Raw genomic sequence first — 72,089 nt, 5'->3', positions numbered from 1 at the left:
AGGGCGGATTTCAAATCGGGGCTACCAATCTGTACCTATAGCCGTTTTCGTAACCCATCGCCTCACTTTCAGGTGTCTGTAAATCATGCCAGCAGCAAGGCAATTTATTACTTTCCCAAACAACTATCGTTTTGACCACTAAACAAACAGTTACACAAACATATTTTGGCATAAAATCTTCCTCTACTTCTCTGCTTCTCAAGGGCGGAAATGCTTTTAAAATTGGGTCTACCGTTCTCGAGGGAGAGCGATTTAAGAAACCAATCACCTGCTCTTCACTAACAGCTCTCTCTGTCAATTCTGATATTCCAAAACGGAACCGTTGGCTAGGATACTCGCAGACGCTGCAGGGCCAAAATCATGAGGAGACACTCCTCCTACACCGTTTAAGCTAGAAATGCCGTTCCAATATCAACAAATTCGCAACGGTCTCGATCAAGTTGTTTGTATAGAATTTTGGATATCTGTTTTTCACTTTCTTGTCCTCTTTATGTCCTCCTTCCGCTTTCATTGGATCTCTCAAGAAACTCAAGTGCCCCATTGTGACATCATCACTTCCAAGTGACATTCTTTGTAAGTGAAATCAAGCAATTTTTGACACAAATCAGCTAATAAAACAACTTTGAAACCACTTAGACAAGACATGTCAAGTGTTCCAGCTTCATCTACTTCTCTGCTACTCAAATCTGGAGTTTGGAGGCAAAAATGATATTCGCATCAAAAGTTACAGGAGTTTAAGTAACAGCACCAACATCAGTTTCTGTAACATTTTGGCAAGCAGTGTCTATTTTGACCAATACTGCAACAAGTTAGACAAGAAGTTAGAGTGAATGGGATATTCGTCTACTTCTCTGCTATTCATAGCTGTGTGCAGAATCAAAATATTCCATACGGAACTTACGGTACAGCTGTTTTTGTAACTGCATTACCACGTGTTTTTCAACCTTCCCAAACAACGGTCGTTTTGACCACTGTCGGAGCATTTTTGAGGAAAAAAGTTCCGCAAGCTAAAATCTTCCCCTGCTTCTCTGCTCTTCATAGAAAAGGGCGGATTTCAAATCGGGGCTACCAATCTGTACCTATAGCCGTTTTCGTAACCCATCGCCTCACTTTCAGGTGTCTGTAAATCATGCCAGCAGCAAGGCAATTTATTACTTTCCCAAACAACTATCGTTTTGACCACTAAACAAACAGTTACACAAACATATTTTGGCATAAAATCTTCCTCTACTTCTCTGCTTCTCAAGGGCGGAAATGCTTTTAAAATTGGGTCTACCGTTCTCGAGGGAGAGCGATTTAAGAAACCAATCACCTGCTCTTCACTAACAGCTCTCTCTGTCAATTCTGATATTCCAAAACGGAACCGTTGGCTAGGATACTCGCAGACGCTGCAGGGCCAAAATCATGAGGAGACACTCCTCCTACACCGTTTAAGCTAGAAATGCCGTTCCAATATCAACAAATTCGCAACGGTCTCGATCAAGTTGTTTGTATAGAATTTTGGATATCTGTTTTTCACTTTCTTGTCCTCTTTATGTCCTCCTTCCGCTTTCATTGGATCTCTCAAGAAACTCAAGTGCCCCATTGTGACATCATCACTTCCAAGTGACATTCTTTGTAAGTGAAATCAAGCAATTTTTGACACAAATCAGCTAATAAAACAACTTTGAAACCACTTAGACAAGACATGTCAAGTGTTCCAGCTTCATCTACTTCTCTGCTACTCAAATCTGGAGTTTGGAGGCAAAAATGATATTCGCATCAAAAGTTACAGGAGTTTAAGTAACAGCACCAACATCAGTTTCTGTAACATTTTGGCAAGCAGTGTCTATTTTGACCAATACTGCAACAAGTTAGACAAGAAGTTAGAGTGAATGGGATATTCGTCTACTTCTCTGCTATTCATAGCTGTGTGCAGAATCAAAATATTCCATACGGAACTTACGGTACAGCTGTTTTTGTAACTGCATTACCACGTGTTTTTCAACCTTCCCAAACAACGGTCGTTTTGACCACTGTCGGAGCATTTTTAATGAAAAAAGTTCCGCAAGCTAAAATCTTCCCCTGCTTCTCTGCTCTTCATAGAAAAGGGCGGATTTCAAATCGGGGCTACCAATCTGTACCTATAGCCGTTTTCGTAACCCATCGCCTCACTTTCAAGTGTCTGTAAATCATGCCAGCAGCAAGGCAATTTATTACTTTCCCAAACAACTATCGTTTTGACCACTAAACAAACAGTTACACAAACACATTTTGGCATAAAATCTTCCTCTACTTCTCTGTTTCTCAAGGGCGGAAACGCTTTTAAAATTGGGTCTACCGTTCTCGAGGGAGAGCGATTTAACAAACCCCTCACCTGCTCTTCACTAACAGCTCTCTGTGTCAATTCTGATATTCCAAAACGGAACCGTTGGCTAGGATACTCGCAGACGCTGCAGGGCCAAAATCATGAGGAGACACTCCTCCTACACTGTTTAAGCTAGAAATGCCGTTCCAATATCAACAAATTCGCAACGGTCTCGATCAAGTTGTTTGTATAGAATTTTTGATATCTGTTATACTGTTTCCATATTTCACTTTCTTGTCCTCTTTATGTCCTCCTTCCACTTTCATTGGATCTCTCAAGAAACTCAAGTGCCCCATTGTGACATCATCACTTCCAAGTGACATTCTTTGTAAGTGAAATCAATCCATTTTTGACACAAATCAGCTAATAAAACCACTTTGCTACCACTTACACAAGACATGTCAAGTGTTCCAGCTTCGTCTACTTCTCTGCTACTCAAATCTGGAGTTTGGAGGCAAAAATGATATTTGCATCAAAAGTTACAGGAGTTTAAGTAACAGCACCAACAACAGTTTCTGTACCATTTTGGCAAGCAGTGTCTATTTTGACCAATACTGCAACAAGTTAGACAAGAAGTTAGAGTGAATGGGATATTCGTCTACTTCTCTGCTATTCATAGTTGTGTGCAGAATCAAAATATTCCATACGGAACTTACGGTACAGCTGATTTTGTAACTGCATTACCACGTGTTTTTCAACCTTCCCAAACAACGGTCGTTTTGACCACTTTCGGAGCATTTTTGAGGAAAAAAGTTCTGCAAACTAAAATCTTCCCCTGCTTCTCTGCTCTTCATAGAAAAGGGCGGATTTCAAATCGGGGCTACCAATCTGTACCGATAGCCGTTTTCGTAACCCATCGCCTCACTTTCAAGTGTCTGTAAATCATGCCAGCAGCAAGGCAATTTATTACTTTCCCAAACAACTATCGTTTTGACCACTAAACAAACAGTTACACAAACATATTTTGGCATAAAATCTTCCTCTACTTCTCTGCTTCTCAAGGGCGGAAATGCTTTTAAAATTGGGTCTACATTTCTCAAGGGAGAGCGATTTAAGAAAACAATCACCTGCTCTTCACTAACAGCTCTCTGTGTCAATTCTGATATTCCAAAACGGAACCGTTGGCTAGGATACTCGCAGACGCTGCAGGGCCAAAATCATGAGGAGACACTCCTCCTACACCGTTTAAGCTAGAAATGCCGTTCCAATATCAACAAATTCGCAACGGTCTCGATCAAGTTGTTTGTATAGAATTTTGGATATCTGTTTTTCACTTTCTTGTCCTCTTTATGTCCTCCTTCCGCTTTCATTGGATCTCTCAAGAAACTCAAGTGCCCCATTGTGACATCATCACTTCCAAGTGACATTCTTTGTAAGTGAAATCAAGCAATTTTTGACACAAATCAGCTAATAAAACCACTTTGAAACCACTTAGACAAGACATGTCAAGTGTTCCAGCTTCATCTACTTCTCTGCTACTCAAATCTGGAGTTTGGAGGCAAAAATGATATTCGCATCAAAAGTTACAGGAGTTTAAGTAACAGCACCAACATCAGTTTCTGTAACATTTTGGCAAGCAGTGTCTATTTTGACCAATACTGCAACAAGTTAGACAAGAAGTTAGAGTGAATGGGATATTCGTCTACTTCTCTGCTATTCATAGCTGTGTGCAGAATCAAAATATTCCATACGGAACTTACGGTACAGCTGTTTTTGTAACTGCATTACCACGTGTTTTTCAACCTTCCCAAACAACGGTCGTTTTGACCACTGTCGGAGCATTTTTGAGGAAAAAAGTTCCGCAAGCTAAAATCTTCCCCTGCTTCTCTGCTCTTCATAGAAAAGGGCGGATTTCAAATCGGGGCTACCAATCTGTACCTATAGCCGTTTTCGTAACCCATCGCCTCACTTTCAGGTGTCTGTAAATCATGCCAGCAGCAAGGCAATTTATTACTTTCCCAAACAACTATCGTTTTGACCACTAAACAAACAGTTACACAAACATATTTTGGCATAAAATCTTCCTCTACTTCTCTGCTTCTCAAGGGCGGAAATGCTTTTAAAATTGGGTCTACCGTTCTCGAGGGAGAGCGATTTAAGAAACCAATCACCTGCTCTTCACTAACAGCTCTCTCTGTCAATTCTGATATTCCAAAACGGAACCGTTGGCTAGGATACTCGCAGACGCTGCAGGGCCAAAATCATGAGGAGACACTCCTCCTACACCGTTTAAGCTAGAAATGCCGTTCCAATATCAACAAATTCGCAACGGTCTCGATCAAGTTGTTTGTATAGAATTTTGGATATCTGTTTTTCACTTTCTTGTCCTCTTTATGTCCTCCTTCCGCTTTCATTGGATCTCTCAAGAAACTCAAGTGCCCCATTGTGACATCATCACTTCCAAGTGACATTCTTTGTAAGTGAAATCAAGCAATTTTTGACACAAATCAGCTAATAAAACAACTTTGAAACCACTTAGACAAGACATGTCAAGTGTTCCAGCTTCATCTACTTCTCTGCTACTCAAATCTGGAGTTTGGAGGCAAAAATGATATTCACATCAAAAGTTACAGGAGTTTAAGTAACAGCACCAACATCAGTTTCTGTAACATTTTGGCAAGCAGTGTCTATTTTGACCAATACTGCAACAAGTTAGACAAGAAGTTAGAGTGAATGGGATATTCGTCTACTTCTCTGCTATTCATAGCTGTGTGCAGAATCAAAATATTCCATACGGAACTTACGGTACAGCTGTTTTTGTAACTGCATTACCACGTGTTTTTCAACCTTCCCAAACAACGGTCGTTTTGACCACTGTCGGAGCATTTTTGAGGAAAAAAGTTCCGCAAGCTAAAATCTTCCCCTGCTTCTCTGCTCTTCATAGAAAAGGGCGGATTTCAAATCGGGGCTACCAATCTGTACCTATAGCCGTTTTCGTAACCCATCGCCTCACTTTCAGGTGTCTGTAAATCATGCCAGCAGCAAGGCAATTTATTACTTTCCCAAACAACTATCGTTTTGACCACTAAACAAACAGTTACACAAACATATTTTGGCATAAAATCTTCCTCTACTTCTCTGCTTCTCAAGGGCGGAAACGCTTTTAAAATTGGGTCTACCGTTCTCGAGGGAGAGCGATTTAAGAAACCAATCACCTGCTCTTCACTAACAGCTCTCTCTGTCAATTCTGATATTCCAAAACGGAACCGTTGGCTAGGATACTCGCAGACGCTGCAGGGCCAAAATCATGAGGAGACACTCCTCCTACACCGTTTAAGCTAGAAATGCCGTTCCAATATCAACAAATTCGCAACGGTCTCGATCAAGTTGTTTGTATAGAATTTTGGATATCTGTTTTTCACTTTCTTGTCCTCTTTATGTCCTCCTTCCGCTTTCATTGGATCTCTCAAGAAACTCAAGTGCCCCATTGTGACATCATCACTTCCAAGTGACATTCTTTGTAAGTGAAATCAAGCAATTTTTGACACAAATCAGCTAATAAAACCACTTTGAAACCACTTAGACAAGACATGTCAAGTGTTCCAGCTTCATCTACTTCTCTGCTACTCAAATCTGGAGTTTGGAGGCAAAAATGATATTCGCATCAAAAGTTACAGGAGTTTAAGTAACAGCACCAACATCAGTTTCTGTAACATTTTGGCAAGCAGTGTCTATTTAGACCAATACTGCAACAAGTTAGACAAGAAGTTAGAGTGAATGGGATATTCGTCTACTTCTCTGCTATTCATAGCTGTGTGCAGAATCAAAATATTCCATACGGAACTTACGGTACAGCTGTTTTTGTAACTGCATTACCACGTGTTTTTCAACCTTCCCAAACAATGGTCGTTTTGACCACTGACGGAGCATTTTTGAGGAAAAAAGTTCCGCAAGCTAAAATCTTCCCCTGCTTCTCTGCTCTTCATAGAAAAGGGCGGATTTCAAATCGGGGCTACCAATCTGTACCTATAGCCGTTTTCGTAACCCATCGCCTCACTTTCAAGTGTCTGTAAATCATGCCAGCAGCAAGGCAATTTATTACTTTCCCAAACAACTATCGTTTTGACCACTAAACAAACAGTTACACAAACATATTTTGGCATAAAATCTTCCTCTACTTCTCTGCTTCTCAAGGGCGGAAATGCTTTTAAAATTGGGTCTACCGTTCTCGAGGGAGAGCGATTTAAGAAACCAATCACCTGCTCTTCACTAACAGCTCTCTGTGTCAATTCTGATATTCCAAAACGGAACCGTTGGCTAGGATACTCGCAGACGCTGCAGGGCCAAAATCATGAGGAGACACTCCTCCTACACCGTTTAAGCTACAAATGCCGTTCCAATATCAACAAATTCGCAACGGTCTCGATCAAGTTGTTTGTATAGAATTTTGGATATCTGTTTTTCACTTTCTTGTCCTCTTTATGTCCTCCTTCCGCTTTCATTGGATCTCTCAAGAAACTCAAGTGCCCCATTGTGACATCATCACTTCCAAGTGACATTCTTTGTAAGTGAAATCAAGCAATTTTTGACACAAATCAGCTAATAAAACCACTTTGAAACCACTTAGACAAGACATGTCAAGTGTTCCAGCTTCATCTACTTCTCTGCTACTCAAATCTGGAGTTTGGAGGCAAAAATGATATTCGCATCAAAAGTTACAGGAGTTTAAGTAACAGCACCAACATCAGTTTCTGTAACATTTTGGCAAGCAGTGTCTATTTTGACCAATACTGCAACAAGTCAGACAAGAAGTTAGAGTGAATGGGATATTCGTCTACTTCTCTGCTATTCATAGCTGTGTGCAGAATCAAAATATTCCATACGGAACTTACGGTACAGCTGTTTTTGTAACTGCATTACCACGTGTTTTTCAACCTTCCCAAACAACGGTCGTTTTGACCACTGTCGGAGCATTTTTGAGGAAAAAAGTTCCGCAAGCTAAAATCTTCCCCTGCTTCTCTGCTCTTCATTAGAAAAGGGCGGATTTCAAATCGGGGCTACCAATCTGTACCTATAGCCGTTTTCGTAACCCATCGCCTCACTTTCAAGTGTCTGTAAATCATGCCAGCAGCAAGGCAATTTATTACTTTCCCAAACAACTATCGTTTTGACCACTAAACAAACAGTTACACAAACATATTTTGGCATAAAATCTTCCTCTACTTCTCTGCTTCTCAAGGGCGGAAATGCTTTTAAAATTGGGTCTACCGTTCTCGAGGGAGAGCGATTTAAGAAACCAATCACCTGCTCTTCACTAACAGCTCTCTGTTTCAATTCTGATATTCCAAAACGGAACCATTGGCTAGGATACTCGCAGACGCTGCAGGGCCAAAATCATGAGGAGACACTCCTCCTACACCGTTTAAGCTAGAAATGCCGTTCCAATATCAACAAATTCGCAACGGTCTCGATCAAGTTGTTTGTATAGAATTTTGGATATCTGTTTTTCACTTTCTTGTCCTCTTTATGTCCTCCTTCCGCTTTCATTGGATCTCTCAAGAAACTCAAGTGCCCCATTGTGACATCATCACTTCCAAGTGACATTCTTTGTAAGTGAAATCAAGCAATTTTTGACACAAAACAGCTAATAAAACCACTTTGAAACCACTTAGACAAGACATGTCAAGTGTTCCAGCTTCATCTACTTCTCTGCTACTCAAATCTGGAGTTTGGAGGCAAAAATGATATTCGCATCAAAAGTTACAGGAGTTTAAGTAACAGCACCAACATCAGTTTCTGTAACATTTTGGCAAGCAGTGTCTATTTTGACCAATACTGCAACAAGTCAGACAAGAAGTTAGAGTGAATGGGATATTCGTCTACTTCTCTGCTATTCATAGCTGTGTGCAGAATCAAAATATTCCATACGGAACTTACGGTACAGCTGTTTTTGTAACTGCATTACCACGTGTTTTTCAACCTTCCCAAACAACGGTCGTTTTGACCACTGTCGGAGCATTTTTGAGGAAAAAAGTTCCGCAAGCTAAAATCTTCCCCTGCTTCTCTGCTCTTCATAGAAAAGGGCGGATTTCAAATCGGGGCTACCAATCTGTACCTATAGCCGTTTTCGTAACCCATCGCCTCACTTTCAGGTGTCTGTAAATCATGCCAGCAGCAAGGCAATTTATTACTTTCCCAAACAACTATCGTTTTGACCACTAAACAAACAGTTACACAAACATATTTTGGCATAAAATCTTCCTCTACTTCTCTGCTTCTCAAGGGCGGAAACGCTTTTAAAATTGGGTCTAACGTTCTCGAGGGAGAGCGATTTAAGGAACCAATCACCTGCTCTTCACTAACAGCTCTCTGTTTCAATTCTGATATTCCAAAACGGAACCGTTGGCTAGGATACTCGCAGACGCTGCAGGGCCAAAATCATGAGGAGACACTCCTCCTACACCGTTTAAGCTAGAAATGCCGTTCCAATATCAACAAATTCGCAACAGTCGCGATCAAGTTGTTTGTATAGAATTTTTGATATCTGTTTTTCACTTTCTTGTCCTCTTTATGTCCTCCTTCCGCTTTCATTGGATCTCTCAAGAAACTCAAGTGCCCCATTGTGACATCATCACTTCCAAGTGACATTCTTTGTAAGTGAAATCAAGCAATTTTTGACACAAATCAGCTAATAAAACCACTTTGCAACCACTTAGACAAGACATGTCAAGTGTTCCAGCTTCATCTACTTCTCTGCTACTCAAATCTGGAGTTTGGAGGCAAAAATGATATTCGCATCAAAAGTTACAGGAGTTTAAGTAACAGCACCAACATCAGTTTCTGTAACATTTTGGCAAGCAGTGTCTATTTTGACCAATACTGCAACAAGTTAGACAAGAAGTTAGAGTGAATGGGATATTCGTCTACTTCTCTGCTATTCATAGCTGTGTGCAGAATCAAAATATTCCATACGGAACTTACGGTACAGCTGTTTTTGTAACTGCATTACCGCGTGTTTTTCAACCTTCCCAAACAACGGTCGTTTTGACCACTGTCGGAGCATTTTTGAGGAAAAAAGTTCCGCAAGCTAAAATCTTCCCCTGCTTCTCTGCTCTTCATAGAAAAGGGCGGATTTCAAATCGGGGCTACCAATCTGTACCTATAGCCGTTTTCGTAACCCATCGCCTCACTTTCAGGTGTCTGTAAATCATGCCAGCAGCAAGGCAATTTATTACTTTCCCAAACAACTATCGTTTTGACCACTAAACAAACAGTTACACAAACATATTTTGGCATAAAATCTTCCTCTACTTCTCTGCTTCTCAAGGGCGGAAACGCTTTTAAAATTGGGTCTAACGTTCTCGAGGGAGAGCGATTTAAGAAACCAATCACCTGCTCTTCACTAACAGCTCTCTGTTTCAATTCTGATATTCCAAAACGGAACCGTTGGCTAGGATACTCGCAGACGCTGCAGGGCCAAAATCATGAGGAGACACTCCTCCTACACCGTTTAAGCTAGAAATGCCGTTCCAATATCAACAAATTCGCAACAGTCGCGATCAAGTTGTTTGTATAGAATTTTTGATATCTGTTTTTCACTTTCTTGTCCTCTTTATGTCCTCCTTCCTCTTTCATTGGATCTCTCAAGAAACTCAAGTGCCCCATTGTGACATCATCACTTCCAAGTGACATTCTTTGTAAGTGAAATCAAGCAATTTTTGACACAAATCAGCTAATAAAACCACTTTGCAACCACTTAGACAAGACATGTCAAGTGTTCCAGCTTCATCTACTTCTCTGCTACTCAAATCTGGAGTTTGGAGGCAAAAATGATATTCGCATCAAAAGTTACAGGAGTTTAAGTAACAGCACCAACATCAGTTTCTGTAACATTTTGGCAAGCAGTGTCTATTTTGACCAATACTGCAACAAGTTAGACAAGAAGTTAGAGTGAATGGGATATTCGTCTACTTCTCTGCTATTCATAGCTGTGTGCAGAATCAAAATATTCCATACGGAACTTACGGTACAGCTGTTTTTGTAACTGCATTACCGCGTGTTTTTCAACCTTCCCAAACAACGGTCGTTTTGACCACTGTCGGAGCATTTTTGAGGAAAAAAGTTCCGCAAGCTAAAATCTTCCCCTGCTTCTCTGCTCTTCATAGAAAAGGGCGGATTTCAAATCGGGGCTACCAATCTGTACCTATAGCCGTTTTCGTAACCCATCGCCTCACTTTCAGGTGTCTGTAAATCATGCCAGCAGCAAGGCAATTTATTACTTTCCCAAACAACTATCGTTTTGACCACTAAACAAACAGTTACACAAACATATTTTGGCATAAAATCTTCCTCTACTTCTCTGCTTCTCAAGGGCGGAAATGCTTTTAAAATTGGGTCTACCGTTCTCGAGGGAGAGCGATTTAAGAAACCAATCACCTGCTCTTCACTAACAGCTCTCTGTTTCAATTCTGATATTCCAAAACGGAACCATTGGCTAGGATACTCGCAGACGCTGCAGGGCCAAAATCATGAGGAGACACTCCTCCTACACCGTTTAAGCTAGAAATGCCGTTCCAATATCAACAAATTCGCAACGGTCTCGATCAAGTTGTTTGTATAGAATTTTGGATATCTGTTTTTCACTTTCTTGTCCTCTTTATGTCCTCCTTCCGCTTTCATTGGATCTCTCAAGAAACTCAAGTGCCCCATTGTGACATCATCACTTCCAAGTGACATTCTTTGTAAGTGAAATCAAGCAATTTTTGACACAAATCAGCTAATAAAACCACTTTGCAACCACTTAGACAAGACATGTCAAGTGTTCCAGCTTCATCTACTTCTCTGCTACTCAAATCTGGAGTTTGGAGGCAAAAATGATATTCGCATCAAAAGTTACAGGAGTTTAAGTAACAGCACCAACATCAGTTTCTGTAACATTTTGGCAAGCAGTGTCTATTTTGACCAATACTGCAACAAGTTAGACAAGAAGTTAGAGTGAATGGGATATTCGTCTACTTCTCTGCTATTCATAGCTGTGTGCAGAATCAAAATATTCCATACGGAACTTACGGTACAGCTGTTTTTGTAACTGCATTACCACGTGTTTTTCAACCTTCCCAAACAACGGTCGTTTTGACCACTGTCGGAGCATTTTTAATGAAAAAAGTTCCGCAAGCTAAAATCTTCCCCTGCTTCTCTGCTCTTCATAGAAAAGGGCGGATTTCAAATCGGGGCTACCAATCTGTACCTATAGCCGTTTTCGTAACCCATCGCCTCACTTTCAAGTGTCTGTAAATCATGCCAGCAGCAAGGCAATTTATTACTTTCCCAAACAACTATCGTTTTGACCACTAAACAAACAGTTACACAAACACATTTTGGCATAAAATCTTCCTCTACTTCTCTGTTTCTCAAGGGCGGAAACGCTTTTAAAATTGGGTCTACCGTTCTCGAGGGAGAGCGATTTAACAAACCCCTCACCTGCTCTTCACTAACAGCTCTCTGTGTCAATTCTGATATTCCAAAACGGAACCGTTGGCTAGGATACTCGCAGACGCTGCAGGGCCAAAATCATGAGGAGACACTCCTCCTACACTGTTTAAGCTAGAAATGCCGTTCCAATATCAACAAATTCGCAACGGTCTCGATCAAGTTGTTTGTATAGAATTTTTGATATCTGTTATACTGTTTCCATATTTCACTTTCTTGTCCTCTTTATGTCCTCCTTCCACTTTCATTGGATCTCTCAAGAAACTCAAGTGCCCCATTGTGACATCATCACTTCCAAGTGACATTCTTTGTAAGTGAAATCAATCCATTTTTGACACAAATCAGCTAATAAAACCACTTTGCTACCACTTACACAAGACATGTCAAGTGTTCCAGCTTCGTCTACTTCTCTGCTACTCAAATCTGGAGTTTGGAGGCAAAAATGATATTTGCATCAAAAGTTACAGGAGTTTAAGTAACAGCACCAACAACAGTTTCTGTACCATTTTGGCCAGCAGTGTCTATTTTGACCAATACTGCAACAAGTTAGACAAGAAGTTAGAGTGAATGGGATATTCGTCTACTTCTCTGCTATTCATAGTTGTGTGCAGAATCAAAATATTCCATACGGAACTTACGGTACAGCTGATTTTGTAACTGCATTACCACGTGTTTTTCAACCTTCCCAAACAACGGTCGTTTTGACCACTTTCGGAGCATTTTTGAGGAAAAAAGTTCTGCAAACTAAAATCTTCCCCTGCTTCTCTGCTCTTCATAGAAAAGGGCGGATTTCAAATCGGGGCCACCAATCTGCACCGATAGCCGTTTTCGTAACCCATCGCCTCACTTTCAAGTGTCTGTAAATCATGCCAGCAGCAAGGCAATTTATTACTTTCCCAAACAACTATTGTTTTGACCACTAAACAAACAGTTACACAAACACATTTTGGCATAAAATCTTCCTCTACTTCTCTGTTTCTCAAGGGCGGAAACGCTTTTAAAATTGGGTCTACCGTTCTCGAGGGAGAGCGATTTAACAAACCCCTCACCTGCTCTTCACTAACAGCTCTCTGTGTCAATTCTGATATTCCAAAACGGAACCGTTGGCTAGGATACTCGCAGACGCTGCAGGGCCAAAATCATGAGGAGACACTCCTCCTACACTGTTTAAGCTAGAAATGCCGTTCCAATATCAACAAATTCGCAACGGTCTCGATCAAGTAGTTTGTATAGAATTTTTGATATCTGTTATACTGTTTCCATATTTCACTTTCTTGTCCTCTTTATGTCCTCCTTCCACTTTCATTGGATCTCTCAAGAAACTCAAGTGCCCCATTGTGACATCATCACTTCCAAGTGACATTCTTTGTAAGTGAAATCAATCCATTTTTGACACAAATCAGCTAATAAAACCACTTTGCTACCACTTAGACAAGACATGTCAAGTGTTCCAACTTCGTCTACTTCTCTGCTTCTCAAGGGCGGAAATGCTTTTAAAATTGGGTCTACCGTTCTCGAGGGAGAGCGATTTAAGAAACCAATCACCTGCTCTTCACTAACAAACAGCTCTCTGTGTCAATTCTGATATTCCAAAACGGAACCGTTGGCTAGGATACTCGCAGACGCTGCAGGGCCAAAATCATGAGGAGACACTCCTCCTACACCGTTTAAGCTAGAAATGCCGTTCCAATATCAACAAATTCGCAACGGTCTCGATCAAGTTGTTTGTATAGAATTTTGGATATCTGTTTTTCACTTTCTTGTCCTCTTTATGTCCTCCTTCCGCTTTCATTGGATCTCTCAAGAAACTCAAGTGCCCCATTGTGACATCATCACTTCCAAGTGACATTCTTTGTAAGTGAAATCAAGCAATTTTTGACACAAATCAGCTAATAAAACCACTTTGCAACCACTTAGACAAGACATGTCAAGTGTTCCAGCTTCATCTACTTCTCTGCTACTCAAATCTGGAGTTTGGAGGCAAAAATGATATTCGCATCAAAAGTTACAGGAGTTTAAGTAACAGCACCAACATCAGTTTCTGTAACATTTTGGCAAGCAGTGTCTATTTTGACCAATACTGCAACAAGTTAGACAAGAAGTTAGAGTGAATGGGATATTCGTCTACTTCTCTGCTATTCATAGCTGTGTGCAGAATCAAAATATTCCATACGGAACTTACGGTACAGCTGTTTTTGTAACTGCATTACCACGTGTTTTTCAACCTTCCCAAACAACGGTCGTTTTGACCACTGTCGGAGCATTTTTAATGAAAAAAGTTCCGCAAGCTAAAATCTTCCCCTGCTTCTCTGCTCTTCATAGAAAAGGGCGGATTTCAAATCGGGGCTACCAATCTGTACCTATAGCCGTTTTCGTAACCCATCGCCTCACTTTCAAGTGTCTGTAAATCATGCCAGCAGCAAGGCAATTTATTACTTTCCCAAACAACTATCGTTTTGACCACTAAACAAACAGTTACACAAACACATTTTGGCATAAAATCTTCCTCTACTTCTCTGTTTCTCAAGGGCGGAAACGCTTTTAAAATTGGGTCTACCGTTCTCGAGGGAGAGCGATTTAACAAACCCCTCACCTGCTCTTCACTAACAGCTCTCTGTGTCAATTCTGATATTCCAAAACGGAACCGTTGGCTAGGATACTCGCAGACGCTGCAGGGCCAAAATCATGAGGAGACACTCCTCCTACACTGTTTAAGCTAGAAATGCCGTTCCAATATCAACAAATTCGCAACGGTCTCGATCAAGTTGTTTGTATAGAATTTTTGATATCTGTTATACTGTTTCCATATTTCACTTTCTTGTCCTCTTTATGTCCTCCTTCCACTTTCATTGGATCTCTCAAGAAACTCAAGTGCCCCATTGTGACATCATCACTTCCAAGTGACATTCTTTGTAAGTGAAATCAATCCATTTTTGACACAAATCAGCTAATAAAACCACTTTGCTACCACTTACACAAGACATGTCAAGTGTTCCAGCTTCGTCTACTTCTCTGCTACTCAAATCTGGAGTTTGGAGGCAAAAATGATATTTGCATCAAAAGTTACAGGAGTTTAAGTAACAGCACCAACAACAGTTTCTGTACCATTTTGGCAAGCAGTGTCTATTTTGACCAATACTGCAACAAGTTAGACAAGAAGTTAGAGTGAATGGGATATTCGTCTACTTCTCTGCTATTCATAGTTGTGTGCAGAATCAAAATATTCCATACGGAACTTACGGTACAGCTGATTTTGTAACTGCATTACCACGTGTTTTTCAACCTTCCCAAACAACGGTCGTTTTGACCACTTTCGGAGCATTTTTGAGGAAAAAAGTTCTGCAAACTAAAATCTTCCCCTGCTTCTCTGCTCTTCATAGAAAAGGGCGGATTTCAAATCGGGGCCACCAATCTGCACCGATAGCCGTTTTCGTAACCCATCGCCTCACTTTCAAGTGTCTGTAAATCATGCCAGCAGCAAGGCAATTTATTACTTTCCCAAACAACTATTGTTTTGACCACTAAACAAACAGTTACACAAACACATTTTGGCATAAAATCTTCCTCTACTTCTCTGTTTCTCAAGGGCGGAAACGCTTTTAAAATTGGGTCTACCGTTCTCGAGGGAGAGCGATTTAACAAACCCCTCACCTGCTCTTCACTAACAGCTCTCTGTGTCAATTCTGATATTCCAAAACGGAACCGTTGGCTAGGATACTCGCAGACGCTGCAGGGCCAAAATCATGAGGAGACACTCCTCCTACACTGTTTAAGCTAGAAATGCCGTTCCAATATCAACAAATTCGCAACGGTCTCGATCAAGTAGTTTGTATAGAATTTTTGATATCTGTTATACTGTTTCCATATTTCACTTTCTTGTCCTCTTTATGTCCTCCTTCCACTTTCATTGGATCTCTCAAGAAACTCAAGTGCCCCATTGTGACATCATCACTTCCAAGTGACATTCTTTGTAAGTGAAATCAATCCATTTTTGACACAAATCAGCTAATAAAACCACTTTGCTACCACTTAGACAAGACATGTCAAGTGTTCCAACTTCGTCTACTTCTCTGCTTCTCAAGGGCGGAAATGCTTTTAAAATTGGGTCTACCGTTCTCGAGGGAGAGCGATTTAAGAAACCAATCACCTGCTCTTCACTAACAAACAGCTCTCTGTGTCAATTCTGATATTCCAAAACGGAACCGTTGGCTAGGATACTCGCAGACGCTGCAGGGCCAAAATCATGAGGAGACACTCCTCCTACACCGTTTAAGCTAGAAATGCCGTTCCAATATCAACAAATTCGCAACGGTCTCGATCAAGTTGTTTGTATAGAATTTTGGATATCTGTTTTTCACTTTCTTGTCCTCTTTATGTCCTCCTTCCGCTTTCATTGGATCTCTCAAGAAACTCAAGTGCCCCATTGTGACATCATCACTTCCAAGTGACATTCTTTGTAAGTGAAATCAAGCAATTTTTGACACAAATCAGCTAATAAAACCACTTTGCAACCACTTAGACAAGACATGTCAAGTGTTCCAGCTTCATCTACTTCTCTGCTACTCAAATCTGGAGTTTGGAGGCAAAAATGATATTCGCATCAAAAGTTACAGGAGTTTAAGTAACAGCACCAACATCAGTTTCTGTAACATTTTGGCAAGCAGTGTCTATTTTGACCAATACTGCAACAAGTTAGACAAGAAGTTAGAGTGAATGGGATATTCGTCTACTTCTCTGCTATTCATAGCTGTGTGCAGAATCAAAATATTCCATACGGAACTTACGGTACAGCTGTTTTTGTAACTGCATTACCACGTGTTTTTCAACCTTCCCAAACAACGGTCGTTTTGACCACTGTCGGAGCATTTTTAATGAAAAAAGTTCCGCAAGCTAAAATCTTCCCCTGCTTCTCTGCTCTTCATAGAAAAGGGCGGATTTCAAATCGGGGCTACCAATCTGTACCTATAGCCGTTTTCGTAACCCATCGCCTCACTTTCAAGTGTCTGTAAATCATGCCAGCAGCAAGGCAATTTATTACTTTCCCAAACAACTATCGTTTTGACCACTAAACAAACAGTTACACAAACACATTTTGGCATAAAATCTTCCTCTACTTCTCTGTTTCTCAAGGGCGGAAACGCTTTTAAAATTGGGTCTACCGTTCTCGAGGGAGAGCGATTTAACAAACCCCTCACCTGCTCTTCACTAACAGCTCTCTGTGTCAATTCTGATATTCCAAAACGGAACCGTTGGCTAGGATACTCGCAGACGCTGCAGGGCCAAAATCATGAGGAGACACTCCTCCTACACTGTTTAAGCTAGAAATGCCGTTCCAATATCAACAAATTCGCAACGGTCTCGATCAAGTTGTTTGTATAGAATTTTTGATATCTGTTATACTGTTTCCATATTTCACTTTCTTGTCCTCTTTATGTCCTCCTTCCACTTTCATTGGATCTCTCAAGAAACTCAAGTGCCCCATTGTGACATCATCACTTCCAAGTGACATTCTTTGTAAGTGAAATCAATCCATTTTTGACACAAATCAGCTAATAAAACCACTTTGCTACCACTTACACAAGACATGTCAAGTGTTCCAGCTTCGTCTACTTCTCTGCTACTCAAATCTGGAGTTTGGAGGCAAAAATGATATTTGCATCAAAAGTTACAGGAGTTTAAGTAACAGCACCAACAACAGTTTCTGTACCATTTTGGCAAGCAGTGTCTATTTTGACCAATACTGCAACAAGTTAGACAAGAAGTTAGAGTGAATGGGATATTCGTCTACTTCTCTGCTATTCATAGTTGTGTGCAGAATCAAAATATTCCATACGGAACTTACGGTACAGCTGATTTTGTAACTGCATTACCACGTGTTTTTCAACCTTCCCAAACAACGGTCGTTTTGACCACTTTCGGAGCATTTTTGAGGAAAAAAGTTCTGCAAACTAAAATCTTCCCCTGCTTCTCTGCTCTTCATAGAAAAGGGCGGATTTCAAATCGGGGCTACCAATCTGTACCGATAGCCGTTTTCGTAACCCATCGCCTCACTTTCAAGTGTCTTTAAATCATGCCAGCAGCAAGGCAATTTATTACTTTCCCAAACAACTATTGTTTTGACCACTAAACAAACAGTTACACAAACACATTTTGGCATAAAATCTTCCTCTACTTCTCTGTTTCTCAAGGGCGGAAACGCTTTTAAAATTGGGTCTACCGTTCTCGAGGGAGAGCGGTTTAACAAACCCCTCACCTGCTCTTCACTAACAGCTCTCTGTGTCAATTCTGATATTCCAAAACGGAACCGTTGGCTAGGATACTCGCAGACGCTGCAGGGCCAAAATCATGAGGAGACACTCCTCCTACACTGTTTAAGCTAGAAATGCCGTTCCAATATCAACAAATTCGCAACGGTCTCGATCAAGTAGTTTGTATAGAATTTTTGATATCTGTTATACTGTTTCCATATTTCACTTTCTTGTCCTCTTTATGTCCTCCTTCCACTTTCATTGGATCTCTCAAGAAACTCAAGTGCCCCATTGTGACATCATCACTTCCAAGTGACATTCTTTGTAAGTGAAATCAATCCATTTTTGACACAAATCAGCTAATAAAACCACTTTGCTACCACTTAGACAAGACATGTCAAGTGTTCCAACTTCGTCTACTTCTCTGCTTCTCAAGGGCGGAAATGCTTTTAAAATTGGGTCTACCGTTCTCGAGGGAGAGCGATTTAATAAACCAATCACCTGCTCTTCACTAACAAACAGCTCTCTGTGTCAATTCTGATATTCCAAAACGGAACCGTTGGCTAGGATACTCGCAGACGCTGCAGGGCCAAAATCATGAGGAGACACTCCTCCTACACCGTTTAAGCTAGAAATGCCGTTCCAATATCAACAAATTCGCAACGGTCTCGATCAAGTTGTTTGTATAGAATTTTGGATATCTGTTTTTCACTTTCTTGTCCTCTTTATGTCCTCCTTCCGCTTTCATTGGATCTCTCAAGAAACTCAAGTGCCCCATTGTGACATCATCACTTCCAAGTGGCATTCTTTGTAAGTGAAATCAAGCAATTTTTGACACAAATCAGCTAATAAAACCACTTTGCAACCACTTAGACAAGACATGTCAAGTGTTCCAGCTTCATCTACTTCTCTGCTACTCAAATCTGGAGTTTGGAGGCAAAAATGATATTCGCATCAAAAGTTACAGGAGTTTAAGTAACAGCACCAACATCAGTTTCTGTAACATTTTGGCAAGCAGTGTCTATTTTGACCAATACTGCAACAAGTTAGACAAGAAGTTAGAGTGAATGGGATATTCGTCTACTTCTCTGCTATTCATAGCTGTGTGCAGAATCAAAATATTCCATACGGAACTTACGGTACAGCTGTTTTTGTAACTGCATTACCACGTGTTTTTCAACCTTCCCAAACAACGGTCGTTTTGACCACTGTCGGAGCATTTTTAATGAAAAAAGTTCCGCAAGCTAAAATCTTCCCCTGCTTCTCTGCTCTTCATAGAAAAGGGCGGATTTCAAATCGGGGCTACCAATCTGTACCTATAGCCGTTTTCGTAACCCATCGCCTCACTTTCAAGTGTCTGTAAATCATGCCAGCAGCAAGGCAATTTATTACTTTCCCAAACAACTATTGTTTTGACCACTAAACAAACAGTTACACAAACACATTTTGGCATAAAATCTTCCTCTACTTCTCTGCTTCTCAAGGGCGGAAACACTTTTAAAATTGGGTCTACCGTTCTCGAGGGAGAGCGATTTAAGAAACCCCTCACCTGCTCTTCACTAACAGCTCTCTGTGTCAATTCTGATGTTCCAAAACGGAACCGTTGGCTAGGATACTCGCAGACGCTGCAGGGCCAAAATCATGAGGAGACACTCCTCCTACACTGTTTAAGCTAGAAATGCCGTTCCAATATCAACAAATTCGCAACGGTCTCGATCAAGTTGTTTGTATAGAATTTTTGATATCTGTTATACTGTTTCCATATTTCACTTTCTTGTCCTCTTTATGTCCTCCTTCCACTTTCATTGGATCTCTCAAGAAACTCAAGTGCCCCATTGTGACATCATCACTTCCAAGTGACATTCTTTGTAAGTGAAATCAATCCATTTTTGACACAAATCAGCTAATAAAACCACTTTGCAACCACTTAGACAAGACATGTCAAGTGTTCCAGCTTCGTCTACTTCTCTGCTACTCAAATCTGGAGTTTGGAGGCAAAAATGATATTTGCATCAAAAGTTACAGGAGTTTAAGTAACAGCACCAACAACAGTTTCTGTACCATTTTGGCAAGCAGTGTCTATTTTGACCAATACTGCAACAAGTTAGACAAGAAGTTAGAGTGAATGGGATATTCGTCTACTTCTCTGCTATTCATAGCTGTGTGCAGAATCAAAATATTCCATACGGGACTTACGGTACAGCTGATTTTGTAACTGCATTACCACGTGTTTTTCAACCTTCCCAAACAACGGTCGTTTTGACCACTTTCGGAGCATTTTTGAGGAAAAAAGTTCCGCAAGCTAAAATCTTCCCCTGCTTCTCTGCTCTTCATAGAAAAGGGCGGATTTCAAATCGGGGCTACCAATCTGTACCTATAGCCGTTTTCGTAACCCATCGCCTCACTTTCAAGTGTCTGTAAATCATGTCAGCAGCAAGGCAATTTATTACTTTCCCAAACAACTATCGTTTTGACCACTAAACAAACAGTTACACAAACATATGTTGGCATAAAATCTTCCTCTACTTCTCTGCTTCTCAAGGGCGGAAACACTTTTAAAATTGGGTCTACCGTTCTCGAGGGAGAGCGATTTAAGAAACCCCTCACCTGCTCTTCACTAACAGCTCTCTGTGTCAATTCTGATGTTCCAAAACGGAATCGTTGGCTAGGATACTCGCAGACGCTGCAGGGCCAAAATCATGAGGAGACACTCCTCCTACACTGTTTAAGCTAGAAATGCCGTTCCAATATCAACAAATTCGCAACGGTCTCGATCAAGTTGTTTGTATAGAATTTTTGATATCTGTTATACTGTTTCCATATTTCACTTTCTTGTCCTCTTTATGTCCTCCTTCCACTTTCATTGGATCTCTCAAGAAACTCAAGTGCCCCATTGTGACATCATCACTTCCAAGTGACATTCTTTGTAAGTGAAATCAATCCATTTTTGACACAAATCAGCTAATAAAACCACTTTGCAACCACTTAGACAAGACATGTCAAGTGTTCCAGCTTCGTCTACTTCTCTGCTACTCAAATCTGGAGTTTGGAGGCAAAAATGATATTTGCATCAAAAGTTACAGGAGTTTAAGTAACAGCACCAACAACAGTTTCTGTACCATTTTGGCAAGCAGTGTCTATTTTGACCAATACTGCAACAAGTTAGACAAGAAGTTAGAGTGAATGGGATATTCGTCTACTTCTCTGCTATTCATAGCTGTGTGCAGAATCAAAATATTCCATACGGAACTTACGGTACAGCTGATTTTGTAACTGCATTACCACGTGTTTTTCAACCTTCCCAAACAACGGTCGTTTTGACCACTTTCGGAGCATTTTTTAGGAAAAAAGTTCCGCAAGCTAAAATCTTCCCCTGCTTCTCTGCTCTTCATAGAAAAGGGCGGATTTCAAATCGGGGCTACCAAACTGTAGCCGTTTTCGTGACCCATCGCCTCACTTTCAAGTGTCTGTAAATCATGCCAGCAGCAAGGCAATTTATTACTTTCCCAAACAACTATCTATCAATTGGAACGTGAGAAGCAGAGAAGTAGAGGAAGATTTCATGCCAAACTATGTTTGTTTAACTCTTTGTTTAGTGGTCAAAACGACCACCGTTCTCGAGGGAGAGCGATTTAAGAAACCCCTCACCTAACTCAAAATGTACCTCATGGCCAGTACGGGGACCGAACCCAATGTCCTTGCAGTTATTTGCATCACTCTCTGAACTGAGCTAACCGTCCACTGGCTACAGCGCACAATTGTTGACATGCACCCGGCCTCCGCAAGTGCTGGCGCGTAAACTAACAAGGCAATCAACAGATTAGCCTGACAAGACTGGACCCTATTGGTTTCTCCTTGTGCCAATTCCAATCTTACTGTGGAATTTGATCAAATGGTAGGGTGCTTGCTTTGCAAGCGAGAGGTAGTGCAATCGATGCCCACATTCTCCAAAAAGCAATTTTTTTGTGGATCCAAGAAAGCTCCAGTTCACACTTCATGCAGCCTTGTTTTACGACAACCTACTGTCATGTAACAATGACAAGCAACTTTCATGTAACACTGATGTCACAATATCAGATGAAAAAGTAATACATGACTTACTTTCAGAGGAGCAGCGAAGCACACACCATTGAGGCCCACAAACAAAGCTGAGGGCAGTTTCCTTGAAGCCAGAATATAAAGAAAGAACAACTACTAATGCAGAAACCCTTGATCGTGTCAGGAACCTTTCATCTAACACTCTCCCAACTGAGTTTTTTCTGCAAATCACTAAACTTAATTCTGTGGCACCCTTGACGATACACACGCATTTGGCTCACAATGTTGACACTCAAAATGTAACTCATGGCCAGTAAGGGAATCTAACACACAACCTTGCAGTTATTAGCAACACGCTCTAACCAACTGAGCTAAGCAGTCGCTGGCTACTGAGCACAATTGTTGAAATGCACCGAGCCTCTGCAAGTGATGGCGCGGAAACTCTCAAGTCCACCAACAGCATAGCCTGACAAGACTGGACCCTCTTGGTTGCTCCTTGTGGAAATTCCAATTGGCTGTGGAATTTAATCAAATGGTGGAGTGCTTGCTTAGCATGCAAGAGGTAGTGGGATCGATGCCCGCATTTTTGTGGATCCAAGAAAGCCCCAATTCACACTTCATGCAGCCTTGTCTTACGACAACCTACTGTCATGTATCAGGGACAAACAACTTTCATGTAAAACTGATGTCAGAATGTCAGATGAAAAAGAAAGACATTACTTACTTTCAGATGAGCAGCGTAGCACACACCATTGAGGCCCACAAACAAAGCTGTTGGCAGTTTCCTTGAATACCCCGCTAGACCGTAGCTTGCTCGGTCTGAGCTCAGCGACTATGAAAAAAGTAGGCCCATAGAGAAGCCTGGCCCTAAATTGCAGGTGCTTTTGGGTGACAATGTGAGAACAGTTAGTGTTAGAAGCACAATTCAACCTCAGGAATATTCAGGAATGTTCCCGATCTGTGCAAGCATTATGACCGTGTGGCATTAACCCTTAACCTCTTGGATCTCTAGGGGCGCTATTTCATTTTTGGATAAAAAACGTTCCCGTTTTAAGCGCAATATTTTTTCACGAAAAGATGCTTGACTATGCATATTCTTGACAGTTTTTGAAAGAAAACACTCTGAAGTTTCAGAATCTGCAAAGATATTGTCTGTAAGTGCCCCAGAACTCATTCTACAGGCGAAACCAAGATGATGCGTCAACCAGGAAATGAGCAGAATCTCTGAAGCTCTGTTTTCCATTGTCTCCTTATATGGCTGTGATTGCGCAAGGAATGAGCCTACACTTTCTGTCGTTCCCCCAAGGTGTTAGCAGCATTGTGACGTATTTGTAGGCATATCATTGGAAGATTGACCATAAGAGACTACATTTTCCAAGTGTCCACCTGGTGTTCTGCGTGGAATTCGGAGCGCAAACGCCAGCTGCTTGTACTTTTCCATTTGATTGAGGGGAGAAACCATGCTTCCACGAACGATATATCATTGAAGAGATATGTGGAAAAACACCTTGAGGATTGATTCTAAATAACGTTTGCCATGTTTTCAGTCGATATTATGGAGTTAATTTGGAAAAAAGTTCGCGTTTTGAGGACTGAATTTTAGTTTTTTTTTTGGTAGCCAAATGTGATGTGCAAAACGGAGCTATTTCTAATACACAAAGTACAAAAAAGTTCGCGTTTTGAGGACTGAATTTTAGTTTTTTTTTTGGTAGCCAAATGTGATGTGCAAAACGGAGCTATTTCTAATACACCGAACTTCTTCAAAGGTAAATTATTTTATTTGAAGGCTTTTATGTTTTTGTTGAAATCTTGCGTGCTGGATGCTAACGCTAATGCTAACGCTAAATGCTACGCTAGCTAGCCACTTTTACACAAATGATTGTTTTCCTATGGTTGAGAAGCATATTTTGAAAATCTGAGATGACAGTGTTGTTTACAAAAGGCTAAGCTTGAGAGATGGCATATTTATTTCATTTCATTTGCGATTTTCATGAATAGTTAACGTTGCGTTATGGTAATGAGCTTAGGTCTGTAAATAGAATCCCGGATCCGGGTTTGGTAGACGCAACAGGTTAACAGTTAAAATAAGGTGTTTACATCAAACAGTTTTCAATGACTTCTCTCCCCATAGGAATACATTGCCTGCTCCCCTAAATTCAACCTGATGCCGATGTGGGTTATGAATGTCTTATGAACCTGTCTTCGATGACAATCCATCAGGCCACAATGAGGTCTACCTGGTCTACCCAACCATCAGTTTGTGATAAATTGTGCATTCAACCCTGTGTAAATCGGTTAGTTCTTAACGTAAACACTTAAAACTGAGGATTCTGTAAAAGCATACCCCAATCAGGATATGTGTTTACTTACAGCTTCCTGTGTCAACCGGAAGTGCCTTAACCTGTTGCGTCGAGCAATCCCGTATCCGGGAGCGTAATTATAGCCTCAAGCTCATTACCATAACGCAACGTTAACTATTCATGAAAATCGCAAATGAAATGAAATAAATATATTGGCTCACCAGCTTAGCCTTTTGTTAACAACACTGTCATCTCAGATTTTCAAAATATGCTTCTCAACCATAGCTACACAAGCATTTGTGTAAGAGTATTGATAGCTAGCATAGCATTAAGCCTAGCATTCAGCAGGCAACATTTTCACAAAAACAAGAAAAGCATTCAAATAAAATCATTTACCTTTGAAGAACTTCGGATGTTTTCAATGAGGAGACTCTCAGTTAGATAGCAAATGTTCAGTTTTTCCAAAAATATTATTTGTGTAGGAGAAATCGCTCCGTTTTGTTCATCACGTTTGGCTAAGAAAAAAAAAATGAAAATTCAGTCATTACAACGCCAAACTTTTTTCCAAGTTAACTCCATAATATCGACAGAAACATGGCAAACGTTGTTTAGAATCAATCCTCAAGGTGTTTTTCACATATCTCTTCGATGATATAACATTTGTGGAAGTCTGGTTTCTCCTCTCTATCAAATGGAAAAATAGTTGCACCTGGTGTTTGTGCACCAATTTCGATGCAGGACACCAGGAGGACACCTGGTAAATGTAGTCTCTTATGGTCAATCTTCCAATGATATGCCTACAAATACGTCACAATGCTGCAGACACCTTGGGGAAACGACAGAAAGTGTAGGCTCATTCACAGCCATATCAGGAGACATTGGAACAAAGCGCATTCAAAATCTGGGGCATTTCCTGTTTGAAATTTCATCTTGGTTTCGCCTGTAGCATCAGTTCTGTGGCACTCACAGACAATATCTTTGCAGATTTGGAAACGTCAGAGTGTTTTCTTTCCAAAGCTGTCAATGATATGCATAGTCGAGCATCTTTTCGTTACAAATTATCTTGTTTAAAACGGGAACGTTTGTTTATCCAAAAATTAAAAGAGCGCCCCCTATATCGAAGAAGTTAAAATGGTGTGATTAGGTAACCCCATGAACTGTAAATAAGTCATTTCTCCCATAAAATATGCAAGAAAAACTCAGACACACACAACTAGGACGGAGGGATATGGTGTGGTGCGTAGAGACAGACAGAGCCTGTAATAGTTACCTTTGTTCGAACTAAAAAATAACCGCCAGACCTCGAGTTCTGAAACGTTAGAAACCTGTTCTAGAGCTCAAGTCGATAGTGCACGGTGAGTTATGTGGCTCTAGAAGGTTCTCGGACCTAGAAACAGCCTCGTACATTTGTAATATCTTAAATTAATTTAGACGATTATGAAAATGACGACATTTAGAAAAGTCCCAGAGTTAAAAGACTAGGTGCATTGAAACCGGCTCGGCCCATAGAGATGGACCCCAAAGTTTCTGTCCGATAGCTCATTCAAGGACCCCGTAGCAAGGCATGGAAAAAAGTGAATTATCAGCACCAATTAAGGTCGTTGCTCGGGCACCGAATGACCTATCGAGCCGAAACTCGGGATTCGGGGTCGCCTCACATAGGCCTACACATAATGTCCGAACTGGACCCGCAGCTAGAACGTAACTACGTGTTTTGAATTTTTACTATGTTTTAAACTGAAGGCGCTGTGAATTATGGGCCTGCTCTGAAATATGTGATAGTTGGCTTCTAAACGATTTGGAAAAAGTGGGTTTGGTGTCAGATGGTATCAGTTTGGTGTCAGAATGACATCTAATTAACTGATGGACACTGACTTGCTAGTTGACTTTTGTACATTTGCAATATGTTTAAACAGTGAGGGACCATCACCAAAATGACATTCTGAAATCAACACTAAAAATGGCATCACCATAGTCTCCAGACCGTGCCGAGTTCAACGAGATGCCCCACTTGACCGTAGTAAAGCAACCTTAAAAAAAGAAGGCTCAAAATTAAGCCTGGACCTAAATTTCAGGGGCTTTTGGAGGACAGCGGCGGAACCGTTAGGTTTAGAAGGACAATTGAACCACAGGAATGTTGCTATGGTCCTCCCGATCTGTGCAAGCCTAACCTTGACCATGTGACATTAACCCTTAACAGTAAAAAACGTTTTTTTTTTTTTTTAATCTCACAGATAGCAATGACATCTCTCCCCATAGGATTACATTGCCTGCTCCCCTAAATTCAACCTGAAGCCTAGGTGGGTTAATAATGCCTTATGAACCTGTCTTCGATGACAATCCATCAAGCCACAATGAGGTCTACCTGTGTCGATTCTAACAAGGATAGGGGCAGCATTTCCACTTTTGGATAAATAGCGTACACAATTTCAACTTCCTGCTACTCATGCCAGGAATATATTATATGCATATGATTATTAGGTGTGGATAGAAAACACTCTGAAGTTTCTAAAACTGGTTCAATCATGTCTGTGACTATAACAGAACTTATGTAGCAGGCAAAACCCAGAGGAAAAACTGTTCAGATTTGTATTTATTTTTGCCTCTGACCGTTCCCTCAGTTGTCTTTGCCAAGGGATATTTGATAGCGACCATTTTACAGTTCCTACGACTTCCACAGGATGTCACCAGTCTTTGTAATTGGGTTGGAGTTAATCATTGGTGCAACGAAGAAGAGGCACATCCTCGAACAACGTTATACTGTTGAGAGTTACGCAAGAGGGAAAAAGGGGAATGTTTTGTTTACTTGCTCTATTGAATACAGATTGCCACGTCTACAATTTGATCGATTATTAACGTTTAAAAATATCTAAAGTTGTATTACAAAAGTAGTTTGAAACATTTTGGCAAAGTTTATAGGCAACTTTTTAATTGTTTTGTAGTGACGTTGTGTTTTGGCAAGCAGTTTTTTCCCGGATCAAACCTGCATTATAAATGGACATTTTGGTATACATGGACGGAATTAATCGAAAAAAAGTGTAGCGCCTGCTACGCTAGTTCTTTTGTTTACAACTGGTTCAGGTGGGTGCATGCTATCAGATAATAGCTTCTCATGCTTTCGCCGAAAAGCATTTTTAAAATCTGACATGTTGGCTGGATTCACAACGAGTGTAGCTTTAATTGAGTATCCTGCATGTGTGATTTAATGAAAGTTTGAGTTTTAAAGCGTTTTATTTGCATTTGGAGCTCAGCATTTCCCGAGGCTATTGGCCACTTGAGACGCTAGCATCTCACTATTTTATTTTTTATTTTTTATTTTACCTTTATTTAACCAGGCAAGTCAGTTAAGAACAAATTCTTATTTTCAATGACGGCCTGGGAACAGTGGGTTAACTGCCTGTTCAGGGGCAGAACGACAGATTTGTACCTTGTCAGCTCGGGTGTTTGAACTCGCAACCTTCCGGTTACTAGTCCAACGCTCTAACCACTAGGCTACCCTGCCTACCCTGCCGCCCTACTATCCCCAAGAGGCTAAGCTTCCTGGAGCAACAGGAAGTGGTTAAAATCACCCTAAAAGTGTTTTGCCATACCCAACCTGCAATTGTGAAAATCACTGCATTCAACCCTGTGTAGACCAGTAAATTCTTAACATAAAGACTTAAAACTCGGGGTTCTGTAAGAGCGCACCCCAATCAAGATATGTGTTTACTTATATAGCTTCCTGTGTCATAGTTGCTGTTTCGAAAGGTTAAAAAGGTCAGATCTTTTCAAAACTTCATATGTGTGATTAGACAATGCTCATGAACTGTAAATCAGTCATTTCTCCCAACAGATGTCAAAGAAAAGCTCTCTCTCACACACACACACACACAGCAAGGATGGAGTGAAAAAGTGCAGTGCTTAAAGACACACAGAGCCTGCAATGGCATTACCATAATTTCGAGGATGTGCTGAGTTCAACGAGATGCCCCGCTTGACCGTAGCTCGCTCGGTCTGAGTTTAGCGACCGTGTAGAAAATAAGGCCCAAACTGAAGCCTGGACCTACATTTCAAGTGCTTTTGGGAGACAGAGAGAGAACCGTTAAGGTTAGAAGCAGAATTTGACCTCAGGCACATTCCTGAGGTCCTCAACGATCTGTGCAAGCCTAATCTTGACAGTGTGGAATTAACCCTGAACAGTGAACCATCACCCTGAACCATCTCACAGTTTACAATGTCTTCTCTCCCCATAGGAATACATTGCCTGCTCCTCTAAAGTCAACCTAAAGCCGATGTGGGTTATGAATGCCTTATGAACCTGTCTTCGATGACAGTCCATCAGGTCACTATGAGGTCTACCTGTGTCGATTCTAAGCTTCCTGTAGCAACCGGAAGTGGTTAAAATCACCCTAAAAGTGTTTTGCCATATCCAACCTGATGTTTGATAGAAATAGTGCATTCAACCCTGTGTAAATCAGTCAGTTCTTAACGTAAATACTTAAAACTCAGGATTCTGTAAAAGCATACACCAATGAGGATATGTGTTTACTTTTAGCTTCCTGTGCCAACCGGAAGTGCCATAATTGGTGTCATAGGGGCTGTTTCGAAAGGTTAAAAAAGTCAGATATTTCAAAAAATTCACATGTGCGATTAGGCAACCCTCATGAACTGTAAATCAGTCATGTCTTCCATAAAATTTCCAAGAAAAACTCACACACACAGCTTGTAAGGGAATACCCCCCTGAAATGGACAAAAATGAATGGCAAAACATTGGCATTGGACAAACCATATACACGATGTCCAATACCACCCAATGTGCCGTTGATTCGTGCAAAGTTGATTGCAAATGCCATATGGCAAGTGCCAGTTGTAACACTTCAAAAATCCAAGAGGGGTTGGATGATTTTTTGTGATTTTTTTTCAAAAACTTATCACCCCTTAAAAAAGTGCTTTCTTGACCGTTTTTCGAAATCCTTTTGATTTTTTTGCCCATTACACATGTGTAAGAACTGTATGAATATACTTTTGTCCAATTTTATTATCATAATTATTATTTTTTTAACTTGTGCATAAGGCATATGTTTTCTCAATTTGGAATATGATTTCATAGGAAGTCAAAAGTCGAAAATGTGAACTTTTCAAAAAAAACTTATCACCCCCAAAGTGCTTTCTGGACCGTTTTTCGAAATTGTTTCGATTTTAAGTCAATTAATCATGTATAAGAACTGTATGAATATACTTTTGTAAAATGTTACTATCATATTTTTTATTTTTTTTTTACTTGTGCATAAGGAACATGATTTGTCCATTTGCAATATGATTTCATAGGAAATCAAAAGTCACTTTTTTGGGGGCCAAATGCCAAAATTGACTGGCCTGATGAATTCGGGATGGCCAGGCAGTTATAGTTGTTCCTTTCCATCACTCGTTGTGTTGACTTCATCATGTCCATTTCGTGATGTTTTTTTCACTATTGAATCATATTGCAAATGCACGTGCATTTGCAATATGTTTCAATGGGAATTTACCATCACGAATTTGGCATGCTCAAAAGTCAAACTATACTTTGCTCAAACTATACTTTTGTCAACTTGTATTATCATAATTTTTTTTTTACTTGTGCACAAGGCATATGTTTTGTCCATTTGCAATATGATTTCATAGGAAGTCAAAAGTCAAAGTCAAAAGTCACTTTTTCTATGGCCAAATGCCAAAAGAAATTTGACATGCTCAAAAATACTGCAGAATTGCAAAATTGACTGACCTGATGATCACAGGATGGCCGGGCAGTGATAGTTGTTCCTTTCCATCACTCGTTGTGTTGATTTCATCATGTCCATTTGGTGATGTTTTTTCACTATAGAATCATATTGCAAGTGCACGTGCATTTGCAATATGTTTCAATGGGCATGTACCATCACGAATTTGGCATGGTCAAAAATCCTGCAGAACTGCAAAATTGACTGGCCTGATGAACACAGGATGGCCGGGCAGTGATTCTGGTTCATCTCAATCACTCGTTAGGGTTGATTTCAGAATGTCACTTTGGTGAGGTTTTTTCACTATAGAATCATATTGCAAATGCACGTGCATTGTTGTGCAAATAAAAATATGGTTGTAAATGCATTTACCGGAACTCCTATTGTCCATGCCCGCTATGGGAGTACCCTACTACGGCCCTCTATCCATGGGGGCCGTCCTGAGTGCTTTATGGACAGTTTAAAATATGACGATGGATGCAGATTGTGATTTTCCTCCGTGCAACTGGTGATCTGAAATGTGCATCTGGTAACCCAAAAATTTAAAATGATTCAAAATACATTTACCGGTCATTCTATTATTATAGCCCGCTATGTGAACACCCTACTACGGCCCTCTATCAGTGGGGGCCGTCCTTGAGTGCTTTATGGTCAGTTTAAAATATGACGATGGATGCAGATTGTGATTTTCCTCCGTGCAACTGGTGATTTGAAATGTGCATCTGGTAACCCAAAAAATTTAAATACTGTATTAAAAACATTTACCGGTACTCCTGTCATCCATGCCCGCTATGGGAGTACCCTACTACGGCCCTCTATCAGTGGGGGCCGTCCTGAGTGCTTTATGGACTGTTTAAAATATTCTGATGGATACGCATTGTTTTCATGATTTCATTATGTCCATTTGTTTATGTTTTCTTACTTTTGCAAAGTCACTGTGCATTTGCAATATGGTTCAATGGGCAGGTACCATCACGAATTTGTCATGCTATAAAAATCCTGCAGGAATGTGAAATTGACTGGCCCGATGAACTCGGGATGGCTGGGCAGTGATTCTGGTTCATCTCAATCGCTCATTAGGGTTTTTTATTTATTTATTTTTTTATTTCACCTTTATTTAACCAGGTAGGCTAGTTGAGAACAAGTTCTCATTTGCAACTGCGACCTGGCCAAGATAAGGCATAGCAGTGTGAACAGACAACACAGAGTTACACATGGAGTAAACAATTAACAAGTCAATAACACAGTAGAAAAAAGGGGAGTCTATATATACATTGTGTGCAAAAGGCATGAGAAGGTAGGCAAATAATTACAATTATGCAGATTAACACTGAAGTGATAAATGATCAGATGGTTATGTAAAGGTAGAGATAGAGATATTGGTGTGCAAAAGAGCAGAAAAATAAATAAATAAAAACAGTATGGGGATGAGGTAGGTGAAAATGGGTGGGCTATTTACCAATAGACTATGTACAGCTGCAGCGATCGGTTAGCTGCTCAGATAGCAGATGTTTGAAGTTGGTGAGGGAGATAAAAGTCTCCAACTTCAGCGATTTTTGCAATTCGTTCCAATCACAGGCAGCAGAGAACTGGAACGAAAGGCGGCCAAATGAGGTGTTGGCTTTAGGGATGATCAGTGAGATACACCTGCTGGAGCGCGTGCTACGGATGGGTGTTGCCATCGTAACCAGTGAACTGAGATAAGGCGGAGCTTTACCTAGCATGGACTTGTAGATGACCTGGAGCCAGTGGGTCTGGCGACGAATATGTAGCGAGGGCCAGCCGACTAGAGCATACAAGTCGCAGTGGTGGGTGGTATAAGGTGCTTTAGTGACAAAACGGATGGCACTGTGATAAACTGCATCCAGTTTGCTGAGTAGAGTGTTGGAAGCAATTTTGTAGATGACATCGCCGAAGTCGAGGATCGGTAGGATAGTCAGTTTTACTAGGGTAAGTTTGGCGGCGTGAGTGAAGGAGGCTTTGTTGCGGAATAGAAAGCCAACTCTTGATTTGATTTTCGATTGGAGATGTTTGATATGGGTCTGGAAGGAGAGTTTAGAGTCTAGCCAGACACCTAGGTACTTATAGATGTCCACATATTCAAGGTCGGAACCATCCAGGGTGGTGATGCTGGTCAGGCGTGCGGGTGCAGGCAGCGAACGGTTGAAAAGCATGCATTTGGTTTTACTAGCGTTTAAGAGCAGTTGGAGGCCACGGAAGGAGTGCTGTATGGCATTGAAGCTCGTTTGGAGGTTAGATAGCACAGTGTCCAAGGACGGGCCGGAAGTATATAGAATGGTGTCGTCTGCGTAGAGGTGGATCAGGGAATCGCCCGCAGCATGAGAAACATCATTGATATATACAGAGAAAAGAGTCGGCCCGGGAATTGAACCCTGTGGCACCCCCATAGAGACTGCCAGAGGACCGGACAGCATGCCCTCCGATTTGACACACTGAACTCTGTCTGCAAAGTAATTGGTGAACCAGGCAAGGCAGTCATCCGAAAAACCGAGGCTACTGAGTCTGCCGATAAGAATACGGTGATTGACAGAGTCGAAAGCCTTGGCAAGGTCTATGAAGACGGCTGCACAGTACTGTCTTTTATCGATGGCGGTTATGATATCGTTTAGTACCTTGAGCGTGGCTGAGGTACACCCGTGACCGGCTCGGAAACCAGATTGCACAGCGGAGAAGGTACGGCGGGATTCAAGATGGTCAGTGATCTGTTTGTTGACTTGGCTTTCGAAGACCTTAGATAGGCAGGGCAGGATGGATATTGGTCTGTAACAGTTTGGGTCCAGGGTGTCGCCCCCTTTGAAGAGGGGGATGACTGCGGCAGCTTTCCAATCCTTGGGGATCTCAGACGATATGAAAGAGAGGTTGAACAGGCTGGTAATAGGGGTTGCGACAATGGCGGCGGATAGTTTCAGGAATAGAGGGTCCAGATTGTCAAGCCCAGCTGATTTGTACGGGTCCAGGTTTTGCAGCTCTTTCAGAACATCTGCTATCTGGATTTGGGTAAAGGAGAACCTGGAGAGGCTTGGGCGAGTAGCTGCGGGGGGGGGGGGGAGCTGTTGGACGAGGTTGGAGTAGCCAGGCGGAAGGAATGGCCAGCCGTTGAGAAATGCTTGTTGAAGTTTTCGATAATCATGGATTTATCGGTGGTGACCGTGTTACCTAGCCTCAGTGCAGTGGGCAGCTGGGAGGAGGTGCTCTTGTTCTCCATGGACTTCACAGTGTCCCAGAACTTTTTGGAGTTGGAGCTACAGGATGCAAACTTCTGCCTGAAGAAGTTGGCTTTAGCTTTCCTGACTGACTGTGTGTATTGGTTCCTGACTTCCCTGAACAGTTGCATATCGCGGGGACTGTTCGATGTTAGTGCAGTCCGCCACAGGATGTTTTTGTGCTGGTCGAGGGCAGTCAGGTCTGGAGTGAACCAGGGCCTATATCTGTTCTTAGTTCTGCATTTTTTGAACGGAGCATGCTTATCTAAAATGGTGAGGAAGTTACTTTTAAAGAAAGACCAGGCATCCTCAACTGACGGGATGAGGTCAATGTCCTTCCAGGATACCCGGGCCAGGTCGATTAGAAAGGCCTGCTCACAGAAGTGTTTTAGGGAGCGTTTGACAGTGATGAGGGGTGGTCGTTTGACTGCGGCTCCATAGCGGATACAGGCAATGAGGCAGTGATCGCTGAGATCCTGGTTGAAGACAGCGGAGGTGTATTTGGAGGGCCAGTTGGTCAGGATGACGTCAATGAGGGTGCCCTTGTTTACAGAGTTAGGGTTGTACCTGGTGGGTTCCTTGATGATTTGAGTGAGATTGAGGGCATCTAGCTTAGATTGTAGGACTGCCGGGGTGTTAAGCATATCCCAGTTTAGGTCACCTAACAGAACAAACTCTGAAGCTAGATGGGGGGCGATCAATTCACAAATGGTGTCCAGGGCACAGCTGGGAGCTGAGGGGGGTCGGTAGCAGGCGGCAACAGTGAGAGACTTATTTCTGGAGAGAGTAATTTTCAAAATTAGTAGTTCGAACTGTTTGGGTATGGACCTGGAAAGTATGACATTACTTTGCAGGCTATCTCTGCAGTAGACTGCAACTCCTCCTCCTTTGGCAGTTCTATCTTGACGGAAGATGTTGTAGTTGGGTATGGAAATCTCAGAATTTTTGGTGGCCTTCCTGAGCCAGGATTCAGACACGGCAAGGACATCAGGGTTAGCAGAGTGTGCTAGAGCAGTGAGTAAGACAAACTTAGGGAGGAGGCTTCTGATGTTGACATGCATGAAACCAAGGCTTTTTCGATCACAGAAGTCAACAAATGAGGGTGCCTGGGGACATGCAGGGCCTGGGTTTACCTCCACATCACCCGCGGAACAGAGAAGGAGTAGTATGAGGGTGCGGCTGAAGGCTATCAAAACTGGTCGCCTAGGGCGTTGGGGACAGAGAATAAGAGGAGCAGGTTTCTGGGCATGGTAGAATATATTCAGGGCATAATGCGCAAACAGGGGTATGGTGGGGTGCAGGTACAGCGGAGGTAAGCCCAGGCACTGGGTGATGATGAGAGAGGTTGTATCTCTGGACATGCTGGTTGTAATGGGTGAGGTCACCGCATGTGTGGGGGGTGGGACAAAGGAGGTAACAGGGGTATAAAGAGTGGAACTAGGGGCTCCATTGTAAACTAAAACAATGATAACTAACCTGCACAACAGTATACAAGGCATATTGACATTTGAGAAAGACATACAGCGAGGCATACAGTAATCACAGGTGTTGAATTGGGAGAGCTAGCTAAAACAGTAGGTGAGACAACAGCTAATCAGCTAGCACAACAACAGCAGGTAGAATGGCGATTGATTAGGCAGAGAGGGTCGGATTAACTACACACAGAGCCTAAGTGCGGCTGGGGCCGACAGATAAAACATAAACAAGCAGAATGGATTACCGTGATTAATGGACAGTCCAGCATGCATCAGCTATGTAGCCAAGTGATCAGTGTCCAAGGGGCAGCGGTGGATGGGGCAGGGAAGCTGGACTGGCGAGTGTTATCCAGGTTAGAAAACTAACAATGACCAAATAGCTTGTAGCCAGTTAGCTGGTTAGCTTCTGGAGGTTCTTGAGTGTGTTCTAAAAATGTAAAGATAATAGCGGTTCCGTATCACATTGGGTGAGGCAGGTTACCGGAAGGTATAAACAAATTAAAAATCGAAAAGGGATAGAAAGTAAATATGGGTTCAGTGAGTGTTTGGGACGCGGTGATTCAGACGGTTAGCAGGCCTGTGCTAACAAGCTAACAGTTAGTAGACGGTGCTAAACACGGTAGCAGTTAGCGGACCGGGCTAAACAAGCTAGCAGTTAGCAGGCCGAATTTGCAAGCAAGGAGATAGCAAGGGCTAGAGAGTTAGCCTTTGGGGACGTCGCGATGGGGGTATCTGTTTATTCCTCTTCATGCAGTGACATCGATGGACCGGTCGTGGGTCTGGATATTGTAGCCCAGGAGCTCAAAATGTTCCGTTTGCGATGGGAATCCGGGGATGAAAAATAAAATAATAAATAGGTCCGTTATGCTCTGGTTAGAGTCGCGTTGTTCGAACTGGCGAGAGCTTTCCGAGCTAAAGGTTAGCTGATGACCAGTTAGCTGAAGACCGCTAGCAATGTTTTGCTGAAGCTGGTAGTTCGTTGGCTAGCTTCAGTTGAGGGGTTCCAAGGTCCGAAGTAAATATAAATACTTTAGGAAAAATAGCTACGTTGGGTGAGGCGGGTTGCAGGAGAGTATTTAGAAGAAGTTGAGGTTCAGCAAAAAGTTTTAAAGATATGTGAAGAAAAAAAAACGAAAACAAACGATATATACAAGGGACACAACACGACAATACGTCCTACTGCTACGCCATCTTGGATTCACAATGGTTGATTTCAGAATGTCACTTTGGTGATGTTTTTTCACTATAGAATCATATTGCAAATGCACGTGCATTGTTGTGCAACTGGTAACCCAAAAATAAAAATATGGTGATTTCATTATGTCCATTTGTTTATGTTTCCTCACTTTTGCAAAGTCACTGTGCATTTGCAATATGGTTCAATGGGAAGGTACCATCACGAATTTGTCATGCTATAAAAATCCTGCAGGAATGTGAAATTGACTGGCCCGATGAACTCGGAATGGCTGTGCAGTGATTCTGGTTCATCGCTATCGCTCGTTAGGGTTGATTTCAGAATGTCACTTTGGTGATGGTACCTCACTGTTTAAACATATTGCAAATGGACAAGAGTCAAGTGGACAAGAGTCCATCAGTCAATTAGATATCATTCTGACACCAAACTGATACAAACTGACACCAAACCCACTTTTTCCAACTCGTTTAATAGCCAACTATTACATACTTCAGAGCTGGCCCAAAATTCACAACGCCTTCGGTTCAAACCATAAAAAAACATAAAACACGTAGTTACGTTCTAGCTGCGGGTCCATTTCTTATGTTATGTGTTGGCCTAGCTGAGGCGACCCCGAATCCCAAGTTTCGGCTCGATAGGTCATTTGGTGTCCGAGCAAAACCCTAATTGGTGCTGAAAATCCACTATTTTCCATGACTTGCTACGGGGTCCTTGAATGAGCTATCGGACAGAAACGTTGGGGTCTGTCTATATGGGCCGAGACGTTCGCAATGCACCTAGTCTTGCGACTCTGGGACATTTCTAAATGTCAGCATTTTCGTGATGCAAAAATGAATTGAAGTCATTGCAAATGTACGAGGCTGTTTCTCGGTCCGAGAACCTTCTAGAGCCACCTAACTCACCACTCACTATCGACCTGAGGTCTAGAACAGGTTTCTAAAGTTTCGGAACTCTAGGTCTGACGGTTCTTTAAAAGTTCCAACAAGGTTAACTAATGCAGGCAGTGTATGTCTCTACGCACCCCAATGGGTCCCTCCTTCCAAGCTGTGTGTGTGAGTGATTTAGTTTTCCTTTGAAATTTTATGGGAAAAAATGACTGATTTACAGTTCATGGGGGTTGCCTAATCACATATATGAAGTTTTGGACAGATCTGACTTTTTTAACCCTTCGAAACAGCCCCTGAGACACCAATTATGGCACTTCCGATTGGCACAGGAAGCTATAGGTCAAGACGTTAAGAATTGACTGATTTACACAGGGTTGAATGCACTATGTCTATCAAACTGCAGGCAGGGTATGGATATACACTTTTAGGGTGATTCTAACCACTTCCGGTTGGTCCAGGAAGCTTAGAATCAACACAGGTAGACCTCATAGTGGCCTGATGGACTGTTACCGAAGACAGGTTCATACGGCATTCATAACCCATATAGGCTTCAGGTTGAATTTAGGTTGTGCAGGCAATGTATTCCTATGGGGAGAGAAGTAAATGCAAACTGTTTGATGTAAACACCTTCTTTTTACTGTTAAGGGTTAATGCCACACAGTCAAGGTTAGGCTTGCACAGATCGGGAGGACGTTAGGAACATTCCTGTGGTGGAATTTTTCTTCTCACCCTAACGGTTCTCTCGCTGTCACGCAAAAGCAAATGACGTTGTGGGGCAGGCTTCATTTTGGGCCTACTATTCTAATGGTCGCTGCTCCTAGACCGAGCGAGCTACGGTCAAGCGGGATATATCGTTGAACTCGGCACGGCCTAGGGATTATGGTAATGCCATTGCCTGCTCTCTGTGTCTTTAAGCACTGCACTTTTTCACTCCATCCTTGCTGTGTGTGTGTATGAGAGCTTTTCTTTGACATCTGTTGGGAGAAATGACTGACTTACAGTTTATGGGGGTTGCCTAATCACACATATGAAGTTTTGAAAAGATCTGACCTTTTTAACCCTTGGAAACAGCCACTATGACACCATTTAAGGCACTTCCGGTTGGCACAGGAAGCTATAAATAAACTAATATCCTGATTGGGGTATGCCTTTACATAATCCTGAGTTTAAAGTCTACGTTAAGAACTGAGTTATTTACGGAGGGTTTAGTATGTGTGTGTTATTTCAGAAAATCATAGAAAATCACAGAAATCTCGCAGAGCTCCGCAGCACACTTTAAAAAGATTTGTATGAACACCCTGCAACTGGATCTGTAACTGTTGAAAAAAAAAACACCTATCTTTGAACATCCCCAATTTGTCATTGTACGATTTCTCTTAAATGACGATAGATAAATGGCTGGTTCTTTTTTTTATTGACACCGGAGGCTCCTTGACTTTGACGTGAAGTGGAAAAATAATTTCTCTATTTCCATTTTGGACCTTTAATCCCAGAGAAATGGCCATAACTCAAAAACCGTTGAGGCCTAGACGCCATCTTGTTCGGGGCCAACTGCCCATTATGCCAAACCTACGCTCACCAAGTTTCGGCTTCAAAATATTTTCCGTTTTCAAGATAAGGCCCTGTCGTGATTCGTGATGTTTAGTCCAATTGCCATATGATTCCTTATGCCCTCTTGTGGGAATTTCCGGGACAGTGGAAAAATGGACCAAAATTTGTTTATTTTATAAAACGGAAACCGAATGTCCGACAAAGTTCATTTGATGACTTCCCGGTAGGTCCGGCCCTACCGCACGGCCCGACGCCGACCGCGAATTTTAGAAACGTTTTCGGACGTCTAGTAAGGGACCGTACATTTCCAATATGGACTTTCTCACTAACCATACACGAAATGTCAAAATGTTCCCTTAAGGTATGTAAATGTAATTTAGTATGGACATCTATTGAGCAGAGGACTAATAGCAGAGTGCACATGTTATCCTTTCTTGGGTACTTAACTTCACAAAGTACACAAAATTGGCTAATACATACTTGCCTCAGAAGGTTACATGTTTTCTGACTTCTTTACCTTGGTGAATGCTGCTTTGCACACAGGTCCCTCTACATCTGTGGAATTCTCTGAGATGGCAGTTCAGGGGACATCTCACCAGGGACAATCTAATGAAAAGATCCTAAGTGAGTGTGTCTCCGGGGCCTGTCAGACCAGGGCTCTTGACCTCCCGCCAATCAATCTGGATGCTTTCAACCCGATTATCATCCGGTTTCTGGAAAAACTTACTGAGGAGTATGTCCAAACTTATATTGTAGTATTTGAATGCAATGTCACCTGGAGGATTTTATAAATTGTATGTGTGTTGGTGTGCTTTTTGGTGCTAAAAACATCAAATTATCTCCTATAGGCAATGGAGGCAGTAAAGCATTGTCAGGATGGACCCTGTAAGTCCCTTAACCTTGAAAATGATTCATAAATATATTAATAGATGTTTCAAGAATATTAGATACAAGCCTTTTATCTATCTACAGTATCATCCACACCATCACAAACAGTTACATTCAAAGAGCTTTTTAGTAGCCTACTGCTTTTCATGATTTGCAATGTATGCCACTTTCATGATTCTCATGAACATATGTAAGATGGTTGGTATCTCTTCGAGGAGCTTGGTTTCAGAGCCCGGCTATGAGTAATCTACCTACACTGTTTCGGTCCTACATGTGATGAGGGCACTGCTTGCAGAGATGTGCCTGGAGATTGTGTGGTTTGTATCTGAGGCCATCCTGAAGGTCATCATCCCTGCAATTTTCCGTTTTGTACGGACATACAGCCATGTGTCTCCAGTATCCGGCAAGTCTCTGACAGAATCAGAGAGATCCTATAGCACCAACCTGAAGGTTTGTAAGAGAGGCAGCAGCAAATCCTCAAGGTCTTGCACGGCAAAATCAAGCTCCTCTCGTAATGGGTATCTTCAGTCATTCCTAAAGAAACCGGTTTCACCTAACTATTCATAACCCATTTTGTGAAAATATGTTTTGTTATCTGTGTAAGATTTTACCCTTAATGACCAATTTAATTGATTACTGAATGATGTATTAATGTGACTACAGTATCGACTTTCGAATATGGAATGCTGTATTGTTTGCTTTGTATTCTCAAAGGTCTCAGACAGTGTTGCCAAATACTCAGGGAGATGGTGAGTCTAAATCATCTGAGCCACTCGGGGACTTTTTTGGGATCACTGAGGACGGTCTCCTCACTGGTGTCCAGGATTCCTTCAAAAAGTCGCTGAACAATGTCCTCTGTATCCAAAGAGAGGGCCAGGTAGACACTCAAAGTCTATCCCGGGTTATTGTTGGAGAAGTGTCAAAGAAGGTCAATTCCATAATCTCTGTGGCCATCAGAACTCCCATCTCTGGGAGAATGTCCCCTGTCATTTTTGCCAGTGGTGGTGTCTCCAGCACCAAGGTGGTTGAGGAGATGGTGTCTGGCATTTCCAACATACTTCAGATGTATATTAATGGGAAGAGTGTTGAGCAGAATGTTGTTCTCAGGATGGTGTTGAGGTGGATATGACACATTTAACAGGACAGGTGATGACAGCCCTCAGTGGCACTGTTTTGAACTTCAGCAATAAGGAGGAAAATGACCCCGACAAGAGGGAACTGCTTTGTGTTGTTGCTGACCACTCACTAACTACTCACTAAGGAGTTTCAGACCAAGGCCACTGAATCGATCCGGGAGATCGTTAAAAGATTCAGGGGTTGTACATCATGTTGTTCTGGCACTACATCATCTTGTCCAACTAATAGGATAGGTGAGATCAGAGACCTTATGATTGACCCTGAGGCCTCTGAGTTGGTAAGTACCTTTGTTTCAGACATGGACAATCTTACCCAGTCTATCAGGGCATCCTGCTCTCCTGCACAGAGTGAGCAGATCCTTCTTGAAAACCATCAGAGTAAGATCTGGTCTTACACTGTTGGCTTTTACTACGACATGAAAAATACGCTGAAGAGGATTCTTACCTGTCCAGAAAAAGGGGATCTCACAAGTACATTTGTGGAGAGCACAAAAGATTCTTTCACAATAGTTCCAACTTTGTGCCTGGACGTCGGTCATTCCAGTAATGGTGAGGCTGACACATCGGACTCCATTTCTTGTAAACCACTTTTAATAACCCCCTCATCTATGAATGAACAAAAAGGACAAAGTGAGACCCCAAAACCTCTCTTGGCTCTCAAAAAGTATTTGCAAGACCAAGTCCTCCTTGACGCCACAAAAGCGATTGCCAGCCAGGTTCTTGTCTTGTATAAGACTGAGGTGATGGAGAAGTTCTCATCTTCTGTTGGAGAGTGTGATTCTGAAGAGTCTCTCTCCTATTTCATAGGAGCTATTTCATAGTTTTGATTTGTTATTTTATTCTACAATGTAGAAAATAGTAAAAATGCAGAAAAACCCTTGAATGAGTAGATGTGTCAACTTTTGACTGGTACTGTATTTCTCAACTTTCCTAATATTAAGCACATTGCTTATATTTACAACAGGTGTACAGCCTACCTGGCTGTCATGAAAATTAACGAGTAAGTGTGATTCACGATTAATAGCGTCCCCCATTCGCTATTTAAGTGCATAGATTCAATTATTTTTTTAACCCATGCCTGTTTCAAGTCAGGTGCATGATAATTGTCCATTCTAAATCAGAACAAATTTCACATATTATTTAGTACATGTAAAGACAAGATTAAATCAAGAATAGTCTGATGGGTGACAATATTAGCCCATCACTTGTGAATGATGCCCAGTCGAAGGCAAGAAACAATGCAGACCTTTTTTTTGGCAACTTTTTCAAATTATAGTGCGACACCTCATGTAGCCTAGCCCATAGGCCTATATGTTTTGGTAAGGTTTGTGTAGACTGGCGAAAGTCAACCCAGCACAGGACACAAAAATTATTTGGGGTTGTTCATACTGTCGAAGCTTACAGTTAAAATCGGATAATGTCGGAGGGAAATCACCACAAGAGGAAGTCACCATGAAGTTAAATTCAGTCCAAATCACAATCAAGTTAAATTAATCTGTATTAAAGTGCATAAAATCAATCTGAGTAGTGTCTCTGCTTTAAACACACTGCCCACGTGACACCCTAACCCCACATGGAACAGTAGATCGTCACCCACACAGCAGCTTTAAATAATGTAATGATTAACTCCACAACATGTCTCTGAGAGCACTGGTATTCAGCTAGCAAGAAGCTAACATCCCCATGTCAATCCAAAGGAACGTTGGACCCACGATGGATTTCAGTAGCTCTCCAGTATAATTGCTTACTCTTCCACACAATCCCATAACTGCTTGCACACCTTATTCATGAATCTCTTAAAAGGACAGTGCCATCTAGTGGATATAAATGAATAAAACTATGCCATTTAACCACCTGGCTGCATTTGAATTACAACTGAAGTGACCAAATAACCTTTTTACAATGGGTGTAGAGCCTAACTGGCATGAACATGCAGCGCATGAGTTTCAAGTTTGGGGAAGATCATTTTCAAAATAAAAATATCATTTCATAACAAAAGCATTACATGAATAATCATACTATGAGGTTGGCTGAGTCCTACTGCGTGGGCTTTGTCCTGCAGCAGGCCGGCAGCCTGGGAGAACGAGACACTATCGTTCATCACACCTTGTAACTCTTTTGCAGTAAAATCTCATAACCCAAGGAGTTCTCTGCAGCTACAACAACAACATCTATTTTCTGTGATTTATGTTCTATTTCTGCAGTACAGTTGATAACCATGGCTATGAATGCTAAGAAACCAACCTTGCTGAAACACATCTTATTCCTGTCACTCTCTCTTGGCCTCGTCATACTCACGGGAGCCTATCAGGATCCCTCGAAACTGGACCCATCTTCCTCTACTACTCTCTTCCCTGCCTGTGAAGATTTCTTCAGAGAAAATGACTCAAGTAAAAGTGAAAGTCACCCAGTAAAATATTTCTTGAGAAAAGGTCTGAAAGTTTCAACAAATATCCTGAAGTATCAAAATTCTATTATATTTAATATTAAATATAATCTTTGGGAATGTAGTTAAGTGAAAGTTGTCAAACATATAAATAGTAAGGACACCCCCAATAAAACTACTTTATTAGTACTTTCAAATATTTTTTACTTTAGTACTTTACACCACTGGCTAATGGCCGACATCGGCAACTCTCGTTGGGTTAATGAGGCAACTAGTCACACCTGTGACAGGTCCTTTAAAAGGAGAGGTGGAAGAAGTAGACCATAACTCACAGACAACAGAGACACCCAGTCAATCTCTTGGAAGAGTGCAGAAGGTGAGATTGTGTCATTATTTAATAGACTATCTGCATCTCAAATGGCAACTTCATTTTATGTGACCCTGGTCAAATGTAGTGCACTATATAGGTTGCCATTTTGTGGAGTGACCCCCTGAATTTAAGAGCATAGACTAATAGTTACCTTTGCAGAAAAGAGGTAGTCTATGACTCGCTCTAGGATGCTTCCCCTTCCCTATCTAGTGCACTGTGGGCCTTTGTCAAAGCTGGTTCACTACAACAGGAATGAGGAGCCATTTGGGAAGGATAGATTTTCCTGTGTGCCAGGCTCTTCAACCACTTACAATAGATTAGATACCTGAATTTTGGCGGAAGAATTGTAGCGCCGTGTTGCCAATACTCGGTTCTTGAGGTCCTCAGGACTGGGTTTAGCAATTGTCGCTTAAGTTTTGTACTTAACACAGGGTTTCCTTAACCTCTCCTCTAGTACCCACAGCCATTCCAAATGTTTTAAAATGCTCAACTAATCTCTCTCGTTCTCTCTCTCTCTCAGGAGACTATCACCATGGCAACATTAACCATCATTCTGCTTGTCAGCACAGCTTTTGCTCTGGGAGGTAAGAGTGATGTACCTCACACTTACTCCCAAAATGTTAATAAAAACATTAGTGGGTGTTGATCTGTCCTCTACACACACGTATGTATTAATGTTTCATAACGAGTTGTCCCTTGGCCAGCCATTATCAACTGACACTGGAGAGGGGTTTGTCTTGCTCAAGGGCACATGGACAGATATTTTAACTTGTCATCTCAGGGATTTAAACTAGGAACCTTTTGTGTTACTGGCAAAATTCTCTAATCATCTAGTTCCAGAAATGTATATTGGTGTCTAGATGCTGGACTGCGGTATTCTGATATGAATGGTTTGATCATTCAACTGGCTGTATGATTGGATTGTCTACCAACTATCAGAAAATAACACTGATACAATTTACCCCCACTTTCAGTCTTGGTTTCATCAGCTGTTTTCAAATGACAGAAACTGAATTTTGACTGCACAGGACTTTTAAACAAGTAGCAGAATTTCAATATTTAGCCAGGAAGTACCTAGGTTACATCTGAAATGGAACCCTATTCCGTCTATAAACTACTTCTGACCAGGGCACATATGGGACGCAACAGAAGATTACGGCATGCAGGTGCTGCAATGTTATGTCCACATTACAATGCATGTTACTTGTGTCCAGATGCTACGATACGACCCATGACCCCCTGTGAGCGTGCTAGATATGCTGCGACACATGGCCCAATTGGAGCCTACATCCCCACGTGCGACGCCGCTGGACGATACACCCCTAAGCAATGTTCGGGCTCTACAGGTTAACACGGACGCACAAACATTTAATTCAGTTGAATGTTACACATACAATATTTACCCATTTTATTGTAACATGTCTATTTCTGGTAGGTCACTGTTGGTGTGTGACCACTACTGGACAGAGGATCCAGGGTACGGACACTCCACCAGGCACTGCTATCAACTGCTAGCAACTGTTCCAAGGTGTGTTTGTACATACTCATTCACTAAATGTTACTACTTTGCAGCTGATTCTGGATGTTAATGTTTTTTGTCTAATTTTAGATGAAGGGCATTGGAATGGAGTCGTTGAAAAGATGGACAGTTGTCTTTACTGTACAGGAACTGATTCACATCCCATTTAAATGCATGAAGAAATCCAGAGATTAAACTTGATTTACTTACTTTATTGTTGGTGTGATATGCTGAACAAAATATCTGAACCAGTCCGTTTCTGGGAAATGGAGGAAGGAGTAGGACTATTACCGGCAGTTACAAGAATTGAAGGTAGTCAAATTCCACGTGACCATTTAGTAATTAGGCTTCTCCAAGCTCTGATGCTGGTGATGGTCATTAGTAGTCTACCGCACTTGCTAACTGCCTGGTACTCAGCACTCTATTGTCCCTCTAATCACTCTGTCATCAATGCAAATGTGATTTGAAAATCAAAATCGCTTAATGAGCTCTATAACCTATGCAATTGCGGGAGAACAGCCTGATGGCTTGACTTTAAAAGAGGATCCCATCAGTTTCTACAGGCTAGATCTACTATATTTACAGTACCAGGCAAAGTTTAAACACACCGACTCATTCCAGGGTGTCGGTAAAAATATTTTCTGCAGTGTATAATAGTGATGACATCGAGTATGAAATAACACGTATGTCTTAAACAAATCAAAATATTTTGATATTCTTCAAAGAAGCCACCCTTTCCACACTCTTAGCATTCTGTCACGATGATTTTCAATCCCAATGATGACTAATCAATTGCTTTGACCAATCCGAGGTTTATAAGACAATGGGTTTAATTAGGCAAAGACTCAGATTATGCGAAAGATGAACACATTTTATTCGGAACTTTCTGAAGTCCATTATACAAAGACATCCATTTTGTACTGGCTCCTTACTTACAGTTTAATTGTTCTTGGTATTTTCTTAGGCACATTTTGCTCTCTCCCAGTCCAACCTAGTAGGAGTTGTTTAATGTTACACCTCCATATCTGCAGTGGAAGATGGTGGACCAAGAGCGGTGTTTGTCAAACCAATTGTCATACCTATGATTGGTTTTCTCACAAAAACGTCTCTAGCTTCCGTACAGTTTGACCTACAAATTCGTATGACCACTCTCTGGAAAGGGGAGACCCTCACAAACACGGTAGTATTCTCGTCTGAAGTCAGAACGTCTGTGCCAACTTCTGTTTGTAAAATCCAAAATCTTTGGGCTACAAACTAATGTGACCCCACTTGTCACAATGTTCTCCGTTTTGGCCTATGTTCCCCACAAGTGTCACGGGACTAATCTGAAGGTAACCGGAACTGATTAAAATGATAGATTTTTTTAACCTGGGACCTCTCGCAACCTAAGCCATAATCATACACATATACCAACCATCCGTTTGGTCAAAGAATTTTCACTTTCCACAAAAATGACGGTCAAGATATGAGTCGATGTCTCCATGTTGCTAATGAGCTTCATATAGCATTGGTGGTATACTGGTGAGCATAGGTGCCTTCCAAGCAGTTGACCCAGGTTCGATTCCCGGGCAATGCAGAGCATGCGGAAGTCATTTGTTTTAGAGGCTGGATGTAATTTCAAGTGTATTACATTTGAATCATTATCCTTGTTCGTTGGAAGTCAGAATTGCTCCAACATTCTGCAGGTTATCTAAAATAATGTTGTGCGACGTTGAACCAACAAGTGCATATCAAAATAGATTTGCAGTCCCATCGCCTAAACCGTTCAACCACCTTATCCTGCGCCCAATAGGTGATAGTTGGCGTTCCGACCAGTGATCCAAGATCTGCCTGTCTGGGCTTGTTAAAGGATCCGCAAAAGGGCTCATCCGGGATTTTAACCCGGGACCTCTCGCACCCTAAGCGAGAATCATACCCCTAGACCAACGAGCTTTATTCCAATTGTTTTTTTTTGCTTTCATTAGTTTTGTGCATTTGCATTTGCAATATGATTCAACAGTGAAAAAACATCCCCAAATGGACATGATGAAATCAACACAACGAGCGATGGAGAGGAACCACTATCACTGCCCGGCCATCCCGAGTTCATAAGGCCAGTTAATTTTGCATTTCTACAGAATTTTTGAGCATGTCAAATTCGTTAATGTAAATGCACATTGAAACATATTGCAATTGCACAGCCGTGCACCTGGTGATTGGAACGGGTTACCAGGAGCACATTTTTCAAATGGTTTTTAATGCCATTACGGGGTAGCAAGGGGTCCACGGTTGGGTGGGGAGCGCACCCCCCCCCCCCCCACCCGTGCCCATCAAATAGGGGGCGCCCCTTGTCATTTTGGACGTTTAAAAAAACAACAGTTAAACAACACTCCCACTTCTCCCTCATCATACATGACAAATATACCATCTAGGTTGATTCATGGCTATATATCATTTTGGCAGTACAAATGCCTATTGGACATGGTTCACTGACCTTTGGGTTTGTAAACTGACTTCCATTGATCGTACATGGCAAATGGACATAACATCCTGATTTGGCACTTTCAAATCTTTCATATTGCATTTGGACATTTCTTATGGCATTTGGCAACAACAAAAAAAAAAGTGACTTTTGACTTCCGATGAAATCATATTGCAAATGGACAAAACATATGCCTTATGGTCAAGTAAAAAAATTATGATAATCAAATGTGACAAAAGTATGTTCATACCATTTTATGAAATTCTTTCATTTTTTTGTCAATTACACATGCATAAGAACTGTAATTGACAAAAAAATGAAAGAATTTCGTAAAATGGTCCAGAAAGCACTTTTTTTAACTTCTTAGAGCTACCTCTTAGAGCTACTTTTTTAAATTTCCGCCTGAAGACATACCCAAATCTAACTGCCTGTCGCTCAGGCACAGAACCAAGGATATGCATATGCTTGGTACCATTTGAAAGAAAACACTGAGGTTTGTGTAAATGTGAATTGAATGTAGGAGAATATAACACAATAGATCTGGTTTAGATAATACAATGAAAAAAACAATGTGTTTTTTCTTTTTATTGTTGTATCTTTAAAATGAACAAGATAAAACAAACATTCAGATAGGATGATGGGGACAATTTCAGTGAAAAACACAAGGGCAACAGTACTTGTCATTCTGAATCTTTGCACAACTTCCAAAATGAGTGTGCTACATTACATTTATCATGAAGTCACCCAGGTGTCCCGCACAAGTAGCCCAAATGTACCCAAGTGGCCAAATTGGTGAAGTTATACATTTTGAATGTAATAACTATATACAAAATACCAAAATGGTATTCTAACACACCCCCCCCCAAAAAAATTTGAGAATAAACATGAAAGATGCCATAGCAGTCTCTTTCTGCTGTAAAGCAGAGGGTCACCAAGCATGTGGTGCAGGTGATGGGCGACTTCATTTTGCAAAGAGCACAGCATCGCCTCCATGCTGTGCCCTTTTGGCCCTGAGGCACATCCATGCATGCAGAAATAAAATTGGGCAGATGAACACTTGTGGCAGGAGCTGGATGAACCAGCTTCAGTGGGGGATGGACACCTTGGCACTGGGGGCTCCCATTCGGAGTCAGTGTCATTGTGAAAGAAAATGTTCCGTTAGAATAGTTTCACATATGAGCCCTGTATCAACAGGTATAATAAACAGATATATATATATATATGAGAGAGTACAGGGAACATAAGGTTGAATATATTATTATAGACCTGCAAGATCTACTGTCTCATTTATATTATATTATGACAGACCAGCTAGATCTACTGTCTTTATTATATTACAACAGACCAGCTGTATCTACTGTCTCCATTTCACTTTGGCCATTGTTGTGGGCCTACCCTCCCCTCAACAGCCTCAAATAGCCTATTTCATTTCACAAATAATATTTTATATTGTTAATTTCAAACAACGGCATTAGCATGAGAAGAACTTACCAGTCCAAAACGATGTCCTCTCCTTTCAAAAAATATTCCTCCACACTTGCAAACATGTTCAAATTACCTGAGCTAATGAAATTAAACAACCACGAAGGGACTCAAACTCTCAGTCTTCTGATTCAAAGTCAGACATCTTATCCATTAGGCCACAAAGTCTACTTGACACATCCCTGATTTTTACAAGTACGAAAGACAAAAGTACAAAGACACAATAATTCTCAGGCCTTGCAGTCTTTGATTATTAATGTTGAATAACAATGTCCTAGCTTTTCAAAGCAACAAGTACAATGCCTTATTTCGGGAAATTGCAAACATGTCCATATTAGCTGATTTAATGAAATTAAACAACCACGAAAATAACTCAAAACCTAAATTTTCTTGTTCGAAGTCAGAAGCCTTATCCACCAGGAAACACCTTCTACTCCATATACTCCTAAATTACATGAAACAGACGTTGCTTAGCAACAACAGACATCAAAGTTGTGAACTTGTCCGAAAGCTAATGATATTTAACAAGTACGAAGAGACCATTTCCCTCAATCTTGCGATGCAGAATCATACACAATATTTCTCAGGCCTTGCAGTCTTAGATTATTAAAGTTGAACAACATTGTCCAAGCAACAAGACCAATGCATTAGTTAGGGAAATTGCAAACATGTTCAAATTAGCTGAGCTAATGAAATTAAACAACCACGAAGGGACTCGAACCCTAAATCTTTTGTTTCAAAGTCAGACGCCTTATCCATTAACGCGTGATACATTCGGACAGGAACTTATCCGAATGAGGAAAGCTAGTGATATTTTACAAGTACGAAAAGACTGTCCTTCAATCTTGTGATGCAGAATCAGATACAATATTTCTCAGGCCTTGCAGTCTTAGATTAAAGTTGAACAGCAATGTCTAAGCTTTTCAAAGCAACAAGACCAATGCCTTATTTAGGGAAATTGCAAACAATTAATTAAAAATTAAACGACCCTATTTGACATCATACAGACTTTGCTATGCAACAGTAGACATCAAAGTTGTGAACCTGTCCGAATCAGGAAAGCTAGTGATATTTAACAAGTAAGAAGATACCTTTTCCCTCAATCTTGCGATGCAGAATCAGACACAATAATTCTCAGGCCTTGCAATATTAGATTATTAAAGATGAATAACAACAAGACCAAGACCAATTTTATTTTTTTATTTTTTTTATTTCACCTTTATTTAACCAGGTAGGCTAGTTGAGAACAACTTCTAATTTGCAACTGCGACCTGGCCAAGATAAAGCATAGCAGTGTGAACAGACAACACAGAGTTACACATGGAGTAAACAATTAAGTCAATAACACAGTAGAAAAAAAAGAGTCTATATACATTGTGTGCAAAAGGCATGAGGAGGTAGGCAAATAATTAACATTTTGCAGATTAACACTGGAGTGATAAATGAACAGATGGTCATGTACAGGTAGAGATATTGGTGTGCAAAAGAGCAGAAAAGTAAATAAATAAAAACAGTATGGGGATGAGGTAGGTAAAAATGGGTGGGCTATTTACCGATAGACTATGTACAGCTGCAGCGATCGGTTAGCTGCTCAGATAGCAGATGTTTGAAGTTGGTGAGGGAGATAAGTCTCCAACTTCAGCGATTTTTGCAAATCGTTCCAGTCACACGCAGCAGAGAACTGGAACGAAAGGCGGCCAAATGAGGTGTTGGCTTTAGGGATGATCAGTGAGATACACCTGCTGGAGCGCGTGCTACGGGTGGGTGTTGCCATCGTGACCAGTGAACTGAGATAAGGCGGAGCTTTACCTAGCATGGACTTGTAGATGACCTGGAGCCAGTGGGTCTGGCGACGAATATGTAGCGAGGGCCAGCCGACTAGAGCATACAGGTCGCAGCGGTGAATGGTATGAGATGCTTTAGTGACAAAACGGATGGCACTGTGATAAACTGCATCCAGTTTGCTGAGTAGAGTGTTGGAAGCTATTTTGTAGATGACATCGCCGAAGTCAAGGATCGGTAGGATAGTCAGTTTTACTAGGGTAAGTTTGGCGGCGTGAGTGAAGGAGGCTTTGTTGCAGAATAGAAAGCCGACTATATATTTGATTTTCGATTGGAGATGTTTGATATGAGTCTGGAAGGAGAGTTTACAGTCTAGCCAGACACCTAGGTACTTATAGATGTCCACATATTCAAGGTCGGAACCATCCAGGGTGGTGATGCTAGTCAGGCGTACGGGTGCAGGCAGCGAACGGTTGAAAAGCATGCATTTGGTTTTACTAGCGTTTAAGAGCAGTTGGAGGCCATGGAAGGAGTGTTGTATGGCATTGAAGCTCGTTTGGAGGTTAGATAGCACAGTGTCCAAGGACGGGCCGGAAGTATATAGAATGGTGTCGTCTGCGTAGAGGTGGATCAGGGAATCGCCCGCAGCAAGAGCAACATCATTGATATCTACAGAGAAAAGAGTCGGCCCGAGAATTGAACCCTGTGGCACCCCCATAGAGACTGCCAGAGGACTGGACAGCATGCCCTCCGATTTGACACACTGAACTCTGTCTGCAAAGTAGTTGGTGAACCAGGCATGGCAGTCATCAGAAAAACCGAGGCTACTGAGTCTGCCGATACGAATATGGTGATGGACAGAGTCGAAAGCCTTGGCAAGGTCGATGAAGACGGCTGCACAGTACTGTCTTTTATCGCTGGCGGTTATGATATCGTTTAGTGCCTTGAGCGTGGCTGAGGTGCACCCGTGATCGGCTCAGAAACCAGATTGCACAGCGGAGAAGGGGATTCGAGATGGTTCGAGATGGTCAGTGACCTGTTTGTTGACTTGGCTTTCGAAGACCTTAGATAGGCAGGGCAGGATGGATATAGGTCTGTAACAGTTTGGGTCCAGGGTGTCTCCCCCTTTGAAGAGGGGGATGACTGCGGCAGCTTTCCAATCCTTGGGGATCTCAGACGATATGAAAGAGAGGTTGAACAGGCTGGTAATAGGGGTTGCGACAATGGCGGCGGATAGTTTCAGAAATAGAGGGTCCAGATTGTCAAGCCCAGCTGATTTGTACGGGTCCAGGTTTTGCAGCTCTTTCAGAACATCTGCGATCTGGATTTGGGTAAAGGAGAACCTGGAGAGGCTTGGGCGAGTAGCTGCGGGGGGCGGAGGGGCGGAGCTGTTGCCTTAGGGAAATTGCAAACATGTTCAAATAAGCTGAGCTAATGAAATTAAACGACAACAAAGGGACCTGAACCCTCAATCTTCTGAATCAACGTCAGACTCCTTATCCATTAGGCCACACAGTCTACTTGATACATCCCTATTTGACATCATACAGACTTTGCTATGCAACATCAAAATTGTGAACCTGTCCGAATGAGGAAAGCTAGTGATATTTAACAAGTTAAGCGACCACAAAGGGACTCAAACCATCAATCTTCTGATTAGAAGTCAGACGCCTTATCCATTAGGCCACGCAGTTTATGCCATACAATCCTATATGACATCAAACATATGTTGCTTAGAAACAACAGAAATCAAAGTTGGGAACCTGTCCGAATGAGGAACGCCAGTGATATTTTACAAGTACGAAAATACTCTATCCCTCAATCTTGCGATGCAGAATCAGACGCAAAATTTCTCAGGCCTTGCAGTCTTAAGATTATTAAAGTTGAACAACAATGTCCAATGGATTTCTAGTCCATCGCCTTAACCACTCGGACACGACAACTGTGACAGAGGAAAACAGGCTTGTTAGAAGTGAATGGGCCGGCAGGCAGTTTACAGCAAAATATAATTTAATAACTGAAAGATAATGTAGTATTTCATTATAATGCAATAACAGGAAATTTTCCACTCATTCATTTGTTATTAAGTACAGCTGTTTCCTTATTTCCCTTGATCTTTGCTCAGCTACAGAAGGTTTGCATTTGAGAGTGTTTATTATAAATTGATATTTCATCCTCTTATTAATACTGCCAAGCAGCATGAAATCTGCTTGAGAGGTGCTAAATATCTGTCAGTAGTGGGATTTGAACCCAAGCCTCCATTGGAGACTGTAACCTGAACGCAGCGCCTTAGACCGCTCAGCCATCCTGATTACAGCACAGGGTTAAAGAGCATGAGGTAAAAGTAGAAATAGGCACAGCATTCTAAAATCACCACAGAGACCAGTAAATTTATGCACGATACTGACTTGCACTTTCAATAGTCATTGATTTAACCTCAATATGGCCTTCAATGGGAAAGGAGTAGTAAATCTTCATTGAATGAGAGCTAAACTGGCCTCACAATATGGCCATTCTGATATAAATGATAAAATTCCTCAGATAAGACCGAAAAAGTGTCTGGAAATATCAGCAACCATCAGGGTAAGAGTGACAACAGGTCCACATGGTGGAAATCTTAACAAATGGCTTAATGGGTATTGTCAACGCAATCATGTTATTATTTATTTTTAGGGTTTAACAAGGCAGCTCACCTGTGACCTGTGGCTTGACAATAGATGCGGCGACTTCAATTACCCTGCAGACGATATTTTTGTTCTTCCCGCCAATACAATCCACTGACAACGACCGACGAGTTGTGCGTACCGAGATGCTTTTTGTTATTTGCCTGTTTGTGGCCCGCATGTGAAATTGGGCGATTCTTGCAATTCTCTTTCAGCCTCTCATCAACTAGCTGTTTTTCCAGAATATTAAAAATACGATAGTTATTCACTACTCATATCAACTAGTTGTCATTTACATTACCTTAAAACACATTATTCCAATATTTCTGAGCTCTGAATTGACACAATGAACACTTTTGCAAAGATATTCGGTTAAAAATAAGAGTATGAATGACAATAAACGTATGACTTGGATTGTATGCATAATAGTGTAGTAAACAATATCTCTCAGCGTGGGAACTTTTGGTGTTGGAAAGTGTCCGTTATAAGTCTCCATGGCACGTATCACTTCGTTGTCTTGTTGGTAATAGTAAAAATGCATGACAGTCCGCATTGTAATGGTCTAACAGGTGTTTTTCATTTTGTTTCTCACATTAAACAGACATTTGAGAACGGAATTGCTTACAGTTGTACCTACGACCTCAACACCCAATCTACTCACGCGCAAATACTCACATTCAGACTCATACATACAGCTGTCCTTCTCTCCCCTTACCTTCTTTGGTCTCTATTTTTTACATTTGTCAGAGGAAATGACAATTTTCATGGTATTGCTTTGTGCACTGACTTTACTGAACTCTGGAGAACACAAACATTGCCGCTGGGTGAGGACATCTGACAATGTGCTCTCCCGTCCATTAGACATTTTGTCTGCAGGAACTCGCTCTTTTTCACTCGGTCCACTCGTCCAAGTACCGATGTATTTGTGGCATGATGTGAACAGTACGAATTTGTGTCACTACCAAGGTCTAATGGTTTTAAATGACTGTTTTGTATTGTCTGGAAACTCACTTGTAGAATTCGCTTGCGGTAGGTCTCTTAAAAAAGAGAAGTCGTGCAAGGTTATTAAACCGAGGTGCCTAGTTATTCTTCTTTTGTTGATATCAGGTAACGTGCAACCTAACCCTGGCCCTGATATACAATGTCTCCAAACCCCCTATGATTTTAAATCAAGATCTGGTTTTGGTATTTTTCATTTAAATGTACGCAGCCTGTTGTAAAACATTGAAGGGGTTAGGATTTGGGCTAAATCAACTGATGCTGATGTAATTGTGCTTTCTGAAACCTGGCTCAGCAAGTCTGTTTTTGATAAATGTATAAGTGGTTACAATGTTTATTGCACTGATCAGGTTAAGAAATGTGGGGGTGTGGCTATATGTGGGGGTGTGGCTATAATGTGGGGGTGTGGCTATATATGTAAAAACCACATTCCCTGTAAGTGTGGCAAAGTCTGAAACTATATGTTAACAGTTGGAATTTCTTGCTTTGAATATTGAGGTTTCAAAGGGTCTCTCTATAACTGTGATTGGCTGTTATAGACCCCCCTGTGCTCTTGGTGATGCATTTTCTTCTTTGACTCACCTTATGTTTAAACTTCTTTTCAGTGAAATTATCTTGATTGGTGATCTCAACTGGTGTTTGTTAAAGCCTGTGTCTGATGTTTTAAAAATTAATCTTACCCAATCGATTAACTCACCCACTCGCCCAAATCTTAAATACCCAGATCAATCTACCCTTATTGATTTGATATTGACAAATGTTCCACATAAATATTCTGCGGTTGGTGTTTTTTGTAATGATGTAAGTGACCATTGTGCTGTTGTTGCTGTTAGAAATACTAAGGTTCCAAAAACAAACCCACGTTTTATTCGTAAGAGACATTTGAAGTGTTTTAATGAGCAGGCTTTCTGTCATGATTTGTTTTATTTTGACTGGAGCAGATTGAGTTTATCCCTGATGTGGAAACTGCTGGGAAATTCTTTCATGATGGTTTTTTCCAAATAGTAAACAAACATGCCCCATTCCGCAGGTTCAGGGTTAAAGGGCGGGTTAATCCATGGTTTTCTTCTGAGCTGTCTTGTATTATTCACAACCGTAATCTAGCCTGGGCTAAAGCAAGGAAATCATGTTCTGATGCTGATTGGCTTATTTTTAGGCAGTTATGAAACAAGTGTTCTTTTCTTCTCAGGAAGGCCAAATTTGAATATTTTATGTCTGTTACCACTGATAACCTGAATGACCCTGTCACGTCCTGACATTAGTTCCTTTTTTTATGTCTCTATTTTAGTTTGGTCAGGGCATGAGTTGGGGTGGGCATTCTATGTTTTGTTCTGTGTGTTAGATTTCTATGTGTTTGGCCTGGTATGGTTCCCAATCAGAGGCAGCTGTCAATTGTTGTCTCTGATTGAGAACCACACTTAGGCAGCCTGTTTTCCCACTATGGGTTGTGGGTAGTTGTTTTCTGTTTTGTGTGTATTGCACCTTGCAGAACTGTTCGTTTGTCGTCGTATTGTTGTTTTTGTTCAAGTATTCGTATTTATTAAAAGTATTATGAATACTTACCACGCTGCACCTTGGTCCTCTTCTCCTTCTCCCGACGACAATCGTTACAGAACCTAGAATGTTTTGGAAGGCTATTAAGTCTATGTCTGGTAACAGTAATGTTAATTAATTACCGTCAAGTTTTTTGAAGGAATCTGTTGCTGTATATGACAAAACTAAATTGTTTCAATGACTTACTTTGTATCATCTGGTAGGCTGTTTGATTCAGTGTCCTCTGTCTCTGTACAACCCTGTGTGGAAGAACCAGTGAGAGCGGGTCAAACTTTTAGCTTTTTGCCATTCTCAGTGCAGGTGGTACTTTAAGCCCTGAAATCCTTAAATCAGAGAAAGCCTGCAGGTCCTGATCTTTTGGATCCCTTCTTTATAAATCTGGCAGCTGATTCCATAGCTGAACCACTTACTGTACATATCTGTTCAATCTAACCCTGGAATGTAATGAAATTCCAAAGATCTGGAAATCAGCATTTGTCCTACCACTTTTAAAAGGGAGATATCCAACTCTTTTAAATAATTATAGGCCAATCTCAAAGCTGTCACCCCTGGTGAAAATACTTGAAACCCTTGTGAGTGAACAGCTAAATTAGTTTTTATTTACTAACTCTATTGTATTAATGTACCAATCGGGCTTCAGGAAGAAGCATAGCACAATTACAGCAGCCATGAAGGTTGTAAATTATACCACTGAAGCCCTTGACAAAAAACAGCACTGTGTCTGTCTCACTTTTTATTGTTCTCTCTAAGGCTTTTGATACAGTTAATCATGCTATACTAAGGCAGAGATTGTCGAGTGTAGGTCTTTCAGAGCATGCAGTTGCATGGTTTGCTAACTATCTGTCTGATAGAACTCAGTGCTCTCAATTTGATGGGCTTATGTCTGTTAAATTGTCTGTCTTTAATGGTGTGCCCCAAGGCTCTTTTCCTGGTCCTCTCTTATTCTCTATTTATATAAATGATTTAGACAAAAATTTCCAAAATGCACAACTTCATTTTTATGCTGATGATACTGTTATTTACTGTTGTGCCTCATCTCTTACAAAAGCTTCCCAGAACTTGCAAACTGCTTTTTATACTGTTCAACATACCTTGTGTCAATTGAAGCTTATCCTCAATACTGACTAAACTAATGGTGTTTTCTAAAGCAAGAAATAGGCCTCTGAACCTTTCAACTATTACTACCTGTCAGGGCAAGGAGATTGAGGTTGTAACCTCATACAAATAACTTGGAATTTTAATTGATGATGGCCTCTCTTTTAAATTGAGAATATTCAACAACTTACAAAAAAATTGAAGCTGAAATTGGGATTTTATTTTAGGAATAAGGCCTGTTTTTCTGTTGAAGCCAGAAGGAGGCTAGTAATCAGCTACATTTATGCCTCTACTAGACTATGGGGATATTTTATATATGAATGCTTCCCCTCAGTGTTTGAGATCAATTGACACCCTTTACCATGGCACTGTGAGATTTATTTTAAACTGCAAAACCCTTACCCACCACTGCACTTTGTATAACAGGGTTGGCTGGCCTTCTCTAGTCACTCGTAGGCTCAATCACTGGTATACTTTTATTTACATAGCCATTTTGGATTTACTACCTTTTTATTTGGGCATTTTTATTGTTCAGAAATGTGGTGGGTACTCTCTTCGTTCGCTGGACTTTATCCTGCTAACTGTTCCAAATGTCCAAACGGAATTTGGTAAAATGGCTTTTATGTCCTCTGTGTCATCGTCTTGGAACGCCTTACAAAATACATTTAAACTGTAAGAACTTATCCCGATTGGTATTTTTAAATCATTGATGAATGATCTTGAGACTGATTCCCCGACCTGTCAATGTTTTTAATTTGCTGTTTTTGATTTTGTTATACTCTTGTGAATTCTATTATTTTTACTAGATTACTTGTAGTTTTTCATATTGTTTGTCTGTAATTTTTGTAATGACTTGGTTGCTGCCTATCTTGGCCAGGACGCTCTTGAAAAAAATATTTTAAATCTCAATGAGCCCTTCCTAGTTAAATAAAATAATGCACAGACACACTAAAGCTGTACAGTGTAGTTTGAGTAGTCAGTTTCAATTATTTGCAGATGTAGTCTCTATTATTTACAAATTGAAAGATGTAACATTTTAAATGAATGTGGCAGAACAGTTTAGCATAGAGTTCAGTCTTTTTTCCTCCTTGGCCTCGTTTTTCATTACATGGGATTTCCCCAGTGCCAACTTCACATGAGATGGCCGCTGTCTACTGTCATGTGGTGCTGGATGACAGATATCGCTTTGCCAATATCGCTGCTGTCCATAGTCCTGAAATACACAATCTCGGCTATTTGCATATGTACGACCTTCCAAACTTGACCCCACACACAAACACACACATTAATGCTAATCTCTCACACACTTTTGAACATTGCACAACCTGCAACAAGACACTGAAAGAGCATTTTATTCCAAGTGTGTTTGTGTTTGAATAAAGACCCGAAGAAGGAAATCAATGTGTGGATGTTGATTGGACAATGTATATGTGCTTTGAAGAAGCCAGTTTTTTTTACATTCCTTGTAGCGTGTATTTTACTGGAGTATGATCAGATTGCTTTGTTTAAACCAGAATGAAGATTTGGTCTGAGAAACTATGCCGATTATAGCATGATTGCTATTTTTTATACTTTTTAAATAAGGCAATGTTTATATGACCCCCTTTCAAATAGTCGCTCATTAATCACTTTCTTGCAGATATACAGTGCCTTCAGAAAGCATATCCCTTAACCCTCCCGTTGTCCTCCTATTATGCCTACCACACAGTGTCCCCCCGGGTCACCCTGTCCCGTCTTGGCTAAAGGCCCAGTGGGCACAAGTGTGACAGTATGCGTGTGAACAGCCTTTGCAGATGTATTTCTTACACCTGCAGCACGCGGTGTGGGTCTTGGCGTCCTTCTTGGGTGGGCAGAGCTGACACCTCTTCCTCTTACTCGCCACCGGCGGGGTGGCTGGAGCGGCGGCGGCCGGGCCAGCGGCTTGCTCCCGGGCTGGCGGACAAGCCTCGGCGGTGGCACTCTGTAGGACTTCGACAAGTGCGGACGTGGCTTGGGTGCGGGGGAGACGCTGCCTTCTTTGTATCAAGGGCTTCACGAGGGCCGGCTAGGATCAGCAGCCCTACGTAGGCGCGCAGGTCGGTGGAGTCCATGGGTAGCCAGCCGTCGCCGTATTTTCTCATCCCCTGCAGATTTGTCATGTCCACAATGATCCTTTCTATCGCCGGTGTGACAAACAGCCGGAAGGTGGACTCGATGTCGAGCACTCGCGACGCGGCGTAGGCCGTGGGGCCCGGCGTCACGACGGAGCCGGGGCGGCGGATGGCGCAGGGCCAGTCCGGGCCGCGATAGGCCACGGAGGACCATTTGATTTTGCCGTTCTTTGACAGCAACGTCTCCCTTTGGGCTCGGGCGGCTGCCGCCGCGTCCTCTCTTTCTCGCTCTGGCTCTCTGGCTGTGTCTCGCTCTCGGGCAGCGGCCGTGTCTCCCTCTCGCTCTCCCTCTCGCTCTTCCTCCGAAGAGGAGCACGACCGCGAGGCCGAGTCGTCGTCGTAGTCGTCCGCATCACGCTCGGGGTTGTATTCCTCACCGTCTTCATCTTCTGAAACGTCCTCCTCTTCGGATTCGCAGTAGTCTTCTTCGTCTTCTTGGTCGACACTGGAGGATATCTGTTCCAGGACCTGAGCCGTGCTGAAACAAGGACTGCAAGGCGTCGTAGGCGGAGGGCTCACGCTCGGCGGGGTCGTATTCCTCCTCGTCGTTGTCCTCGTCTTCTTCTTCTTCTTCTTCCTTCTTCTTCTTCTTCTTCTTCCTGACAATATTAGTAGCCTCTCTACGGCGGGCTTACAGTGGCCACGTGAATGGGACGAGGCAAGCGAACGAACGAGGCGCGTGGTCGGCCCTGCCTGCTCCTTCGGACCCTTCGGCCCATCCGGTACGCTTGGCTGGCCTCCCCGTGTGATTGCAACGAGGTCTTGCACTGAGTTCTTGTGGACAAGTGGTGCCAGGGTCACTCTGACCCGGCCCAGACACAGGGGAACAACTCGTAACACAGGGCCAGGGTCACTCTGACCCAGACCAGACAGTGGTAGGAGGGTTACAACATACACCTTGCTAACGCTGCCAGGGTCACTCTGACCCACACAGACACGGGGAATCAACTCGTAACGCTGCCCGGGGTCACTATGACCCAGCCCAGACAGGGGTAGGAGGGTTACAACATACACCTTGCTAACGCTGCCAGGGTCACTCTGACCCACACAGACACGGGGGATCAACTCGTAACGCTGCCCGGGGTCACTCTGACCCACACAGATACGGGGGATCAACTCGTAACCCTGCCCCGGGTCACTCTGACCCGCGGGACAATTTCTTCACCTCCTACGAACTGGGCCAGCGGCTCCTCGAGAGGAACCTCACCATGGTGGGCACGGTGAGAAAGAACAAGGCCGAGCTCCCGCCCGCGCTGCTCGAGTCAAAGGGCAGACAGGTCCTGTCCTCCAGGTTCGCCTTCACGCCCACCGCCACTCTAGTGTCCTACCTGGCAAAGAGAAATAAGAACGTGCTACTTCTGAGCACGCTGCACGCGGAGCCCGACGTTAGCGATCGACGTGTCCTCCTACATCCTCGACGTGTCCTCCTACAACGCCTTTGTCATATGGCGAGAGATCAAGCCCGACTGGATGCCTGGGAAGCGGAACAAGAGGAGGGTGTTCCTGGAGCAGCTCGGAAAGGCCCTCGTGAAGCCCTTGATACAAAGAAGGCAGCGTCTCCCCCGCAGCCAAGCCACGTCCGCACTTGTCAAAGTCCTACAGAGTGCCACCGCCGAGGCTCGTCCGCCAGCCCGGGAGCAAGCCGCTGGCCCGGCCGCCGCCGCTCCAGCCGCACCGCCGGTGGCGAGTAAGAGGAAGAGGTGTCAGCTCTGCCCACCCAAGAAGGACGCCAAGACCCACACCGCGTGCTGCAGGTGTAAGAAATACATCTGCAAAGGCTGTTCACACGCATACTGTCACACTTGTGCCCACTGGGCCTTTAGCCAAGACGGGACAGGGTGACCCGGGGGGACACTGTGTGGTAGGCATAATAGGAGGACAACGGGAGGGTTAAAGGGACTGACATTCAAGGCGCACAACAGGAGAACACAACAACCACATTTTCAATTGACAATAATTGCTTTAAATGGATGTGGTCGATAGATTTGTATAGGCATATATAAACAATGTATTTAACTTGTAAACCAAGGTTGGATTAGTAGGTCTAACCAACATGCACCTGGATAATTGCGTTATGAATCGGGACGGGCTCCCACGTCCTCAAAAACACATTATGACATATTAAAGAGTTTAATCTTTCACGAATAAAAGACATAGAAGCATACCCATTTATACAGGTTCTACACATTCCATTTCTCCATGGCAATAGAATGTAAACATTCTATTTTGCGCCAAACATCGCCTACAACTCAATTCTAAGTGCAGCATATTGGACGACTCCACAGTCATTGATCATTCGCGACTTTAAGTAATTCCTGTTATCTCTAGAGCATCCTGTATATCTATAGCGCTGCATTTCTTCCCCATCTTACCATGGATAGGGTCTGGTGCATTCCGGAGTTCACTTATGGTCCCACAAAGGTAATCTTAGGAGAAATGAATTTTAGCATACTGTAAATGCCGGTGCATAATGTGCATAACAAAGCATCATTATTTTCATCATCTTCAAAGGAATTCTGTAGAAGCAGCCTTCATTTTAAGACTCTGCAGGCCTGCTGGGAGGAAACATATTGCAATAAACAGGTAAGATTCATCCCACAAAAACATAAACAACAGAAAGAGAGTTGTATTTCAAGACATTTTAGAGAAGGTGATCATAAGAGTTCTTAATATCACTTGCAAATTGTGAGGCATGAGCAGTTGTGAAATGTTGCGTGAGGCCCTTCTGAAAGCACATGATATGGTATTTCGTGGCACGGTCTCACACCTTACCTCATCTTGCAGAAGAAGCTCATGGTCCACTATCTGCTGCTCCAGAGTCAAGGCAAGGTCCCGCCCCATGTCACAACGGAGCACATGAGCAACTGGCTGGCGTCTCAGGGCAAAAAATCCTTTAGGGAGAGGTGAGTACCACGTCAGCACTCACCTTCACTGCCATTCCCTGCCACCAGCGGCACTCCAGGAGGTGTGGTTAAAATAAACAACAGCAAAATCAGAAGCCAGGAAAGTTGAATTACTCTGTGTTTTATTTGAAGGGTGTGGAAGTAAACCCTGGAGGAAGGAAACAACCTCGCTCGGCTGGTAAGAGAATGAGAGTTAGAGACATACTACAAGTTAGTGAGCTCTTTACTAGCCTTTCAACAACGAGTTAGCACAGCAGAAGACAGTGTTCTCTGTGAGCACATTGCACATCGTTTAGCTTTGTCTTCTCCTTTTTGTTGATTTCAGCGATCCTAAGGTCCACAGCATCGTGGAAAGAGCTGTGAGGAGCATTCTGGGCGAGCAGTCCAATGAGCCCCATAGCAACCTGCTCAGCCCATCTCAGGTGGTTGTGGAGGTGGTGCCCAGGCTCCTCCTGGCCCTGTGGCTTCAGCCAGAGGAAGGCCATTCAGAGCACCCAATCCTAATAAGCGGGATGGCCGTGGGCATGGTGGCGGCCGTAGTGGAGAAGCTATCCTGCATGTTATAGGACCCCTCCCCTCACATCCCTTTCTCCCGGGCTGCTGCTTTTGACTCTGTGCAGTCGATCCTCGGGAGAATCAGTCAGTCCTTCTCCACCGATGACCTGCAGAGCCCTTTTTATATGAGCTCTGTTTGTGCCTTTGTGGCGGACAAGGTGCAGAGCTGCTTCCAGCCCCCTGCAGCCACCCTACCAGTCCCCCCTGTCCTCACGGTGGCCGCTTCCACCACACTACCAGCTGCCATCCAAGCAGGTGAGTAGCACTGATAGAGAGCACTCTGACAGATGCCTGTTCTGATGACATCTTGGTTCCTTGTAGTTGTAGAGCTCATCAGGATTGTTGTTGTCACCCATAACACAGACCCGGCTTCTTCCCACCTGGAGGTTGTGGACATCACCCCTAACACAGAGGCAGACCCGGCTTCTTCCCACCTGGAGGTTCAAGACATCACCCCTAACACAGAGGCAGAGCCCATCTCTTCCCTCTTGGAGGTTGTGGACGTCACACCTGAAGAAAGGACTCTCACGATGGCCGTCTCCGCCACTCTGCCAGCTGACATCCAAGCAGGTGAGAAAAACTTAGAGAGCACTCTGACAGGTGCCGTTTGTCATGACATCTTAGTAGAACCTTTCAACTGGCCAGTGTTTAGAAGCTACGGTTTGCATTTGTTTACATTCTGGTCCTATTTTTTCCCTTTCCAGAGGATGTTGCTGTGGTCATCCCGGATGTCACCCCACACGTCATCAAGGACGTGATACTGGATGTTCCATGCAGAGCTAGGAAAGGGGCAGTCCAGCGATTATTTTGCAGGCTTTGGAGGGCAGTGTGCTGCTGCGCCTGCCACAAGGAAGAGGAGGAACAATATTAATTATTCATCAGACCTTCAGAAATGGGATTGAACCATAGACCATTAAATTATTCGCATTATAATTGGACTCAATTCTGCTTTTCTTCTGTTTACTACTTAATTTCAGAACTTTTCTATAAACTTTCACTTTGCAAGTGTGGAGTAGGTTGTGTAAATAAGTGGGAAACATCCCTATTTTAATACTTTCAATAATTTACTTTGTATATTTAAAAAAACAGAGGGCGCTCAACCAACGTTGAGTTGAGGTGCAACCAAAAATTTGAATCATCATAGAAAAGGAAAAAGCCCAACTCTTGCTCACTATAAAAATGCATTGTTTTATTCAGGCAAGGTTAAAAGATTAACGTTTCGGCCTAGTCTTTGACGATATGCAAGTTGTGTTTACCCAGTAAAAGGGTGACCCACACTCACCCTGGTTCTTGAGGGTTGAAGACAGTGAAAAATGATCATTAAGTAAATGGGACATTTCAATTCTTGAATAAAAATCTTTAATGAACATGAATTTAAATACAATTGACTTGAGGATCAGAGCAGGCAGGCTGACTGGCTAGCCCTGAAGGCCCTCTGCCTTTACCTCTGTGTGGTTCATCTCAAACAAAGAGGTTGTGGGTTGTCTTTCTCTCTGTGGGTGTGAATCACTATGACCTCTCCCTCTGCCTGCCATTCGGCTGATCAGAAGCCTTCTGCTCTTTCTTGCTCACATGAACAGGAGGAATGGCCTCTGGGGTAACCTCCTCCTCTATCTAATGTCTCTTCCACCTCCTCTTTCTGACTGTGTTCGACTGAGGTCACTCGTTCTCTCTCCCTGGGTGTTGGATAGTTCCTCCTCCTCTGTGTCTTTGTGAGTTTGGAGAGAGTTATCCTGTTCCGGCTCCCTCTAAAGGTGTGCACCGTAATCTCTTTCGGTGTGTTGAGGGGTTCAGTGGTTTTGGAGGGAGTCTGAAGTTCGATCTCTAGCGATGAGTGTGGGGGCTGTCCCGTGGTGGTGTCCCCTCCCTCCTAAGGAGGAGCCACTGAGACATGTGATGAGGCCAAGGAAGATCCCTCTGCAAGGACGGGATAGGACACATCACAACACTGCTGCTCATTCATATTCAAACGCACCTCAGAGTACGGACACAAACATGGATGAACACACAATGAACTTACCTGTACATATCAGAATCATACATTCGACAGACACCTCTTCCCCCACATGTATTGATCCCCCACCTCAAACATGTTGAGTCAATTCCAGATGCTGGAATGGTGCTGGAATGCAGGTGCAGTAGGGTCGAGTATGTAATGATGTGACACCATGTGTACCCCATATCTTGTGTTTGTGTTGATGTTTTTTTTATTTTATTCAACTTTTATTTAAACAGGGTTTAAGAGACACACTGAGATTAAACATTTACAAGAGTGCCCTGTAAAAGTTGAAGTCATATTGAACAACTACCAGAGAGAACCTACTCTACATAGGAATTGCATATCATATATTTTCCATACATCAAAATAATACTTTATTGTAAATCAGCAATTACTAACTTAGATAAGGCCTCAACAAGGCCCCAGTTAATGGTTGAAAATAACTTAACTTGCATTGATCAATGACACTCTTAGGGATTTGTTGGATCGGTTCGTCTTTGTTTACCTGGACGACATCCTGATCTTCTCCAAAAACCCTTCCCGGAACACATACGGCCCTGTCCCACCTCACTCAAGCAGGTTTTTGCAGGAATCCCGAGACTGACAGGGCATTCATAGAGCTCAAGGGACGTTTCACTTCCGGACCCATCCTCGTTCATCCTGATTCTACTCGCCCCTTTGTGGTAGAGGTGGATGCCTCGGACACCGGAGCTGGTGCAGTACTTTCGCAGTGGAAGGAGGAGGACAAGGAACTGCACCCATGCGCCTTTCTCTGCAAACGGTTCTCGCCAGCGGAATGCAACTACGATGTAGGCAACCGGGAGCTCTTGGCAGTTAAGTGGGCCCTTGAGGGATGGAGACACTGGTTGGAACCACTGCTTCATCATCTGGTCTCTTCACTGCACCTGGGTCCAACCTTACCACGTCAAAGTTATAGCATCTCTTAATTAATCCCTTCTCTTAACATGTATGGCCCCAAAACATAATCAAGCAGCTGACCAATTATGCAATACTTTAGTTCTAAGTTAACTGATAAATCAACAACTGGATACATTTTTTTATTTCTAAAGTGAAACTATCCTCCGCATTGGAGTACCTCTACAAGTACAAGTTTTACCAGTATTTCAGTTGTTGAAGTGTGGCAGGCCTGTGAGGAAGGATCCTACAGCCATGAGGAAACAGCCCATAGCAGTGAGCCTGGGCCGGTGCAGCTTTGCCCCAAAATGGCTGACCACAGCCAGGAACAGCAGGTTACCAGCAAGAAACCACAACACTACAGTAGCCAGGAATCTCAAATTATAAACGCTGGGTTTTTTAAAACTATAAATGACATATCAGTGTGGATACTAGGCTGCAACTGGGACAACATTTCGTTTTACAGGGGGGTGTATATGTAAGGGGCTTAATACAGTTGCATTCCAGCCACTAGGGGGTACTCTGGTGAAGCCCATGGGAAATAAAGAAATATAGTTGAAGTGAATTGGGAAGAGTAAGAATGAAAAACTAAAGAAAGACTGTAAACGGCTGTTACCTGTGCTAACATGATTTAAAGTGAAGTAAACCATACTTTTCGCGTTGTAGTTTACATGATAAGCTCATTGGAAGGGTAACATATACAGGATGTACATAAATGGGCATAAACACGTGACACAGAAAATAAAAATATTGACATTTAGGAAATCAAAATGCATCTAAATATAGTTTGTTCTGTCTATGAAAAACTTTTTTTTAATTGTTAAAAAAATATATGTATAAAATACACTTGTCTGTACAGTAAGTAAATGTTGGAAATCCAAAACGCACAAAAATATGTTTTTGTAAAGTCTAAAATAAAATATATGTGTAAAAAATAAAATAAATAAATAAAGGGAACACTTAAACAACACAATGTAACTCCAAGTCAATCACACTTCTGTGAAATCAAACTGTCCACTTAGGAAGCAACACTGATTGACAATAAATTTCACATGCTGCTGTGCAAATGGAATAGACAACAGGTGCAAATTATAGGCATTTAGCAAGACACCCACAATAAAGGAGTGGTTCTGCAGGTGGGGACCACAGACCACTTTTCAGTTCCTATGCTTCCTGGCTGATGTTTTGGTCACTTTTGAATACTGGCGGTGCTTTCACTCTAGTGGTAGCATGAGACGGAGTCTACAACCCACACAAGTGGCTCAGGTAGTGCAGCTCATCCAGGATGGCACATCACTGCGAGATGTGGCAAAAGGTTTGCTGTGTCTGTCAGCGTTGTGTCCAGAGCATGGAGGCGCTACCAGGAGACAGGCCAGTACATCAGGAGACATGGAGGAGGCTGTAGGAGGGCAACAACCCAGCAGCAGGACCGCTACCTCCGCCTTTGTGCAAGGAGGAGCAGGAGGAGCACTGCCTGAGCCCTGCAAAATGACCTCCAGCAGGTCACAAATGTGCATGTGTCTGCTCAAACGGTCAGAAACAAACTCCATGAGGGTGGTATGACGTCCACAGGTGGGGGTTGTGCTAACAGCCCAACACCGTGCAGGACGTTTGGCATTTGCCAGAGAACACCAAGATTGGCAAATTCACCACTGGCGCCCTGTGCTCTTCACAGATGAAAGCAGGTTCACACTGAGCACATGTGACAGATGTGACAGTCTGGAGACGCCGTGGAGAACGTTCTGCTGCCTGCAACATCCTCCAGCATGACCGGTTTGGCTGTGGGTCAGTCATGGTGTGGGGTGGCATTTCTTTGGGGGGCCGCACAGCCCTCCATGTGCTCGCCAGAGGTAGCCTGACTGCCATTAGGTACCGAGATGAGATCCTCAGACCCCCTGTGAGACCATATGCTGGTGTGGTTGGCACTGGGTTCCTCCTAATGCAAGACCTCATGTGGCTGGAGTGTGTCAGCAGTTCCTGCAAGAGGAAGGCATTGATGCTATGGACTGGCCCACCCGTTCCCCAGACCTGAATCCAATTGAGCACATCTGGGACATCATGTCTCGCTCCATCCACCAACGCCACGTTGCACCACAGACTGTCCAGGAGTTGGCGGATGCTTTAGTCCAGGTCTGGGAGGAGATCCCTCAGGAGACCATCCGCCACCTCATCAGGAGCATGCCCGGGCGTTGTAGGGAGGTCCTACAGGCACGTGGAGGCCACACACACTACTGAGCCTTATTTTTACTTGTTTTAAGGACATTACATCAAAGTTGGATCAGCCTGTAGTGGGGTTTTCCACTTTAATTTTGAGTGGGACTCCAAATCCAGACCTCCATGGGTTGATACATTTGATTTCCATTGATCATTTTGGTGTGGTTTTGTTGTCAGCACATTCAACTACAGTGCCTTGCGAAAGTATTCGGCCCCCTTGAACTTTGCGACCTTTTGCCACATTTCAGGCTTTAAACATAAAGATATAAAACTGTATTTTTGTGACGAATCAACAACAAGTGGGACACAATCATGAAGTGGAACGACATTTATTGGATATTTCAAACTTTTTTAACAAATCAAAAACTGAAAAATTGGCCGTGCAAAATTATTCAGCCCCCTTAAGTTAATACTTTGTAGCGCTACCTTTTGCTGCGATTACAGCTGTAAGTCGCTTGGGGTATGTCTCTATCAGTTTTGCACATCGAGAGACTGACATTTTTTCCCATTCCTCCTTGCAAAACAGCTCGAGCTCAGTGAGGTTGGATGGAGAGCATTTGAGAACAGCAGTTTTCAGTTCTTTCCACAGATTCTCGATTGGATTCAGGTCTGGACTTTGACTTGGCCATTCTAACACCTGGATATGTTTATTTTTGAACCATTCCATTGTAGATTTTGCTTTAAGTTTTGGATCATTGTCTTGTTGGAAGACAAATCTCCGTCCCAGTCTCAGGTCTTTTGCAGACTCCATCAGGTTTTCTTCCAGAATGGTCCTGTATTTGGCTCCATCCATCTTCCCATCAATTTTAACCATCTTCCCTGTCCCTGCTGAAGAAAAGCAGGCCCAAACCATGATGCTGCCACCACCATGTTTGACAGTGGGGATGGAGTGATGAGCTGTGTTGCTTTTACGCCAAACATAACGTTTTGCATTGTTGTCGAAAAGTTCAATTTTGGTTTCATCTGACCAGAGCACCTTCTTCCACATGTTTGGTGTGTCTCCCAGGTGGCTTGTGGCAAACTTTAAACAACACTTTTTATGGATATCTATAAGAAATGGCTTTCTTCTTGCCACTCTTCCATAAAGGCCAGATTTGTGCAATATACGACTGATTGTTGTCCTATGGACAGAGTCTCCCACCTCAGCTGTAGATCTCTGCAGTTCATCCAGAGTGATCATGGGCCTCTTGGCTGCATCTCTGATCAGTCTTCTCCTTGTATGAGCTGAAAGTTTAGAGGGACGGCCAGGTCTTGGTAGATTTGCAGTGGTCTGATACTCCTTCCATTTCAATATTATCGCTTGCACAGTGCTCCTTGGGATGTTTAAAGCTCGGGAAATATTTTTGTATCCAAATCCGGCTTTAAACTTCTTCACAACAGTATCTCGGACCTGCATGGTGTGTTCCTTGTTCTTCATGATGCTCTCTGTGCTTTTAACGGACCTCTGAGACTATCACAGTGCAGGTGCATTTATACGGAGACTTGATTACACACAGGTGGATTGTATTTATCATCATTAGTCATTTAGGTCAACATTGGATCATTCAGAGATCCTCACTGAACTTCTGGAGAGAGTTTGCTGCACTGAAAGTAAAGGGGCTGAATAATTTTGCACGCCCAATTTTTCAGTTTTTGATTTGTTAAGAAAGTTTGAAATATCCAATAAATGTCGTTCCACTTCATGATTGTGTCCCACTTGTTGTTGATTCTTCACAAAAAAATACAGTTTTATATCTTTATGTTTGAAGCCTGAAATGTGGCAAAAAGTCGCAAAGTTCAAGGGGGCCGAATACTTTTGCAAGGCACTGTATGTAAAGAAAATAGTATTTAATAAGAATATTTCATTCATTCAGATCTAGGATGTGTTATTTTAGTGTTCCCTTTATTTTTTTGAGCAGTGTATAGACTTGTCTGTAACGATGATAGAACACATCAAATTAATGTGAACATGAACAAAGGAGAGATTAATTAAAAGATCATCTTTTAATACATTTTTAATGCTGAAGTTTCTAATGCTGAAAAAATCAATGTATTGCAAATCCAATCTGGGCAAATGGCCTGTTGGACAAAAATAAAAATTAGATAACATCCTTGCTACTCCAGCCATTTGCTATGTTAAAGTAAAATCTCAGTTAATGATGAATGGATACAATTTGGAAGGATTTTCCAGAGTCATACCTCAGTAGGGTAGAATGTCAGGTGGCACAACCATTGGTGCCATGAGGTCAAAGTGTGAAGGAGGGAGCAAGCCAGAGAGCTGTCTAGGAAGCAGTCCAGGCCCACGGCTTTGAGGCTTTGAGTTGGTCCCATCATTGTAATGCATTGTAGGGTATCTGCTGCCCCATAGACCTGCTGGTAGTGGGAAAGGTGTTAGCAGGAGACCACCAGGGACATCTATGATCAGCTGACACGGTCTTGGTTGAACCACATGTATTCTAAAGCAATATTCACTTGCTTTCATAGAGTAAGGATTCACTCCTTTGGGGACACTGCCAGTGATCTCCTGATATCCATATGTCCCCACTCGTGGAGGTGGTTGTACACACTTGTTCTGTAAAACACATCAACACATTTTCCAAATTGTTAGTAATATTATCACAGTTGAAATACAATGGTTGTTCACTGTTTTTAATTTCATTGAATTTAAGTGTGTACCTCAGCCTTGGGCTCAGTTTTGTTAACCCATCTGTGCAGAGTTGGATCCCAGACAATCTGAGGAAGAAGATATTAGCAATTTTTTTGATTTGAATCTACTCAATTGTCTCTACATAGAATATAGTGTTAATAACCAGTTCCTTACAGATCTGTCTTTGTCCTCAGGTAGATGAACCTCCTTCTTATTAACTATTCCACTCCCAAAGACCCAGCTGAGCCAGCCTCCACTGTTATTGTGAACAGCAGGGGTCTCGGGCTCGTCCACCGGCCGGCTGCCAGTCTGGCACTGAGGGTTGGCCTCGGAGTGTTCCGGCTTGGTGATGGACATCATAGCAGGATGCTCAACATATCTAAGTCGGACATCTGTAATAAGTGGGAGAAGTCAGGCCACTCTGCTCATGTCACGACACAGAAAATAACTAGCTGACAGGTAGGAACGTCTCGCTCTGATACTCTGTTACAACCCAATCTTAACCTACACGCAGTCACAGGGATTACTGGGAGGTTACTCCAGGACTCTACCATCACATTGTTTTGGTTGCAAAATCAACATATTTTCTGCATATTATGTGAGGGCTTACAAATGTGACCAATCGCCAAACTATTTCTGCATAAAATAGTCACATCATCACGCTATCACAATGGTAATTTCTTTACTAATTAGGTACGTTTAAGTGACCTCTTCTCTTGGAATGGAAATCCACAGGTGGAGTACACGCTCCACCATCCCATTTCCACAGTGGTGCCACCATGGGGATGATGGGAGGTGGTTGTGGATGATTGTTTCCATTATTCACAGGGACACTGGCTGTGAGGAGGATCTCCTCCCTGTGCGCAGTGATGCTAGCTGCTGGGAGAACCCCCTCCCTCTGTGCAGGGACACTGGCTGTTTGGAGGATCCCCTCCCTCTCAGCAGGGACACTAGCTTTTGGGACAATCCCCTCCCTGTGCGCAGGTACGCTGGCCATGAGAAGGATCAACTCCTTTTGTTCAGGGATGATGCCTGATGCTCGGAGGATCTCCTTCCTCTGTGCAGCAACATCAGCTGCTGTGATGATCTGCAGGTATAATATAGAGCATATAGTCATTCCCTAAAAAATCAACGTTCATTTCATCTCAAATCGACAGCACAGCAAAAATTGGACATCCAGAGTGCATCAAACATGATTTAGAGCTTGTTTATGGAAAAAAAGTTGTTCTGCATTTCAATGTTGCAACTTGCTGAAAACTGTCCACAGTGTTCATTTCATCTCAAATAGACAGCACAGCAAAAATTGGACATCCAGAGTGCATCAAACATTATTTAGAGCTTGTTTTTGAAAAAAATAAATAATAATTCTGTATGTCAATGTTGCAACTTGCTGAAAAATGTCCACAATGTTCATTTCATCTCAAATAGATAGCACAGCAAAAATTGGACATCCAGAGTGCATCAAACATGATTTAGAGCTTGTTTATGGAGAAAAAAAAAGGTTTTTCTGTATGTCAATGTTGCAACTTGCTGAAAACTGTCCACAATGTTCATTTCATCTAATATAGACAGCACCGTAAAAATTGGACATCCAGAGTGCATCAAAAATTATTTAGAACTTGTTTTTGGAAAAAATATTTTTCTGCATTTCAATGATGCAACTTGCTGAAAACTGTCCACAATATTCATTTCATATCAAAGACAGCACAGGTAAAATTGGACATCCAGAGTGCATCAAAAATTATTTAGAGCTTGTTATTGGAAGAAAATAAAAAAAGGTTTTTCTGTATTTTAATGTTGCAACTTGCTGAAAACTGCCCACAGTGTTCATTTCATCTCAAATCGACAGCACAGCAAAAATTGGACATCCAGAGTGCATCAAACATGATTTAGAGCTTGTTTATGGAAGAAAATTAAAAAAGGTTTTTCTGTATGTCAATGTTGCAACTTGCTGAAAAC

At 42.2% G+C, this 72,089-nt stretch overlaps 3 protein-coding genes across 4 annotated transcripts; 2 read left to right on the top strand and 1 right to left on the bottom strand.

Moving 5' to 3' along the window:
* Positions 1 to 43,154: 43,154 nt before the first annotated feature.
* Positions 43,155 to 55,681, top strand: LOC110490842 (equistatin-like). Of its 2 annotated transcripts, none has more exons than XM_090200026.1 (5): positions 43,155 to 43,219; positions 43,734 to 43,797; positions 44,428 to 44,559; positions 44,649 to 44,741; positions 53,722 to 55,681. In XM_090200026.1, the coding sequence occupies exons 2-4, from the start codon at positions 43,746 to 43,748 to the stop codon at positions 44,726 to 44,728; spliced, it is 264 nt and encodes an 87-aa protein (XP_090056152.1). In that variant the 5' UTR covers positions 43,155 to 43,219; positions 43,734 to 43,745; the 3' UTR covers positions 44,729 to 44,741; positions 53,722 to 55,681. The 2 variants fall into 2 exon arrangements, with proteins under 2 accessions (XP_090056152.1, XP_021419956.2); XM_021564281.3 differs by lacking the exon at positions 53,722 to 55,681 and adding an exon at positions 44,823 to 44,941.
* A 5,742-nt stretch (positions 55,682 to 61,423) lies between these two features.
* Positions 61,424 to 66,061, top strand: LOC149977457 (uncharacterized). The gene is made up of 6 exons (XM_090200025.1): positions 61,424 to 61,501; positions 61,703 to 61,821; positions 61,954 to 61,999; positions 62,147 to 62,631; positions 62,740 to 62,946; positions 63,081 to 66,061. The coding sequence occupies exons 4-6, from the start codon at positions 62,502 to 62,504 to the stop codon at positions 63,245 to 63,247; spliced, it is 504 nt and encodes a 167-aa protein (XP_090056151.1). The 5' UTR covers positions 61,424 to 61,501; positions 61,703 to 61,821; positions 61,954 to 61,999; positions 62,147 to 62,501; the 3' UTR covers positions 63,248 to 66,061.
* A 3,622-nt stretch (positions 66,062 to 69,683) lies between these two features.
* LOC110490841 (uncharacterized) lies at positions 69,684 to 71,257 on the bottom strand. Its single transcript, XM_090199092.1, has 5 exons — positions 70,839 to 71,257; positions 70,305 to 70,522; positions 70,160 to 70,216; positions 69,956 to 70,055; positions 69,684 to 69,856 (listed from the first exon to the last, which is right to left on the bottom strand). Exons 1-5 carry the CDS (start codon positions 71,245 to 71,247, stop codon positions 69,684 to 69,686), a joined length of 957 nt encoding a protein of 318 aa, XP_090055218.1. The 5' UTR covers positions 71,248 to 71,257.
* Positions 71,258 to 72,089: the final 832 nt, after the last annotated feature.

Source organism: Oncorhynchus mykiss, chromosome 15 (assembly GCF_057628025.1).
Source record: "Oncorhynchus mykiss isolate SJ-2025 chromosome 15, ASM5762802v1, whole genome shotgun sequence".
Classification (NCBI taxonomy): Eukaryota; Metazoa; Chordata; class Actinopteri; order Salmoniformes; family Salmonidae; genus Oncorhynchus; species Oncorhynchus mykiss.
The sequence above is the reverse complement of the archived record's forward strand: the minus strand, read 5'-3'. Positions and strand labels throughout refer to the sequence as shown.

Excerpts from the sequence above, each read along its gene's own strand:
- LOC110490842 (XM_090200026.1), top strand. The coding sequence starts at position 43,746 with ATGGCAACATTAACCATCATTCTGCTTGTCAGCACAGCTTTTGCTCTG. Across the intron at positions 43,798-44,427 it reads CACAGCTTTTGCTCTGGGAG|ATGCTACGATACGACCCATG; the intron begins GTAAGAGTGATG and ends ACTTGTGTCCAG. Across the intron at positions 44,560-44,648 it reads GCAATGTTCGGGCTCTACAG|GTCACTGTTGGTGTGTGACC; the intron begins GTTAACACGGAC and ends TATTTCTGGTAG.
- LOC149977457 (XM_090200025.1), top strand. The coding sequence starts at position 62,502 with ATGAGCTCTGTTTGTGCCTTTGTGGCGGACAAGGTGCAGAGCTGCTTC. Across the intron at positions 62,632-62,739 it reads ACCAGCTGCCATCCAAGCAG|ACCCGGCTTCTTCCCACCTG; the intron begins GTGAGTAGCACT and ends CCCATAACACAG. Across the intron at positions 62,947-63,080 it reads GCCAGCTGACATCCAAGCAG|AGGATGTTGCTGTGGTCATC; the intron begins GTGAGAAAAACT and ends TTCCCTTTCCAG.
- LOC110490841 (XM_090199092.1), bottom strand. The coding sequence starts at position 71,247 with ATGACTATATGCTCTATATTATACCTGCAGATCATCACAGCAGCTGAT. Across the intron at positions 70,056-70,159 it reads AAACTGAGCCCAAGGCTGAG|AACAAGTGTGTACAACCACC; the intron begins GTACACACTTAA and ends TGTGTTTTACAG. Across the intron at positions 69,857-69,955 it reads TCCTTACTCTATGAAAGCAA|CAGGTCTATGGGGCAGCAGA; the intron begins GTGAATATTGCT and ends TCCCACTACCAG.